The 71,454-nt window shown below is 45.5% G+C and overlaps 4 protein-coding genes and 3 non-coding genes across 7 annotated transcripts; all 7 read right to left on the bottom strand.

Annotated features, from left to right (window-relative positions):
- Nucleotides 1–983: 983 nt before the first annotated feature.
- On the bottom strand, nucleotides 984–4,442 carry nad4 (NADH dehydrogenase subunit 4). Its single transcript has 2 exons — nucleotides 4,362–4,442; nucleotides 984–1,850 (listed from the first exon to the last, which is right to left on the bottom strand). The coding sequence occupies exons 1-2, from the start codon at nucleotides 4,440–4,442 to the stop codon at nucleotides 984–986; spliced, it is 948 nt and encodes a 315-aa protein (YP_009477459.1).
- A 26,730-nt stretch (nucleotides 4,443–31,172) lies between these two features.
- ccmFN (cytochrome c biogenesis FN) lies at nucleotides 31,173–32,906 on the bottom strand. Its single transcript has one exon. The coding sequence runs from the start codon at nucleotides 32,904–32,906 to the stop codon at nucleotides 31,173–31,175; it is 1,734 nt and encodes a 577-aa protein (YP_009477458.1).
- Nucleotides 32,907–35,701: 2,795 nt separating this feature from the next.
- trnI(UAU) lies at nucleotides 35,702–35,787 on the bottom strand. The gene has a single exon. It is a non-coding gene; the product is annotated as a tRNA-Ile (tRNA).
- ccmC (cytochrome c biogenesis C) lies at nucleotides 35,774–36,526 on the bottom strand. Its single transcript has one exon. It carries the CDS (start codon nucleotides 36,524–36,526, stop codon nucleotides 35,774–35,776), a length of 753 nt encoding a protein of 250 aa, YP_009477457.1.
- Nucleotides 36,527–49,913: 13,387 nt separating this feature from the next.
- tRNA-Gln lies at nucleotides 49,914–49,985 on the bottom strand. The gene has a single exon. It is a non-coding gene; the product is annotated as a tRNA-Gln (tRNA).
- Nucleotides 49,986–53,501: 3,516 nt separating this feature from the next.
- On the bottom strand, nucleotides 53,502–53,575 carry tRNA-Gly. Its single transcript has one exon. It is a non-coding gene; the product is annotated as a tRNA-Gly (tRNA).
- A 5,814-nt stretch (nucleotides 53,576–59,389) lies between these two features.
- ccmFc (cytochrome c maturase subunit Fc) lies at nucleotides 59,390–61,665 on the bottom strand. The gene is made up of 2 exons: nucleotides 60,896–61,665; nucleotides 59,390–59,939 (listed from the first exon to the last, which is right to left on the bottom strand). Exons 1-2 carry the CDS (start codon nucleotides 61,663–61,665, stop codon nucleotides 59,390–59,392), a joined length of 1,320 nt encoding a protein of 439 aa, YP_009477456.1.
- Nucleotides 61,666–71,454: the final 9,789 nt, after the last annotated feature.

The raw sequence follows: 71,454 nt of genomic DNA, 5'->3' as shown, positions 1-71,454 counted from the left end.
CTGTCGTCGCCGGGGAGCTCTTGGCGAAGAGACCTTAGGATAAGTAGCTAAAACAAACGGGAGGGGGGGGGAATCGACCCGTTCAGTAGAATTCCGAAGAAAGACTGTTGGCAGCAGGTGGAGACATTTCTTTGGCCCCCTTCAAAAAAAAGGAAATGCGGGCAGGGTGAAGCTCGGCAGAGGGTTCGAGAATAGGGTAGGGTCCTGTTTCAGATAAGAAAAGAGTTCAAAACCTTTATGCATGCACCTCCGTATAAGTGCTGCGTACAAGTTCCGGTCAGGATAATTGGGAAAGATCAAACCAATTTGAACCGCTCACATCACAATAGTAGTAGCGTAAAGGCCGTAAGTCGGGGGGTGGCCATAACATAAGGCTATTACTTTCACATCTCTCTATCTATAGATAGAGAGAGACTCTAGATAGAGAGAGAGATCCGCTGCGTGAGCAACCCGACTGTGCGTTACATGTGCTCTACAGGCCGCACTCCATCTCCATCTTTCTTCCCATTTCTCTTTTGATTTGGAAGACGGGCGTTGCGTTCGGTTCGAAGGGCATGGTTTTCAGTATATCTCCAGATAGGCCCCCCACTAGTCCGGCTGGCTAGTGAGCGGTTCTTTCGGGCGAGAAGCAGGCCGGGCCCTACGGGCGGGCATCTCCCGCAACGCAAGCTGCATTGTTCGCCACCACCCAAAAGGCAAAAGATTTGAGAGTCCAGGCTGAAAATACATGCATAGATAGTGGTCTAATGACAAGGGCCGACGACGGAAGCTCGGGACGGAGCCGTATGATGCGGAAGTCTCACGTACGGTTCCCTGAGAAGGGAGTGGCTACCTACTGGAGCTTCGACCAACCACCACCGGTCAATTCCGCTTTGGGGCCACCCCTTACTCTACCATTATTATAGGGGTATGGGGTTCGAGACAAAGAAAGATCAAGGCAGCATATCAGTTTTTCCTTTATACTTTACTTGGATCTGTTTTTTTCAACGGACGGTCGCCCCTCCAAAAAGAAAAGGTATAAATATGAAAACTTCTCTGCCATTTAAATCGGAGAATTTATGGAGGAAATCGGGTTTTAAATTTCCAGAAACCACACGATTATATAGCCAAAGGGAATACGCCGCGCCTAAAATCATCCCAAGCGCTGCTAATGTGGCTACTAAGCTATTTCTTTGGAAAGCTCCTACTAAGATGAGAAATTCCCCGATAAAGCTGCTAGTACCAGGTAAACTCATATTGGCCAAAGTAAAAAAGAAGAAAATGGTAGGGAAATTCGGCATGGTGCTCACTAAACCTCCGTAATATCTAACAAGTCGAGTCTTATGTCGGTCATATAGAACACCAACACATAGAAAAAGGGCTGAAGAAACCAGTCCATGACTTAACATCAGTAAAATGCTACCTCCAATTCCCTGTATGTTCAGACTAAACATACCAATAGTCACCAGATTCATATGGGCTACTGAGGAGTAAGCAATGATCTTCTTAAGATCGATCTGTCTTAAAGTGGTCAAGGAAGTATATATTATAGCAATCGCGCTTAAAGTATAAATGAAAGGAGTGAAACAAAGTGTCGCTTCAGGAAACATGGGTATTGAAAATCTTAAAAACCCGTAGGTTCCCAATTTTAAAAGAATTCCTGCCAAGATGACGGATCCCGCCGTAGGTGCCTCTACATGAGCTTCGGGTAACCAAATATGAACTGGTACCATAGGCACTTTGACGGCGAAAGAGGCGAAAAAAGCAATCCATAGAAGGATTTGGCGCCGCTCACTAAATTCTGTGGTTAATAAGATTTGTAAATCGGTGGTTCCTGTTTGGAGAAGAATCAACAGAATAGCTAATAGCATCTACCAAAGAAAAAAGGGTAAACCAATGTGATCATGACATTGTAGGTGCTTGCGATCGGACGGATGCGACTTCCCTCAGTTGGTTTGGGTGGCATAGCCCGTTGCAGAAGTCCCCCCTTTTTTTGATCCATTTCTTTATTCTTTAGTCTTTAGGAAGCTTGACTTTACTAAAAAAATAAGGCTCGCGCAGGGGCGCTCACTTTTTTTGGCTAAGCCGTCTCTCTTTCTGGATGAGACCGAAAGAAAGAAAGGACGGGGGGCAACCATGCATGGTACTTCTCGACCGTGTCTCCGAGGGACAGTTGAACGAGCGACTCATGAATGCTGCCAGGTTGGACGAGCCAATAACTCGAACGCGTTCGGTCTGTTTTTTGAGCAAGAATCACAGCGTTACCTTACCTTCACCATGATACGGACTCCAAGTTCTTATGGCGGAGCACGAGGGGATTTATCATCAATATGATGATGGGAATGGAAACCAGAAGCACGACTGGGGTCTTCGTGATCCAAGATAATAAAACCATCAATAACAGTAACGTAAGCATGAGACTTTTTGGTAGTACCGGTGAACCAGATGGCCGCGGCGATGGAATCTGGGACGGAGGACTCGTAGTATCTCTCTAGATCTGGCAAAAGCGAAAGACCCCCTAACGTAATTCGAATGGAGACTGACTGCTGAGCCCACTCTGGCCTCGCAGGGCGGCCCCCTGTGGTTGCGAGCTGGAGCTGCCATAGCTTATGTCTAGAGCAATGGGAGGGCCCCAGCAGAGAGAACAGTAAGGATAACGAGCGCTCCGCCCGTCAAGCGGGCGGCAGGAGCAGCGGGCAAGTGCTTGGTAGGCCAACAGCCCAGTGAACCGGGCGGGGCACTCGACGAAAGGGGGGCACACTGAGCAAGTACGAGAAATTGGCCCCGCTCCGTAAAAGCAAGGGCCACTACGGGAGGTCAAACCAAGGTAATATGGAATATTCTCGTCCCCGGTCAATATTGGATCAAACAATAGGGGGCCGTAGCACCGACCTCTTTTTTTTTTGATTGATTCAATACAATAGGGGAAAAGGTCGTACAGTTCCCTACCGAGACAAGAGAAACTCTCAACGGATCCTCCGCGCGCTGGGCATACCTCTTCCGTGCGTCTTTCTCGTGGCGGGAACAGAACAACGGGGAAAGAAAAGACCCGGCCGACCTGCCCAGGGCTCGAGGGCGAGCTTTATTTAAGAGAGAATGGGGAGTGAATCGAAAGGCTTCTGTTTCCGTTCTTGGTTTGGGGGCTTTCGGGATCCTCTCGATCTTATTCGTAGTTGGGAAGGGGAAGGAGTCTAAATCAATGGACATTAATGAACCATCATTGATGGACGTTGCACATGACACAATCAATTCGACTCAAGGTCCGGCGCTAATAGAGGTTGCTTACTCTCCTAGTAGCGAAGGAAAGGGGCAGGGCTTTTTTCGTAGTAATAGTGGGCGGGTCTCATGAGATCTATGCCGACCGTCGGAATCAAATGAAGGTCGAAGGCCCGGACCATTCGATTCATTAAGGGGCTAGGCCTATTTGTTTTGTTTGGTCAATCACCAAAGGCGGGGGGAACCACTATGGGCGAGACCCCCGGCCTCGATTCTTTTACATAGTCCGGGAGCCGGCCGCAGCGGAGCAGCGGGGCATAGTGGCGCCCTCGCCTGGCGCCATTCCCGAACCTAGCAGCAGACAGGCGGGCCGGGCCTGAATTCAGACCAGACCAGACTCTTCTTTGTTTGAGCCGCTCACACGCACGCAGACCGGAAGATCTCAGTTGTCCTGGACTGGACAAGTACGTAGAGATCTTCGTGGGACCGGGGAGGGGGTCTCAATCGATCTTTTCTAGGATTCCTTATCACGCCGCGCACGGAGATCTTTCCATTGATAGATAAGAGAGAGCCTTGAACAGACTCTTAAAGTCAGTCTGAAGACTACCTTTCTCTACGGAAGAGGTGTACTTTTACCGCCCGGAGGTCATATAGATCGAAACCCAGAGCGATAAGAACGAAAGGGTCGGTCAATAGCATAGCTTTTTCTTTCCCTTTCGAAGGCTTTTCCTTCGAAAGCCTAATCTCGGGCCGGACGGCTTTGTTTGCCCCAGCTTGGCGAATCGCATCCCCGCGCAACGACATTGTTTGTTCGCCCCTTCCCCTTACCGTTCTCGCTCAGTGTTTTCAACGGCTGGGGGGGCAGTCGTTGAAGCGAAGCCTATCGCCACGCCGACTATCAAATACGAGATTGGGCCCCTTCTCAAAGATTTGATGGAATGGCCCAGCCCACCCAAGAGCGCTTATGTCATATGGGAACTCATGGCTGGAAACAATCCTTATGGTTTTGATATCCGGTAGGAATAATAAGAATAAAAAAAAGTCCAGGTTGGTTGGTGAGCCTAGTGATAGGAGACTATCTAGCTTGGTTCGGAGAGCACTTGTTGGGTTAAATATTTTTTTTGTTGCTAAATGTTACGGCCTAAATGCTGAACTATTGACCCTACTGAATGAAATTTGCCATGTTGCACTAAGTTACTTACGGATGTATGCATGCGGTCCGGGAACACTTTGGGGTGAACACCCATCCGAACAAGAGGAATCAGCAAAGAAAAGAAAAACGGGTCAACATCTTTCAGTAAAGAGAGTTGTAGATTCGTAAGATCATGATAGAGTCTCCTTTACCTTGAGATTCTATTAGTAAAGCGCTAGCGCGCTACAACTAGCATAGCAGCCTGCGGAAAAGGCGGCGACGGCCCCTACTCCTAAGTTGGAGCAAGAAGCAACGGATTAAGCAACTTGCGCGAAAGGTTGCTTTTCTAATTAGATAATATAAGGCGCGTTAGCCTATCTATAGTAAGGGGCCTTTTCTTGCAGGATGCCGGGTGCGCAGGAACAGGAAGGCCCAACCTATACAAGGTAAAGACCTTCATTTTGTCGTGCTGCTATGATGTAACGTGCAGTCGTCCCGAGGCAGCAGGATGTATGGTGTAGGGCCCCCTATTTTCTCTCCCTTAAAGTCCTTTATAGATTTCGAGTCGGGGATAGGGCAGTGGCTTATTCGGCGCTATATCACAATTCATTCTCGGGCATAGCTGTTCACGAAACGTGGCATGGGACATCTGTCGGCGGCGGGAGTCTTACATCCGAGCAAGAGGGCAGACCAATGTCACGGCAAGTTTCCTGGTGAAACGCAAGCCCGTGACAACTCTCCCCCACTCGCGAATGTCGATGCCCTCATCGACTATGCTTCCTTATAACAAGCAGAAGTGCAAGCCATTGTTGTCCCATCCAACAAAATGGAATCACCCCCGTGATGACCTTAATAGAGCTACCACCCAATGTAGACACTCCTAACGCCCAACCTATGGGCTCGGCCTGGAACTCCCCCCACTTGCTTCACCTGCACTTCGAGTAAGCATACCCAATTAACTTCCTTAAGTCTTGACTCCCTTTGAGCCCAGACGAGGTCTTCCCCAAGACCAGTTGAAAATCGATGCTTCAACTCCCTCATGAGCACTCTTCGCAAAGATGAAGTGCGTCCCCTGGACGTGGCTTCTTGTGCCAACTACACCCTTGTAGCACCTCCTTTCTCCTGCGGTAGATCCCCTGATCCTATACTCACTGTCGAGTCCCAACCACCGTTCCTTGCCTTGATGCTAAGCTCAGCATCCCCACTATCACCTTTCCCTCAGTAACTTCTGCCTCTCCATGAGGCCTTCACATCCCAAAGACAAGCAACCCAGAATTTGTTATACCACAAGAAGTAAAGTCCCCCCCATGTCTCTCTTGACAATGCGCTCCCCTACTCCATGTACAACATACCCACGAGTATCACTTTAAGTGAAAGTGCGCAAGTGTTTTTGACCCAAATAGCCCACCCTTGTGGCTAGATTTCCACCATACGGTCCCTGATCCAACAGTCATCTACAATGTAAACCCAAGGTCACCCAACAAGCCTGACGATTTCATGAACATGGCTGTCCCGTGTTAAAGAACACAACTCCCCCGAGTCCCGTCTTAATCAAGCCCCCGCTTGTACGGCTTTCGTCGCTTCCTTGTGCAACCATAGCACTCGCCCAACAAAGGGTTTTCCCGGATGCTAGTATACGTCGCTTACCCCCATCATCTTGATGCTCATGCTCACATCATCTCATAAACTTCACCATTTGGCATAACCATAATCCCTCCTTATGTGCGTAACCATCTTACCGGAATCGCGGGCTTTCCCATTTGCCCAAAATCCCCTTGTCCCCACAAGGTTCCCGAACTTTGCCCGAGTGCGCCACCACTCAAGCTAGTTGTGAAGTGAAGGTACTGTAGCATCGTATCTCTAACCAACCCATTACGGCTCCACAGATCGTCAACAACGAGACCTCGAAGTCGCTCTCGCTCCCATGGCATTATTGAGTGAACTTCAAAAGCACCCTCTCCCCAAAATTCTACCAATCATAGCGCCCATGCGCTTCACTGGACATGATACACGCCTTGACCTCAAAACCCCCAACATGGCTGTTGTTTCCCTTAAACAGCATGGTGTCTCCCGCTACCATTCGGTACACCCACCGACATGTTTTCCAGTGCCCCAGTTGTCTTTCTCCACAAAGGCACGCCCCTTGATCCCCACAAGTGACTGTGCCTATTCCACACAAACTGGCTGATATCCCCAACCAGAGCCAACCAAAGCTGTGGAACTTCTACCAAAATGTAGAACAAGTCTGCCACAACAAGCCCACATGATGGCTGTCAACAACACCTTGTCCCTGATCGTGGCCCACTGCCGAGTGCCAACAAAGATGTAACCACCTGCTTTGTTACCCACTCGCTGAATCCAATCACATGTGCCCAGTTAAAACGCGCACCTCTGCACAAACTGTCCCTGAGCAACTGTACTGATTCCCAATCCAGTAGTACCTGGGCTCTGCGGAAGCAAAGAAGATATCACCTCTAAGAAGGATTCCGCTCGGACAACCATTCCCTCCTGGAATGATGCCTACTCGCCTCCCCCCATAAGGAGCAATTCGGCTCTGATACCACTTGTCACGGCCCCAGAGAAATGCAGCGGAATTTGGACCGTGCGGCGCCATGACTCCACCAAGTCAAGGCCAGCCTTACACCATTCGAGTCTTTTTACACAGTGACCCTTCCTGAATACCATTATTCCATATCGAGGGTTGCCAACAAAGAACTACTCTCAAAGAGTCCCGCACGCTAGCGGCTAAGCGTCGCTTCATGGTGTCGAGGCACCGAGCCAAGACACTCGCCCAACGAATAGGCTCTCGTTGTCATCAAGGCTACTAGCCACATAACTGATCCCCTATATTATATATGCTAGGCACAGCTGTATACCCAACAATGTGCTAGCCATACTATAAGAGCCAACCATGTGATCCAGCTCCCAAACCAAGCTGGCATCCCAACATGCGTCTCGTATGTCCCGTTATATAATCTCGGATAGTGTAGCACGATGTCGCCCCTCATCGTGCATCTGGCAACACAGATCTCGCAAGCATAGCGGAACCCAAGCTCATGCTCACGATAGCACAACGTGGCCTACGGTGGCACCACGATGTCCCCCGAGTCATAGACAAGCTCCGCATATCGACAGCCCGTACAGTATAGCGGATGCACGTCTAAGCCTCTATGGCACGAATGATGCGCAATGCCGGGCCCCGCGCCCATACCGACACTGTCCATGGTGCATTCTGCACTATGGAGACCCCGAGCTCCCTTCGGTACTCAGAGTCCGCCCCCAGGTTGCCCCAGGGTGGCTCACTTAGTGCATGGCCCATGCCTGCACCGGGGGTGGTGGAGAGCCGACACCAGTTCTCCCCCCTATAAAGAAAAGAGCCTTATAAGGATTTTCAAGTCTGGCAGGGGGAAACATACTATATGCTTGAGCCATCACACCCCCCTCAACTTTCATAAATATATAAATGAAAGTGCCCAGCAACAGAAGTCGAAGGCGTTAGTCCATTGTCCGTTAGTCCGGGCCTGTCCCTACTGAACTGGTACCCACGGGATTGATTGTTCCTTCTGAACTTCTTCTCTCCCAGCCAACTTGATAGTCCTCTGAGCCCGGGTATCCCTCTCTTGAGCCTATGCGCGGACCAACAACATAGTCTTTGCTAGCCAGGCCATCAACACGGTCTACTGAACCAGAGATTTGAGAGTTTAAGCTGTAGATGTTGTTCCTGAGCTAGTAGTCAATGTTCATTCGGAAGCAGGAGCTTCTGCTTGTGATGATGAAAGTGAAAATGCTCTGTTAACTGATCCGAAGGTACCAATGCCTTAGTAGATCATCCAATAAACTCGGATTGGATCAATAGCTTTGTGCTGATCTACGAACGACCCTTCTATTTGATTTCTACTTCTTCAAGTCTCCATCATCCCGATCTCTCTTTCCGGGTTTGCCTGTCCAAAGAAAACGGAACCTCTTCTAATTCAAGGTCGGAATCCTCAAACCAATCAAAATCTGATTTCTAGTTCACTATTCTTATGATAAGCAGTTCTGTCTCATTCATGTGATGAGAAATATGAGAATGAAAATTAGAAAATTGAACATCTACGGCAGATTCTGTGCCCCAAATCATTTATACTTATGAAACTAAGCGTAACCCCGGAGACTGAACTACCTGAGACGAAAGCCCATTGCAAACACCTATCAATAGAACCACAAGCACAAGCAAACCCTCATTGACTCCTCACTCTGAACGAGATTCCGATAAATCCCCTCACTCCAGCGGAGTTTCCCTCACCTCCACTTTCTTTGAGTACCTTCCTTCCTGCCAGAGGGCGTTCTAGAAGCGTTTACCGCGGCTTAAACAATCATCGTAGGAAGGGCCGGAAACTTGCGTTTTCTTATGATAGATTGTACCATACCTTCTGAGAGGCGTTGGCCTCGCCTTCTGATCTCAGACAGTCTACCATGTACCTTGCCAACCCCAGGTTCTCTTTTAGATGAATCGGCCTTTAGACGGGTTTGATGAACCGAGAGTTTCGGGAGTTGGGGGGCCACACTGAACCTTAAAAGCTTAATTCGTATCCCTGGTATTCCCAGCTTGTGAAGAGCTATCTGGCTTGTGAAGCTACCCAGCATGAACACGCTTTCGGTCAGTCCCACAGAGAAGAGGTCCTTAAAGAATAAGGAAGCGAGACTTTTGACAAGAAGAATAACGGACTCTCCTGAGTCTCAGCCTGTCTCCCGTAACAACGGAGAGATAAACTAGGGCACCAAGTGCGTACGGCCCGTCCTACCCTCTTTTCTTGCTGATGCAACAGTAATAGGTGGGGGTCACGCCGGTTGTGAGGCAGCAGCGTCAGCAGCACGCTGTAGTTCTTCTACTCTTCTTATTACTATAAAAAGAAAAAACCAGATTGGAAAAATGTCTTGTATCCAGCGGGGTTGCAAAAGGTATTTTGATGAAAGAAATAGATGCTTTAGATGGATTGATGGCTAATAAGGTTATAGATAAGTCTGGTTGGTTACTTGTCAAGGAGAGATCCGTCGGGGACTGAATCAACAAAGAAAGGTACCTGGTATGTGCCCTCGGACTGCTTTGCCCTAAAATCAGCTGGGGAAAATGCTAAAGTTGTGTACATGGTTCACAGGGGAGAGATTGGGAAGCACCTAGCTTTCTTTGTGGGTCACGAGAATGGTCATCCAGCAGAGCGTTTGGAGGTAAATACGTAGGTGGCTATAAGATAAGCCGGTTGGCCTGTCCCTAGTTCACCGAGGGGCTTTCTTTGTGAGTCCTTAAGATCTCTGAAGGGCATTCTAACTCGCTGTCAAAGGAAAGGACTAGAAAGCCTTTGTCTCTCTTACAGCTCCTCTTCCTGGGCTCTCTGCTCTATACATTTTCATGTCCCACCACCTGACGAGCCTGAATTACATGTCTGAGAAGGACCCCTAGAACCCGTCTTTTCTTCATTTGGTGAAGGTTAATATGTGGCATGAGCCCGCCACCCTCTCGATTGAGATCTATTCCCCTCTTTGACTGGAAATGCTTCATTGACTGATCCACTAATCTACGACCACCCTTACCTCTCTTGTTAGGCGTGTCCCTTTCATATTAGGCGTGCTATTAATAACTGAGATATCCACTAACCTATTAACTAAACTAGACCGCTTTTAGGAAGGATTCCTGGACTGGACTGACTGACCTAAAGCAAGGAAGGCAAGGACGGACAGGAACAAGAATAGGTTTGACTAAAGCAAGTCCAGTTCCGAAACGAAAGCGAGATCGATCGATCCTTGCCCCGCCTACCCTGTCATCATAATCAAAGTGGAAACGTGCAACAAATTTAAGGCTAGGTCCGCCTTACCTTAATATTAATATAAAGTAAAGATGAAATGAAGTCAAAGTTCCTCGATTTTCTATTTTTATGAAAGGAAATCTTAAGAGTTAGCTATATCTAGCCGTGCTGGTGAAAGCCCTAAGTGCAGGTCAGGTTCCGGTTCCTGTGAAAGAGAAAGTTCCTATCTTAAAAAAAGACGTCTAGTGAGTCTCATCTTTCGCAAGTTGACGTGAGACTCGCATTGATCTACCAGACGTCGATGAGCTTTTGGTATCAGATGCTTACGACTTGCCTATGTGATTGGCCGTGTGGAGTAGGCGTAAAGAACGAGTTGCTCCGGTAGTAGCAACTAAATGAAATGACTTTACGAAATCTTCCTTCACGGGGCCTCTTCCTTTCCTAAAATGCTGGATCGGATATCGTCAATCGAATTTAAGTACGCACGCGAAGAGCGATCCTTCTTAGCCCGTTCATGAAAGTCCTTTGTTGCCTAACAAAAATCCAAAATCCGAATCGGAAAGATCAGGTTCGAGATGGCAAGTCCGGTTAGGGCAGGTCTTTTACTACCTATATTCCAACTACGAAGGACAGGCTCCTTTTTCCCTTTATCCATCCCTTTTTCAGAAAATTATCCCTCCCTCCTGGGGAAAGCTACTCGATCTGCTAAGCAACCAAGCTACTCTATCCATCTATCCATATTGGCTAGCCCTCTTCCTGAACTTCTCAGTTCAGAGAAAGAAATCCGGTTCGGCTCCTCTTAGAGATGGTGGGGAAGTAGCAAAAAACCAACATGAAATTCTACTATGAGACCTCTCCCTCTGGTTCGAAATTATCCGCTTGAAGGGAAGGTTATCCTACCTCACCGAGCAAGGGCAGCAAGGGATGGCCCGCTAGTCCAGATAGTTGTGGGAGGGGACTCCGGGTACATCAGAGATGAATGCTTGTTTGTTACCGGCAGCTCTCTTTAAACAAAGAGTGAGGGCGCATTTGCGGAAAATGAGACTCGATACAATGGGCTGGCTAGCCTTTCTCTCCGGTTGACCGGGGCAGTATCGACTCCAGCCGTTCCTCCAACGCTAGCAGGCATTAGCCTGACTTCCCTCCTCACCAAGGTAAGGAAGAGAGCATCGGGGACGGTTTTGTCTCAGCCGTGGTAAGGAACAACAAAACAAAAGAGATGTTCTTCCGAATGAGCGGATTCAGCGGGGAAGAAAGCAGTACACCCTCTTCTTAAAATAAGTTAGCCTCTAAAGGCTGACCCGTGATGATCCCTACATCACGTAATCGGAAATTGGTGAAATTCTGAATACGGGTACGAGTTCATCCAGAAGCGCTGGAAGGGCTGGAGGAAGGGGACGAACCGCATCGATTGAGTTATATCCGGCAGGGGAACCCCCACGTACCTAGAAAAGAAGGGGAAAGTCTTACCTTTTGGAAACATAAGGTGCATCAGAAAGGATTCCGGATATATTTTTATAGCCGGATTCACAAGCTGAGGACTAAGTCGAAGTGAAAGTCGGTGCCATTGTTAGTGCCAAGACCCTAGAATAGTGAACACCAAGTGAAGAGCCACCCTCCGGAACGTCGAGAAGGGGGACGAACTGCTTTGATTGGATCCGATCTGGTAGACAGAGACGAAGACAAGGATGAATAATCTGAAGAAGGCTATGCCGAATTCGAGGGAAACTGTGAAGAAGAAGACTACGAAGAAGGAAGCCGATGCCTAGGCCGAGGCTGGTGCCTAATTCTATGCTTGAAGCCTAAGCTAGAGCTGAAGCTGAAGCCTAATTCTAAGTTTCATCTAAAACTGAAGTTAGGGCTGGAGCCTGAGTTGGTGTTGATGTCCTAGAGTAGCGAAACTACAAGTGAAGGGGCGCTATCCGGAACCCTTAAGGTCGGGGACAATCTGCTTCGATTGGGCCTTGCAGGCAGACAGGCTAACTTGTGGAGACAAAAAGGAATCCTATATAAGTGAGAATGTCGAGTCCCGAGGGTCTGCAAGAGGCTGAGCTAACAAGCTGGCTGAATATATCATGGGGATGCCCGATTTGCGATTGAGCTAGCTGATAAGTATGATCTCTCCGATCTGGCATGAGCCACTCCATTCCTACTTCCACTCAACAAAAAAGATAGGATTCTTGGGCCCTACCTCCAGAGTGGGATATGGAGGAGTGCGTGCGGCTATTTCAGACCAAAGGGGGCCAAGGGGGATCCCATAAATATAAATAATAAGTAAGAAAGGGGAGCCACACCCGGGCTATGAGCTATTTCTTCTAACCATCTTCTGTACCAGTTTTGATCTTTTCTTCCATATCAGTCTGCTCGACTCATTCTCTATTTGCCAATAGCTTAGCTTATAATCCATATCTCCTTTCTTTCGAGAAGGATGATCAGTTCCGTAAATATTGACCCCAATTCAAGCGATAGTAGCTTGCATTCACCAATCATTCCCTCTTCATCGCAACCGACGTCAAACAGATTCACGGGACCTGTCGAAGAGCGGTTTTCATGTATAGAATCTGATCATTGGAGAAAAAGCTGGAGAAGAAGGGCGCATCAACTGCGTCAGGCTTTATACTAAGAAGTGGGACACATTTAAAAAAGCGCTGTCGCACCTTAACACTTTGTTTGCGGCATTTCTTGGGTACGAGCGAGCTGCTTCCATTGTTTGCCTCGCTATCTAAGTGAGCGCTTTCGGGCATATGCTCCTACTGGGATATGGATTGAAACCAGTACAACTCTCAGGCTGAGGAAACTTCCTACTTGCGCATATCCGCCCGCTCTGAGCGAGAAAACGAACACATATTGATCATTGACCTCTGCCAAGCCAAGCATTAGTAGAGCAGTAAACTTGGCATCTTAAGATGTTTGAAAGGTTGGAGGAATAAATGCTAATCTCAAATGTCGTTTTCATTTTCTGCGAGATCATCTTTGGGAAGACAGGGCACCAATATCTGATATGGAAAATGCACTCTTCCACTAATGTAATGCCAGGGTGTTTCAACTCATGGTAGGCTCGTCTCTCTGGCTATAAGGGAATGTTTAGAATGTTATATGAGTCCCTTGTTGCCGCCTTGCTCAAGCAATAAAGAGATGAACTCGCATGGGCTCATGAGACCGGTTGTAGAGAGAGAGATATTTTGGAAGCCCGCCAATTACAATTAAGTGAGGCAATCGATCGGAACGCTAACGGCGAGGTGCCAACTCAATAATTGGTAAATAGCCTACTAGAGCTATGCATCTAAGAAAAAGAAGTAGAGCACCTAGGCCAACAGAAACGAAGGAAGCAAGTGGGGCGATCCCGGCAGATGAGCCTGAGTTTGAAGCTTTCGAAAAGACAATGTCCTATGGTATCGGCCAGGAGGCTCGTGAGTTGATTCACGACTCGGTGAATAAGAAATAGAATAAGTAGCTTCTGACTGGGGGGTGATTCAGAGTTTTGGAGGAATTGAAATAATTTAGATAAGTCGACCCTATTCTATTGGGTAAAAAGCTTTTAAGCAAGTAAGCGAGGAAAGTAGACTGATGATGTTCACCCGCGGGCCAGATTCACAATCAAGATTCCTAGACGTATCGTCCAGTTATCCAATTCAACAAGTTCAGAACACCCAAAATAGCTAAAGCTGAGTGGCGAACGGCCGGATATCTAATCTCTGGGAGGAACCACCATATCTTTCCGCCGGATCTACTCAATTTGAGTAATACCTCTTCCTATTTTAGTAACAAGAGAAGGCCTTCCGCGCATGATCGAATGGACTTTGAACCTAATGCGTGTCTCAACTTCTAATTGAGTGCTTGCACTGTCTTCGTTGGGGGTTTCGCTCCCTCTGCTTTGAGAAAGCAAAAACGAAGTGATCTCGGCTTTTTCCTTTTTTGAAGTGGAGGAAATCCTGTTCTTATTCCCAGAAATGGGTAACTCACGAACTAAAGAATGATTGTCTCTATATTCAATATAAAAACTTTCTTTCTCATCTTTGTAGATCCCAGAGGAATAAATGGAGGATTCCAAAACTGGATTAGGAGACATAGATTCAAGCTTTGAGCGAGCGGTGCTTTCATTATGCGGTTCCTCTTTTAGTTAGCGATTGTTCATCAAAAGAGAATGCTTTCTTAGGTAGGCTCCAGGTGAGTTTCTACTGAGATGTAAAACTGTGGGTAATAGCGCAGTGCTTTCTATGCTTAATCGACGCCAGTAGTCTCACTTCCGAAATGGGATTTCGTCAGACTCGTAGGATCATCTGGATGAAAGGGGGGCTCCCGCTTGTGTATTGAAAGTAATATGTTCTCTCGTCCTCGGTTGGGTTTTTCACTCTTCGTTAGTGCCTTAATCTATTCTGTTTCGTTAGCTAGACTTTCCCCTATCTGGCACCCAGGCATACGGGACTAGATCGCTCGGGAAAGCCTTTTCTCTAGCAATAGCTACCCATTTCCAGAAGGAATTGCCATTAGACTTTCGAGTGATCGTACCATAGTTTATAGAGAAATGTTTTTGATTCATGGAAGAACTGGGCTTATCTATGCGCCCTTTAGCTTAGCAGGAGTGCTTCTTTGTTGTGCCATAGCGTAACGAAAAGGAACCCTTTTTCCTTTCATCATCACTTTATGCTCGCTTTCTTAGGAAAGCTGAACCAATCATGTGACTGACTCGACATAATCTTTTGTTGAGCTATCATAGGGAAGACGGCGAGCTACAAAGAAAGAAGAAAGTCATAAGCGCTTAACTCGAGGGTTATTGTCACTTAACTTCGTCAAGACACTTTAAAGGCAGGCTTGACGAGCGCTACTCCACTACTGTTTCGCCTCCACTCAATCAGCCACTTAGGTTTGGCGAAGTGAACATGAACGCGTTAGTGACGTAGCAAATTAGAATATCCAAGCCGGTAGCCCTCCCTTCCGAGCCAGTCTCCTTTTACCTTCACTACACTACTATAGATACATAACTTCTTCTTCACTCCTACCTGAACTCCTTCTTCACTCCTATAGATATATCTAATTTCTTTCTCGAATTTGTAGGAAGTGGTGCATCTTGTGGTTGAGCCAGGGCGTGGTCAAAGGGAAGGTTTGATTGTCAAGACTTGACATGCGACTCAATGCTATTGATCCCTATCATCCGAACGAATGTCTTGTATTGGTTTGGATCATCCGAGCGAGATCACATCTTATTCTATGCAATTCTGTTTGTCATTGATCTGCGTACACACCGCTTCCACAGGTACATGCACCACACCCCTATCTATCAAGTGAGGGAAGGGTGAAAAGAACCCCCAGAAGGTATGGATTCGGAAGTCTAGTTGTGATTCGATGGAGTGATGGTGCCTCGTATGAGACATCGAACGGAACCTGCTGCCCGTAGTGCTTTACTTGAACATGGATTTGCCCTGAGGTTGCTTGCATACTACTAGACGTAAACGAGTTGCTTCGCTTCCATCGAGTGACGTACTCTTGACTGGAGAGCTACCCGCATTGCCTTCCCGACTTAGCCTTCGAATCAAGCTTGCCGACTTGACTTAGCCTTCGCCTTTCACTTGTTCATCATAAGTCATACTAAACCAGACATCTTTCACAGGGATCCACTGATGAGTATAAAGCGAAGCTAACCTTGAAAAGTTCCACATCGTCCTCCTCATTCAAAGATTTATTGTTCACTATAGATAGGTTGAACCACGAGCTGCTGCTGGAGTGAAAGGACCGAGGCCCAATTCCATAGGGATTAGAAAGACTATCGAACTGAAGTCAGCTAGCCCACTGAACTTATCTTCTTCTTCTGCCCACTAAACGAATCCCGTGCTTGAGCATAATTACATTATCCCTTTCCCTATTTCTTTCTAGTTGAGACTCTCTTTCTCACAGGCCGTAGATTGTAGGACTGGATTGCTCCTTGCTTCTTCAATGGATTGTGGGACGGTAGAGACATTGTTTCAAGTCAAAAGAAGCTTTCTCAGTCAATAGCCTTCTTTAACTCGGCTTTGACTTCCCCGACAGACGAAAGAGCTTTGCTTCAAGCGGATGATGTTTCCTAACCCACCTGAATCTCTCATTCCTTCCTCAATCTTAATTTAATAAATAATGCGAGCTTTCTTTCTATCGCCGATACTACTGCGCAAACAGAACTGAAAGTGCAAGGATGCTGTCGACCAACATCTCCATATTTTCTTTTCCTTCTTTCTGCTTTTTTTGCTATTTCTATTTTTTATGTGTGTCCTGCTTCGGCAAGGGGAAGGGAATACAATTGACAGTTACAGTAAGCAGCATAGCCCCTCCGAAGCTCTCTTTCAGCCATCTCCGGGCAAGATTTCAGGTCTCTTGGAATTCTAGTTATCTAGATTTAGTAGAGCTTATATATGTGTGGATTTGGAAAGCTTCTATCTTGCTATTGCTTATGATTCCGGGGCCCTGGCCATTTATTCGACTTAAAACCATTTCTGTCTCCCTGCTATTTTATTCTCTTTTTACCTAAAAACTCTCCATCCGACTTATATCGAAGCAGATTCCAAGATATTGCACGCAACATAAGCGTTGTGCCTTTCTTTGTAGACCTCCACAGGGCTTTCCGAAGCAGAGCAAATAGTAGACAATCCGTTAACGTCAGTGAGGCTGGGTCCCCTGATTTTCTAACTGACATCTTTCTTTACTTAATTGACTCTTTCTAAAACTTAAATCGCGACGTTAGCTCAGCGGGTGACGAATCAGAGGGGTAATCTCATTTGAGACTCAGCGCTTGCCTCTCTTTCTTTGTATAGTATGTTCGTGTGTTTGGGCGAGTGGACGCCGTGTGGTTAGCTGAAGCAGACAATTTTAGTATCCTAGCAGCTACAGCAGCAGAGAAAAGTCTCTGTTCACGTATTCGCCTTAGGTTTAGGCAGTTAGATGCCGTCGAATTTGAATTCCCATTCAATGAAGGTTTGACGCAGCAGGCTTGATTAGGTTGTATAGCTGGATCTGGTTGATTAGGGACGTCCCGGAGGAGATTTGCGAAAAAGGCTGGCAGCATTAGCGAACATTCTAGGGTTTGCTGGAGAAGCTGGATTGTGTGATTAGCTTGCCTAGCCTGATCATCTGGAATAGCGAGACCGCGGGCCTGGCCTTTCCTAAAACTGTGAAAGCTTAGGAGGATTTTGATAACCATTCTGCACCCCCTTCCCTTAATGAAAAGTCCCCATTCGAGTAGTCTCATAGGTCTGACCAGGGGCTCGGTTCCAACTATTCTTGCAAAGGACAACCTCGCTCCTAGCGAAAGATCAAACGCCAGGTGTGAAGCAACTTCACTTATTCAATGAATTCAATTTCTTAAGTGTTCACTGAACCTTCCTTCCCCCTCAGAGAGGGAATCTTCTCTCCATAAGTACTACATCGACACATCACAAGGGGCACGTAGGTTTCGCCTGACTGTACTAAAAAGGCCGCACCGCAGGCAGGGCGGAGCTTCATATATTATATATACCACACCAGCTAAAGCCCTTTGAACGGAAAGAAGATAAGAAAGGAAAAGTTCTGTGTGTGAAGGGGACTCAGGCTAGAGCGGGCTTTCACGAACCATACGAGGGCGGGCCTGCCAGGTGAGGGGGTCAGCCTTAGCTAGCGGGGTGCTGCCATTACGAGAGGAGGGCTACATCTCTCGCCATGTGCCCAGTTAGTTATCTGGATTCGAATTGAATTGTGACGAATTCACAATCCTGGCCGCTATCTCGATCGACGATTGACTCTCGATGACAGCCGAGACTGAGTGACTTGCTAAAGAAAGGGTACTACTTTAGAGTTGCAGGCAGGTCTCTCTAATTGAATAAGATACCCATCCCCGATCTTCCCCTTAGCCCGTTCCTTAAGTTCTTGACCCAATGCCAGGTGATTGGCTAACCGTGCCCCTACCTTAGAAGGTAAGGGAGGTATGGTTGGGAGGGACAGAGAGATCAGAAACCAAAGGGAATAGACTCACAAACTGGATAGGATAAAGCATAAGCTCTGGAAGCGGATACGCCGATGGTTGGAAGGGAAGGCTAGCACACATCATTTCTCTAAGAATAAGTGAGTTTCACGATCATGAGGTCTTATTCCTCAATCGAAAACGGCTAAGAGACAGATCGAACGGTGACATATATATAGTAAATGCTATGATTGAATCGATACCTACCAGATCGAGTTACATACATAAAATAGACTTTCTTTGGCTGATCTCAAATGCAGTGATTTGGCTTTGACTCGCTAGCCCCTTTTCCTAAATGCATATCTCTACCTATCGCACTAGCTAGTAACAGAGGAATCAATATCGATCTACGAACAAATATTGATGTATAATAGGTTGTTCACTCAATGATAGCTCTTTCTATCTCTATCGAACTTGCATTCCTTGTTTTCTTTGAAGAGTCTCTACCCACCTTTTTTTATACTCGAAAAGCCAATGGGCTTGTCTGGATAAATGTTGTTTCGGAACCCGAGATAACAAGTAGATTCGGCCACTGGTATTGTTACTGTTACGATGCTCGGGTAACCCGGGTTGAAGCTACTCGGCTCCTGATGTAGCATTCATTCGGACCATTCGACGTTTGATTCTTTCTATCAGGGATACCGATGGCTCTGTGAGAGGGCAAAGCTACTAATACTAAGGTGGTTTCTTTCCGGTTACCCGGTTCAAGGCTTTGTCTTACTAGATAGAAACCTATCAGAGTCCTAGCTATCAGGGTTTTTTCGGCGTGTTCTTAGATTCGATTCTATAAAGAATAGGAATAGGCAAAAGGAGGATGCCGGTCTTTCATTCTTTTTTCATTGAAGGCCTTAATAGGATAGAAATCCTGGAGCTCATAATAGTCATCATAGGCCCAGAACTCTAGTTCAGAGGAATCTATACCCTTCCTGCTCAGTCAGAGTAGTGGCTCTTCCATCTTGATGGACTTCTCCTTTTCAAAGAAAAGAAAGGACTCACTTCAAAGAGAGAGCATTCCGATACGGGAAGTTTGATTGATGATCAAAGCTGGAAGGCGAAGAAGGGTAAAAGGAAGAGGTGAGGTTCCTTTAGATTGCTTGCCCCGCAAGGGGGGTGAAGGTTACTGACTCGATAGAGTCTGAGGGTTTACTCTACTTTATCTTTAGAGTCTGGGAAGGGGAAGACAAAGCAAAGATTTCGTTAGCAAAAGAAGGAGTCTTATGCCCAGAGGTTCTTATACAGATTTAAAAATAAAAACAAAATACGAATCAAACCTGAGAGATTGATGGGGGGGGACTGGCAAAGTAGCCTATTGTCCGCGCTAGGAAGATGAGAAAAGGTCTTTCTTTTATCATACATATCATACTCTTTTTCACCTAAAATTCATAATAGAATCGTCTGATTCAGAGTTCCTGGGTAGACGTTTTTTTTTAACGTAAAATAAATAGAAAAGAATCTTAATAAACGTCTGATACTAGATCTTTACTTTAACTTTAAATAGTGACCAGGGACCGGTAACCCAGATAGCCTCCCAAAGAGCGAAAGAAAAGACAGAGAACTTACTTTCTAAGTCTTCTTCTATAGAGAAGAGGCCTGGTCAATCGTATACGATCATCAAAATAGGAGTCGTTAAAACCCATTTAGATAGAGTTGCCTCGTCCTTAGAGTCAAGCAGGATCTTCATTCTACGACTAATCTCTTCGCTTGCTTCTACACGAAACGAGTCCCTATAATTGATATATGCCGGAAAGTGGCACCGCACGAAGGAAAAGAGTAGTTACCCAAAACACAAGTAGTAGACCCAGAACGAATCAGATTTGCTCAAAAACAGGACTTACTTTTCACTCACTTTTGATCGGGACCCTTTGGCAAGCAGCTTTCAATCATTAATACCTAATTTCGATAGGTTAATTTATCACTCTAACAAACTCTCTTCAGTAGGCCGCAAGCAAGCAAGACATGGTAAAAATCTCTAGCTCTCGAGGGAAGGTCGGACTCACTCAACAGTAGCACACCCTGGAAGAATAGTTATTGACTCTACGCCCAGGGCTAGTTTTGGGTAGGCGGGAGAGTACGAGGCCGGTAGGTCACGCAAAGATTCGATCTATATCCAAGCAAAAGAAAAAAGTTGCACCGCTATTATGGTCACTCTAAATCTATTCTTCACCGGGCTCCGGCCTCTTTAGGGTTTGGGCATACTAAGTATGAGGTCGAATCTGATGAAGAAGCAAGTCTCGAGACCACGCAAACGCGGGTTTTGCATAAATAGGTTTTTTCTCCAAGGGAGACTTCCAAAATATCTTGGTCAATCTCGTAAGGCGGAGGACTCTCTTTGCTTGACACTCCCCACGGGGGGAGGCTCTTTTCTCCAACAGACCAGGGAGTGAGTATACGACATCCATCATAGGATACAGTGGCATATGGAACTCCAAACCTAAGGTCTAAAGCAGGCCAAGGCCGGCTCTGAAACTATGGGGAGGCGTGGAGTAGGTCTGTGAAGCAAGTGGACTTCTAGCCTCTATTAGCCAACATGTTACAAGCTTAGCCCGGTTTGAAAGAAACTAGTTGATGTCTATTTGAGAACACAGATAGCTGTTCCTGTTCCGGAATTCAAGCAGGTAAGGTGCTTACGTAATAGGGGCTTTTTCTTTCCTCTCCTATCAGTTCTGTTCCAATTAGCTCTTTAGTCTTGCTAAGAACTTACTTAAGAGGGGTTGCTAGCCGAGATAAGGACTAGTACCAGTTTTATATTTTAGTTCCACTCTTGTTGTTGCTAAGGCAGGAAAGGCAGATCTGTTCCCAGCTGTTAGTGGTCAGGCAAGGCGAGAGGATTCTGGTGGTGGCTTAGTGAAAAAGCAGGCCGGAACTGCTGATAACTTGATAGTCTAGTGTTCGCCTTTCTTTCTCTTTCGTCAAGGCCTACTGACCCGCCGGTGAACAGCCTGTTACTAAATAATAACTAGTGATGAAAAACAACGGAAGCCTCATCCCCACTACGGAAAGGTTCCCAGTTCCTATGAATCTTGAGTCTGAGGTAACCTTGAGTCAATAGGTAAAACATCGAATAGGAAGCCTTTTGATAAAAAGTTATCCCGAAGCAGATGTAATGAATGGTTTCTATCCCCAGATGAGGTAGGTTAGACTTTTGCTACGGAAACAGAAAGAGATCCGTCGGAATAGGCTAGGGGATTCAGTTCATCAAATGTATCTAGAGGCCTAAAGAAAACCATGAATTTCATGTGGGCGACTGTACCTGAGAAGAGGGTTTGCCTGACCTTGCTTAGAATCTTCAATTAGTGCTCATAAGGAGAATCTAGCTTCGTACAAGAAGGCATTAGAGCACTCACGGGAATGAATTTATCAAAGATGTAACTCAGGATCTGATTGATGAGTATAATAAGCAATATGGAGTCTCAGATAGGGAGACTGCTAATAAGGTACTATCAGGGTCATCAGAAGCATTGTTTAGCTTTTGCAAACCACAGGGGTGGAACTCTGGCAAGCAATTCAGCTTGTTCCACATCGTCAAATGCTATCCCATCTTTCTTAAAGTGAGTGATGTCGGAAAAACGTTGTTTGATCTATATATTCGTCAACGGGATAGCGGAAAAGAAATCACAATTCTACCTTACCGGGAAGGGTCACCAAAAGAGAAATCAATCCTACCTCTTTGCCCAGAGGTCTCGATCAGGAACATCTACCTCTCAATCTGAATATGGAACAACGACTGACTGACGCATGGGCTCCTTCTTCACTTCAACTCCTGGAAGGGCATTTTCCCGTTAGAGGGAGCTCAATAGGTGTTTATGTTTACGCTATTAATTAATTAAGAAATCCTACCGCCCTTCTCTAAATAGATGACATAGATAAGTTCCGAATTCGTTTGTATAGGCGACACTGCTCATTAGACAAACAAGAAATGTGGTAACCATTAGTTTCTTAGCTACACTTTGCAGTGGAACCTCTCGTCTTATACCCCGGGAGTCTAAGGTTTCAGACTCTGTGTCTGTGCTTATATCTTCCCCCGAGAGAGGGGCATCTATGAGACTTTCGGGGGCCTGCATGAGAAATCTCAAACTATTTTTGTATAAATCCACGACAGGATTAATAACATCCTCCGACCATCCTTGTGTGCTTTCCCTGACACTATTTACTATATAAGGGGATAAGATTTCGGTATAAGTTAAATTCTCTAAGGAAAGCATAATATCAGGAAGTAAAGAGAACCAGATTTGAAAACCCATGCAGATAGCTAAATTCATTGAGTCCATGTTAGCTCTATATACCCGTTGGTAGTAAGAGATCGCCTCATATTCATACCCCCTCCATAGGAAATTGCTGAAACCCTCGTAAATATTTTGGGACCTCCGCTGTCGCCTTCGTAATATATTAGGGACTATTAATGCGAAACCCACCTCGAATTCTATCATTCGAAGGTATTGGAATATTCGAATCCTCTGAGGAATTCTTTGACTATCTATGAGATGATTATAAATATGAGACCTATATTTATTAGCAAGAATAGTGGCCAAAGGAATGGGTAACGGTCTCCTCATGATGAGGAGATGCCTACTTATAGATACGACCGCGGAAGCTAAATACCGCGCTGATGCGGGATAAAGGAATGATGGATATGCACAAAGCATGGTTGACTTAAGGAACTCTTTAGAAGACCTATCTTTAAGATGTAAGATTTTGTACTGACTCATCTGAGTCATTAATAGGGATGAGGTGGGTTCGTGGGGAACCAGCCTGCATCCAGAGTTACCACGTGCAATGAATATAAAATTCCAAATAATATCGATGTTGTACAATAATGATGTCATCATAGCATTTATTTTACTCATATATCTGTAGGATTTGCCCTTCTAGGGATAACAAAAGTTTACCGCCACTACAAGGCACACGGGACCCCCCTGATCGATACTAAATATGTTACCACACTTCATTTTTAGATTTAAGAATAGTTTATCCATACAATCTTCAAAGTGATTATAATCATAACCGCCAAAAGGTATATCCTCACTTTTCCATCTATAATTAGTGGGTAATGATACAATTACCTCATTCACATACCTGGTATAATTCCATTCTGGAAAGCATTTAGTAAAAATATTATCGAGATGTATTAAATAAAAATTCAGAAGGACTTCGGACAGATAACCTGAGGGTGGTATACTCATAGCCCCATCATACACCCCATCTTCATCTATGATATCTAAATAGAGGAAATTAGATAATAAATCTAGTATCTTATCATCCTTAATCATTTTAGAAAGTTTAAACAAAAGTTTCGGGCGATTTATTATTGATAGCGTACTAAATAAATCAGATATATAAACCCTATCTATATTCCTGCTTGTAGCAACATAATCATAATATTCTAACAAACTCGTTTTAAATCCAAAAGATATATTCTCCTTTAACATATTATTCTCAATAATATTATTGTTTATCATCAAACCTAGAGCAATTAAGACAAGGGTGTCTCCACCAGCTTTAGGTGAGAATTCTATATATTGATTAGAATTAATACGTATGAGGCGGCTATTATTAAATTTATTATTGCTTATCTGAAGGATTTCAGATAAGGGATTGACTTAACCAGAATAGGTGACAATGTGTATGTGCAATTCAATATACATTGTATAATATATTTCACTTCAAATTCAGTTAAGTTTGGAAACAGAATTTTATTGTGGTAGTAATAACTTTCAATTATTTCAGCAAGTCTTGGTAAACAACAATACGTAGGTTCATATACAGTAACAAGTTTTTTCATGGTGTTATTATTCTATTTTTGAATGGTGTTATTATTTTTCAATTTTTTATTCCTCGTTTTTTTTAGAAGTCCTCTTCTGTGTGTAGAACATTGTGAACATGGTCCTCAAGGACTTCATGGTTCCCAATGGGATCACCCGAGATATATTCTTACGAATTTTCATCGGTTTTAACAGAAGCACCTAATAAGTAATAAGGTGGGAAGTATCCTTGCTATTATACTTCCTATAGTTATTCAAATAGAATCATCTATTTGATTGATTCTCCTTTTATATCTATATATAAGATCGATAAGGAGGGGAGGAGAATCTGTGCCCCTGGGCTCTCTCTGGGTTTCTTGATTTTTATAATAGGAACCCTAAATCACTAAGATAAGGAGGAGATTTCTGAAAGCTCGAAGAATGATTTTACGTAGGGTGACTACAATTCTTATTTCTTAGTTACAGAAAGCCCTTCTCAAGGAAGTAAGCCAAGAGCCACTCATCTGAGCCAGCTGATTCTAATTCTGCTGCGCCGGTGCGCAAAGCAAGCACGCTTAGACTGCGATGCGCAATATTTGGTCTGCCTATCATTGTCCATTAAGGGTAAGGGCTGACTCCGCTAGGCAAGAGGACCACTACTGGGATTATTCAACTACTAACTGATGACCAGGGGACTACTCTTCTTCCTCCACTACTGATATTGACTGATCCGTTGATAGGATAGCGGAGGCAGTTGAGAGTATATCCGGAGAAAGATAAAGAACCTATGCAGCCGTAGGGAACACAAAGAGCTCGTTCAGTTTCGTGTTTGGCGAAACCCATTAATTAAACAAAGGGCCTGTCTTAAGCATATTGATTCGATTTCGACATCGAATTAGACTCATCCAACGCGGAATCGACTCAAGGAGAAAGAATGGTGTCTTTGGTCTTCTATGGAAGCGAAGTAGGTTACTCTATGTGAATGTGAATTCACGATGTCGGACTGGATAAACTATCTCAAAAGTAAACCCCAATTGAAAGGGGGTGATTAGTACACCAAAGGTAGTAACTATAAGGTAGAAGTTTGGGTTGATTCGATTCCCCGCTTGCCAAGTCTTCTTCAAATCCTGCTTCCTCTCTGTCAAAATCTTTCTCTTCCATCTTTTTGGTAGAATCTGATTGTTCCAGTGGTATTAGAATGATAGGCGAGCTCAGTATTGAAAGAGGAGAATTCAAAGAAAAGAGGAATCCGTGTTCTAAGTCCTGATCACAGATATGACGGTGACCTTAAGTTTAGGCAAGGGAGCCAGAGAGTATCCAACCGATCCGCTGCCTTAGAACCTGGGGTCTGGAGAACTACTAGCCTTGATTCCTTGTGCTTTGCTTCCCTCCTCCATTGGCCGATCGCCTTCTGAAATCGCAAAGACAGGTATACGAGTACGAGTCTTCCTTTGAAAGAAGTGTGCTTTTCGCGGAGCTAAATTGAATCGATACCACAACACAAATCCAATAAGTAAGTGAGGAACTCTTTCTTTTTGGAGAGCTAGGTTTGAATTAAAGACGCTTCCCGAAGCTAGGGATATCTTCAGCTTCACTTCGTCCACCCTGCACTTTGAAACTGAGCTGAGCGTCTGAAAGTTCCATTCAAGTTCATAGAAGATATCCATATCTTCTTACGTTCTGCTGCTCTTCACTATTTCCCCGTCTCTCACTATCAGGATCAGTCGTCCCTAGCCCGCTCTCTGTGCTCGCGGACAGTCTTACTATTACGCTCGTATCTTACTCGTTTTCAAGTATGTAACTCGTTTATTCCGCATGTAGCCCACGAAAAATTGCGTCTTTTCAAAGATCTCGGCAGTTTAGAATGATTCATTCCATCAAGAATAGCTTAGTGAACCTTTCGAGCCAAGCACCTTTCCAATATCTATGGTTATGCTCGGGGGTCAGTTTCCTTTTTGCTGCTACTACTACTACATCAGTCAAATAGTTTGAATGCCTAATTAGATGCGGTTTAGGCCATTGGATGGCATTTCCAAGTGACATGCTTCTTCCAAGTGAGATGGCTTTCGAGAGGTCTAACTAAGGTACAAGGTACTCGACTCACTTTTCTTGTGCAGGTATAGGAAGATTCCTTATTCCCTCCTTCTACGTAGCTTTTATCTGGAAAAACAAAAAAGAAAAGCCCCTTCCCCTTAGTGGGTTCATGTGCGGATAGCTCTTTGCCGGTCTTTTTTTCTTTTCAAAAAAAAGGGGAAGCAACGCGGGCAGGCAGAACCTTTCTTCCCATCAGGGAACTTCAAACATATTGAAAAAAGTCCCACTCAGAATGAGATAATACAAGAACATGGACATCCTTAAGTGAAAGTTAAGGCAAGGGGGGGGCTGCTAGAGTACAGTATTCTGTAGCGGACATGGCCTAGCTTTCCTTTCCGTCTATGGCTAAGGCTATGATCCCGTCAAGCCGAATGTATGTCATGGAAAAGTCTACCTCGAGTTTACCGGTGGCTTTCTCACTCACTCCGGACATCCGGAAAGCCTGAAACCAGAGGGCTATAATGCTTTTCTCCTTTAGATGCTGTCTTAATACTCTTCATATTATATGTGTGCAATACATATAATTATACCTTTATCTTTAGAAATAAAAATGATATTCCTTCATTTTTTGCAGCCACTCTATAGACAAGAAAAAGATCAACATAGAATAGGATCTATCTAAATAGGGAATCTAAGGGCGCTAACGAAGGATAGATTGGGCTTGCTGCTAGGGGAGACCTACCTATCGGCTTGATTAGCTGCCCGGAGATCTCTTCCTTCCTGCTTGCTTATGCTCAAAAACGGATTATGCCTTTTGGTCAAGCTGATCGGGGAGGAGGTGGAGTTCGTACTATATTCTAGCCTTTCTCCCTTTTTTATAAAAAAAATGTTATATTTCCTCCTCTTTTTCATTCTTTTTTTTAATAGTTCCGCCGTGTGAAGGTGAATTAAGATCCCATTCCCATGGCCAATTTCGTTTTTATTTATATAAAGAGTAAAGAGTGCAGATCTTCCACTTTTTTCGACAGCCATAATCTAAATTAAATAGAGATGTTCGGATAACTTATAATGATCAGATCATCAACATAAACCAAAAAGTGCAATAGTAACGATGTAAGACTCCTCCTTCTTAGCTCTTAGCTTTTCGCTTTGAAGAGGACCGAAAAAGTGGAGATTCTTTAAAAAAAAAGGGAATTTCAAAGTCAAGGCTAGTGAAAGGAAAGGTTATTCAATTCAATATAAATCTTCAATAAAGTAAAAAGAATAGTCACTGCTTAGGTTCAGGCACTTTCACCAGTACTTTTTCCAGCAGAAGGAATTGGAGTAGCAGTTGCAGATCGATACGCAGTCCATCTTCAAGAGATGAGCTATTACGCCAAAGGTTTCTTTATTTCAAGGTTAAGTAGCCAAGTCAGAAGAGGGCTCACCAACCACCAGGAAAGAGGTCTTTATGGGGAGCGTCTGGTGCTCCATTATAAAAAAAATCACGGCAGCATTTAGGACGGTCTCTTCTACCGGCTAGCTTCTTTCAAGGCAAGGGGAGCTCATCTATTCATTTCCCTCTTACGAGCCTATGCTCAGGATGTTCTTCGATCCCAGCAAGTTCTTCGCTCGTGGGCTACCCTCTTAGCCCGTTCTAAGCTTAGATCAATACCTAATGATACAGGTTCCATCAATTTAATTTCCTCGGCCCTGAGCTTTTTGAGATCAAGAAAACAAGCCTTTTGGTGCTAAAATAACTCCCCTTGGGTAAGGAAGTTTTGGTAAGGACGTCAAGAATATACGTCCGAGGGTTAATAAAAAAATTAAGTGATCGGAGGAGGAGTCCTCCCTCGCCTTTACTTCAAACTCCTAAAGCCTTCGAGCAGAACTCAAAGCGATCATAGCGCGGATCCACTTACCTACATAGCCATTCTTGCGGATCCGGGCGTGGTTGTTTCGCAAAATTTCGCTTTCAGTTCGTAGAGTGGATCAAACATGTGTTCCGCTTGATTCGTTGGTGCAGTCACTTCGTCATCTTATGATTTGAAACTTGATTCCGCCTACACAAACAACGTAGTTGTTGCTTGGTGATTTTCGTTTGCTTTGTGTGCTCCTTCGGTTTTCTAGTAGCAAGATCTGGCTTTTGGTTTGAAGATTGAATCAGTGGTCAGCCTGTGCTTGAACGACGGCATTCCAAGAAGCAACTTCCTATGTTATGGGATAGTCCCCTATTGATGGGCTTGATATTGGTTCAAATACCATTCGTGAGGTAACTCTGCCTCTTCACTAGAGTCGAGTTAAAGATAGCATAGCCTTTGATCAATAGGAAGATTGAGACTAGAAGTCTAGTCTCTCTCAGGTCCAGTTTCGATCTCGAACTAACTTACTTTACTTAATAGGCCGGAAGAGAGAGAGATCAACGACGGAGCTACTAGCTACTAGTTGGAAAGGACGAGACCACCTTTCGTACATTTCTACTGGTCAAGACATTCGAATAGCGAACGAAAGACCAGGAGATTGGATCTAGAAAGCACTTCCAGCAGGGTTGACGGCTGTGTGGCCCTCATTCAGCTGGAAGTAGGAAATCAATCCCGGCACGACCGATGACTTAGTCTCCTTCTCCGCTTCGACTCAACCACCTAACCTCTTAGAAAAGACCCGATAGATAGCAGCTACCTAAGGCGCTTTTAAGCCCTTCACCAATCACGGTCTTTCATCTAGTAAGTCCGAGTACTATGTTCTCCAAGCTTGACTAATAGAATAGGCAGGCCTTTTAGAGAGCAGTAGAATTAAGGGTTAGCTCTGCCTTCTTTCCAGCATAAACCGCGAATTTACCATCTGTTATGGCCTCGTAACTATTAGACTTGAAAGAAACGAGAAAGATCATAAAAGTTTTCAAAAAAAGAACAAAGACAAGGATTTACCTATAGGAGAATCCTGTCTACAATCATCGACTACTCGAAAGTCAACTCATCTCGGAGCATGGAAAGAAAGAGAAAGCCAAGGAATCGAATTACTTTTTTCTGACAAAGAGAAGGCTGAATATGGACATTCAATTGGATCTTTAGGCTTTGCTTTCAAGACTCCCGCGTGAGATACTCCAGCTTTCAAGAAATTAAGGGATGTAAGTGATTAGCTTAGGACTCCAACAGGTCAAACCCCCAGAAAGGGCAAAGCAACTGCAATTAGATCAACTGAAACTTACAGGGCAGCGGGAAAGCTACTCCAAGTAAACTGACTAGCCTACGCTAAAGAACCTCTTCGCTTTGCTTTGTTCGAGTCACTTTGTCCCTCTAAACAAGGGAATTTGAAAGCTTTCGTGTGAAGAGTAAAGGTCAAGCTAGAAAGCCAGGTTCTTTCACCAATCCATCGAGTGTAATTCCTGCTATTGGGAGTTCTGCATTAAAGTAGAAGCTAGCAAAGCAAGCCAGGGAAGCTAATTGCGACAGTTAAGCTCTTTCAAGTTTGTAATCTTTTGAAACCTGTTACAGATCCTGTTAGCAAGCCATTTCTTTTTAGCCAGTTTCAGGCCAGGCCATTGCTTCTGGATAAGCCATGGAAGACTCTGGAGTTTCAGTGTCCGTAACAGTTTTTCCTCCTGCCATGGGGAGTTCCCCACCAGTCCCTCATCTAGTAGACTTCGTATCCGTCCCCTGTCCTAAAGTCCTAAGGTCTTCACCTGTTCTTTGCCAAAAAGTTAGTTTAAGTTCTAAGCCCATCTTTAGTTGGAGTTCTCCTGCAGCCCTTGGGAATGACCTTAATCGAGAGGGAATTTACTTTGGTTGTCGGTCCAGTTCCAGTATAAATATTCCAGTCTAAATAAATAGGGGCAGCCTTCTAGGATGATGACCAAGAAGCCGTCTTTCTAGTATGATCGCAGAGCTAGAGTCGGCTCACCAATTCATTTCTGGGGAAGGGGCCTTGTGCCTCCCTACATGCATAATCTATCCCGAGCTAGGTCTCACGTGCCGGGACCTCCTTATGAAGCATGCTTATCAGAGAGGTCGAGGGAGCATTTCGAGGCAAGTTTCCGGCCAGCCGATGAGAGTTTGCTTAGGAAAACAGGTAAGAGATTGAAAGGCGTATTTCAAGCAAACCTGTTAGCGATGTACTTCTAATTAGATCAGTTAAGCCATCCGTAAAGGTCAAGCCCTGTCACTCGACTTGGGAGAATCATTCTTTTTCTCAAATCTTCTTATTCTCCTGGCCAGTTCCTCTCCGCGAACTATTAGATCTATCTTAGCTTTTTTATGAGAATACTATAGAGTTACGAAGTAACGTAAGAGCGATTAAGCGTAAGAGCGTAGTTTACGTAGCGTAAGACCTTTTTCTTTGAAAAAGCGATAGCTAGAGCGAGCGGAATACTTGAAGCGAGTATATAAAGAACTAGAGTAGAAAAAGCGACTAGTTGGAGAGAGGGGAAGAGCTTCACTCAATCCCTGCCTTTGCATCTTTCTTCTCTGAGCCCGGTATCAAAATGCTTGACTATCTCCCCGAATGAGACAGATTTCCTCTCTCTGCTCTGGAATCAGGAAGGAGAATGTCACTATGGGAAAATAGAATGAGCATGCGTCGGCCTATGCTCAGGGTCACTCTTTTCATATCTCACGCCCGTTGGCCACTAAAGCGAAGTGATCAGACGCCCGTTGGCCACTAAAGCGTAGTGATCAGAATATTAATCCAACAGCAAATATCATCTCATCTCACGCCCGTTGGCCTGATGTTCGAAAAGAGCGGATTTGTTCAAGCAAGCTAATCAAATTTCCCTTTCTAGGGTAGGGTTACGGTACGATGTCATTACTCTCTTTTGCTCTCTCACCCCTTGAAGAAGAGCGAACAGCTGATCTTTCCTGGTCCTTTCGAACCAGTCTTTCTAAACCTGGAAAAATACTTTGGCTACGATTCGATCTCGAAAGCCCAGACTTCATAAAAGGCGACTGCCTCTTCCACTGCTACATGAACCATCCGCTTCTTTTCCGATGCTGCTTCAAATAAGTGAATAGATCTTTGTGATTCGGTTCCTTTTCCTTGGTGTGGAAAGATCTCTGCCATAAAACAAAAACAGAGAGCTCGTAGGCCTTGACCTTATTCTATAGTATAGAACAGAGGGAGGCATTCTGGGCCGACTACTACGACTACATGCGCATCTAGTGCAGTGGCTTGGAATAAAAACCTTGACCATCTTCCGAAGTTCTAAATAATCTACTGATCAAAGGCTGTAGGGGCGGACTGCTCTACATTCAGCCACGCCACAGTGACCCCCGAAGCGATCTTCTTCTAGTTGCGGGGCGAAATCCGGCATCCAATTACTGGCTCTGAATAACCGGCCCAGCAATAAGTTAAGTTCAATTCTTCCATAACATAACGGGGCGGGGTTGCGCGCGAGCCGAGTGACGTAGGTGCACAAGAGTACTTCGCGCCACAACCATCTCTTTTTTATAGGTTCTACGGACCGATGCCTGCTGCTTCATCTGGGAGAAAAGAATCATAGATATGCCGGTCATTAGAAGGAAGAATCGCCATAAAAAGATTCCTCGTGTATCATCTGTAGCAAAACTATGAACGGGAGCTAGCAATCCGGACCGTATTGAAAAGGTTCCTGAGACACAGCATGGAAGAGTCACAATATTAAGAAACGAGGTCCAAGAATGAAGAAGGGGTAGAATTACTGAATGAATACGAGCTGTGGCTAATACCCGAGGCATAAAAGAAGCATTTTCTACGGGATCCCGAAACCACCAGCCACCCCGACCTAATTCATGATAAGCCCACCAACTTCCTGGCAAGATGCCTACGGTTAAAAACCACCAACATGTCAAGATCCAAATTCGAATTGGTTCCTGGTCCTGGTCAGAGACCACTGTGTTCGCGCCGGCGGTCCAACAAAGAGGCGAAGTAGTGGTATCTTTCTTTCCATTACGAACGACACGCTTCGCCTGCGCCCTCCCCGTGTTCACTAGCGCTCCTGTGCAGAGCGAAGAGAAGGCGAAAAAGCGCCGCCGAAGCAGCATGAGCGGGCTTCTATTGCTACGTAACAATAGAGCAGGATAGCATTTAGCGCCCACATGTTTGGTAAGAAGCTCGCTTGTTATACGGGATCCGACGCATCCAGCAGAGCGAAGCAGCGTTCCATTCTTTTCGGCGGCATCCTTTCGCATTGGCGGCGAGTGGAGTGCCACAATCCCATTCATCATTTTGGATCTACATAAGCCAAAGCCCATAGCACTGGCGACGTCTCCGGCATAAATGCAAGGAGGATGTATAGCTGATATAGGATCTTGTGGAACAGGATTTGATTCTGCAAGCGGTTCGGTACGAACGAAGAAATTTCGAACAAAAGGATCGGAACTCGCTGATAGGAAAGGAGAGAAAAACAAAGCAATGCCAAGAGCTCCGTCAATCCGCTGTTCATCGATAGACGAAGCTCTCTCTTTATCATCTCGTGCCAGATGCAACAAAGGATGAGTTCTTTTTCCTTCTCGCGAACCACGGGAGCGCCTAGCGCCCAGAGGACTATGGATTTTCCTTTCAGGGTAAAGCGGCGCATAAAAAAGGGTTGGTCCGTCAAAAGCAAAAGTCCGGCTCCTTCGCGAACGAAGTTCAGAATCAACAAGGGTTCGTAGAACGAAGGGAGTGTACAACTGGAAAAACCCACTTTTTTGTTCGTAACGAGGGAGAGATAGAATGGAGTTCTTCACGAAGTTCGAGAACAAAAAAAAAAAAAGTTTCTCTATGGCCTCCTCGTTTTGAGACATTATGGCTTTGGGGTCGACCCCGGTAACAAAGAAGGAATCCATAAAAATTGGGGATCCGACACCATGATAAAATACTACCCTCATGATTAGACCATGTCCCTGAGATTTGATAAAAGAAAGGTGCATTAGCGGGTAATACGTTGTAATTGGATAAGTTATTAGGAATATGACGGAACGAAAGACCAAGGAAAGAAAGAAGAATGCACCAAAATGCAGGTGCTGCACCAAACGCTGGTGGTTGTTTCTTGTTGTAAGTGAATGCAAGGAAAAGACCCGGAAATAACGAATAATGAAACAATTCATATATTGACATTTCGTGCTCATTTCCAAATTTCTGCTTTTTTATTCCCATCATCCGGTAACCACAGGATGATCCACAAGAAAGGTGGCAGGATTCGAACCTATGGCCGGCCCGACCCTGACCTGCTGAGTTGGGTGGCCGGGTTAGCACCCCTCGTCGCCTCTGTACCCGAAACAGATGCGCTGCGCTACCCAGCGCTACACCTTGTCTCCCCTACCCCTCTTCTGGTTATGCCATTACCAATCCGGGTAACCCCCGGACCGGCCGCCCCAGACCTAATAAGAACGATTATCCTTATGACCAAACAAGGACCAGCTTACTTACTTCTCGAGCGATAGTTCCACGATCCCGACCAGCAACTTGTTGTGAGTAGGGGCATCCAAGCTTGCCCAACCTAGTAAAGGGGCTTGGAGATAGAGGGGATGAAATCTAACCTTTGCATCGATGTTTAGCAGGGCGGGTCGCTTGAGTGTCAAAACCAAGCGGTGGTTGTTTGTTTTTCCTTGGCTTATCGAACCAGCGTATGCCTATTCCTCCTTTGATGACTCCCAGTAGAGAAAGCCTAAATTTGCCGATGTGGATTGAAAGGAAGTTGTGGATGAACATAGATCCTTCCACCTATCCGGAGTGTTGGAAAGAAAGCAATGGTTTTTGTATTTATTATTTCCCGATCACTGGAAGCAATCTTCATTAGCACAAGGATCCCCTCACAGCAACCTCCACTACAATAGAACCCGACAATGAGTTTACGAAGGCTTCGAGTAGTGCGAGATAGGCTAATCACCAGACTGCTCTGGAATAGGTTAATCGCCGGAGACAAGAACGAGTTAATCTAGTTTCGAGAACATGCCTTACTATACTATAGGGCGTAGAGTTTCTAAGTGAAGGCAAGCGCAACTATAATTATCTATTTCATATCCTCCCTGTCAGCGGGGCAGGTCCGCTATAAAGCCTACCGGCCAGAAAGTCCTCAAGAACGGGAAAGCCGATCAAAAGACTATTCCATAACCGACTCTTGTTGCCGAATCGAGGGGGCTTGGCTTGTACCAGGCTCTAAAAGAGTTTTCTTCGAGCGAGCAGTCTTTCTATCCTTTTTTTGGGGTTGCATGCCTAAGGCAATGTTTTTCGTTTTTGTAGATTGAGATGGATTGATCTTCGCTATCGTGCCTCTTCCTTGTACCAGTGGATGCTGCGGCAGTGCCTAATATGAGTTTGCTCCTGCCTCCTGCCCCAGACAGCTTCGAGTTTCCCATCGATCGATTACAGAGGTTTCCACCACTGAACTTGCTTATGCTCCCCTTTGATCGAGTGCTATTTCTATAAATATAAAAAAGATTGAGTAGGAAAAACTGGAATTGGCTTTAATCGAGATTGCCTCGGTTTCTTAGGCACATGAGGAAGCGGAAGCGGTCTAACATCTTTTCAATCGAAATCCCAATCAAAGACAAGTTCTACCAAGGCCAGGATCTGAAAGAGAAGATTCACTTTACGGAATTCCAAGTGACATGATTCCTTCAGAAGCTAAAGTGGAATGATCGAAGTCTCCTTCAGGTTCAGTCGAAGAGATCGAACGAAGCCTTTTTTTACCATGAACCTGCCACCTCAACTCTTGCAATGGAGAATGAGGACTTTCCATTTATCTGATTCTTCCCAGCGGGAAAACATAGCTCCCTCGGGATTTCGATCTCCATGCCCTGTAGGGAAAGGCTTAACTATGACTCATGTAGGTTAAGAGGCTATCCCTACAAAAAGAAAATGTCTATCTCTTCATCCGTTCAGAACGTCGACCTCGCTCCGAGCAAGCATCGAAGGAATTCCGGGTAGGACTCAAGGAATTGAACCCAGATAGGATAGATACAGCCTGTTACCTTCCGATCCAATTACCGAAGGGTAACTAGGCCGAGTAAGAAGACACTTTGGGATGATTTGCATTTGCCGCTGGCCGAGTTAGTCACGAAGTTGAGATCCACCTATTTATTATATAGGGTAGGGTGACCCGCCTGGATAGCACTGTTGATCCCGACCTCAGATAATATTGGTGACGACTTGGCGGCTCTTTCTCCCGAATCTGATTGATATCGAATCAACTATCGAAAATGAACTAAACTCTAAGCATAGGCGGGCACCTGACCTGCCAAACGTATTGTATTATTCTCCCTGCCAAGTTTACTACCCGCTAACGGATCCGATAAGAGACTCCAATAGCTAGAGTACTCTTCGCTACCGGTACCGGAAAATAAGGCAGGAAGGGCTTTCATTCATAACGAGTAAGTGCCCCGGCAGTCTCTCATTCAGACATTGGAAAAAACACTTTCTTCTAAGATGGTGACGGCGCAAGCAAATACATTCTCCGTGCCTTTAACCCTACGCAGAAGATACTTATGGTCACTGCTAACCCTGGTAAGGATGTATTGTATCATGAGAAGGTAACTGTGCCAAGTATGGGCTCACGCTCTTCGCGGTCCTCGATAGGAAGGGAAAAATCCCCAAATTGCCACAGACAATGCGTCATTGGAGAGGATGAAATGGTTTAGGCTCGCGATAGGGAGCTCCCGGACGCATACGCATAAAGGCATCCATATCGGCTTGCGCTCTTCTCTTACTTGAAGCGGCATGACAGAGTCACTTAGCTCGACGTTAGGAGAGTCAAGGAGGAAAGGAAAGGATTTCGGGCTCAGTGAATGCCTCTATAACGTTGTCATGAATTATACCTGAATGTGTATACACGGAAACCCGAGGTCTCTCATGGGGCATTCAAGCGCCTCTTTAAGCATACTGGCAAACTCTGGTGAGCAGCAATTGAACTGAACGTTCCAAGTGCATCCAGCAGGAATCGAACCTACGAATTTGCCTCTTTATTAGGTTGGTATAGGTTGGGCGCTTTAACCATTCAGCCATGGATGCAAAGAGACTCAGCGAGTGAACTAGGTTTTGGTATTCCTTCTCGAGCTTCGATTTCTTCCGTTAAAGGAGATTCGAGAAAAGATGGAATAGGAAGACGTGTTTCCAGAACAAAGAAGATACGGGTTGAAAAGGGGGAGTTAGCAAAGTTAGACAAGATTGGAATGAGCATAGGAACGTGTATTGATGTACCAGATCGGCTAATGCTCCCAGGTTGATGCGATGTATTCCACCAGTTGACTGAAGACTTGATTATTGGTATATCGATCGGTCCAGCACGAATTGAAATAGAAGCCGGTTCGACAGGAAGCTTTTGAAAACGCAGTGCACCCAGGTAAATAAGGAACGAGATGAATACAGAGGTTAAACGAGCATCCCACACCCAAAAGGTGCCCCACATAGGTCTTCCCCGAAACCCCCCAGTAACTAAGGTAAACAACGTAAAAAAAGCACCCATTTCTATACCGGTTCCGGAAGAGCGAAGAAAAAGGGGATGCTTTGTTAATAGGAACAAGAAAGTGTTTATAGCCGTAGCGATATAAACAAGAATACTCATCCGAGCCGCAGGAACATGTACATACAGAATACGAGAATTTCCACCTTGTTGAAAATCTAGTGGTGCTACCCGAAGACTTAAATGAATAGCCATCGCTGTTAAGAACAACCAAGATCCAATGATAATTTGCGCATAGCTTCTGGTCTTTGACATCAAAAAAGAAGGTTGTAATAACGAAACTGACATGTGAGAATTTGGTCCTAGCTAGTGGAACAAGAAAGACATGGATCTATATTCAATACGCAATCAAAGGATTTCCCCCAACGAAGAATTCCCCCTGCTTTGCTTTGTTTTCGCTCCGCTCGTGCGTGGCACTCCTTGCTCGCGGAGCGGCATACCGAAAAAAGAAAGGTTTTGGAAGAAAAAAAAGTAAATTGCCCAATGTTTCTATTAAGTCAATTAAATTCCATCCAGCTCGAGTTCCTTATTATATAACGCTTCCATCAGTCTCTGATAAGGAAGGCTACGGTGCGTCCCATGGTTCTCCATTATATTCATGTGTTTAGTGTAAGTTTGTAATGATAATGCCTTACCATTAGGGTAGAAGAGGATGCCCCTTATCTGGTGCCTTTTATACATGAGGGAATCCTCGGAAAACCTGTCCGAACGAAGTGCTTTCTCTATCTTTAGTTCCATCAGGAATTGGGTTTCCAAAATGGACTCGCGAACTTCGTCAGACAAAGAACGTCCTAGACTGTTAATACCAAGACGATCGTTGAGTTCTTGGCGCCTCTGTCCGCCCTCCAGTAACGGGTGATAAACCTCCGCAATAGGCGCTGCGGGTTCACCAGGATTGGGAGAGGTCGGGTCCGGTTGGTTTACGCTGGTCTCGGAATTACCAGTGGAACTGCTTCCAAATAAATCGGTCCACCTGAAGCCCCTTCCTCCAGCGCCCTCACCTGATCCTGAGCCAGAGGCCCCCGAAGGAGCCATCATGTTACACGAAATGTTACACGATTCTGAAATGAATAATTTCAGAGACCATGCAACGGCCAAGGCTAGCCCACCTGAGAAGCCCATCTTGATCAATAAAGACGAGATGGTGCGGCTTCCCGCGGCTATGAATGCCTTAGAAAGGAAAACGGAAATAGTTCCATTTTGCCAAGAAGCATAAAGATGGAAGAAGATAGAGTGATAAAGGCAACGAGGAGCAGACACGGGTAGAATTTTCCACTATAGAAACAACGGACCTTATTTGTCATAAAATTGAGATGAAAACAATGAAACCTTTTTGAAAACCGCTTTTTCATCTCTTTTTACTTACCAGTTTTTCAGTCTTTTTCGCCACATAGGAGCTTTGGGAATTGAACCCAAGACAGACCCTTGCCCCTTTCTCGTACTTCGTACTTTTTGCTTTTGTTCACATACGCTTTTTTTGTGGGGCGGTGACTGAAACATTTCCTTTATGTTGATAGAAACAACAAGAGAAAGGCCAGTCACTGAACACCAAGCCAATCTCGATGAAAGTCAAAGCAGCCTTCGGACCCTGACGTGAACGGACGCTTTGTCATTAGAGTGTGTTAAAAAAAACGAGAAAGCTTTTTTCTTTTTTTGTTTACTCAACCCGTAAAGACAAACAAAAAAGGGATCCGCCTCGAATCAAAACGTTCTTTCTTTTCTACGCTTTCTTCTCTTATGATATTTCTAGTTTGATCGAGGGTTCTCCCCAATATGAGATAGGTTGCAGCTATAGTCAGAACTCTAACTGGGCCAATTGCGTAATTATGACCTGAGGTGAGGGTGCGATGCCTATCGAAGAAAGGTTGAAGAAGAATAAGAAACTCCTGGCGTTTTTCTATTAAGTATGCTTCACCGAATCCGTTAGGGCTGATGCTGTGAAAGCCTTGGCGAGGAATAAAAACCTCAATTCTGCATAGTGTTGCATGGCTGAAAGAGTTCGGCGAGTGACCTTGATAGCTAAGTCACAGAGATCATTGAATTGCTGGAGCGCAGTTTACTATGCGAGTGAAGAGATTTAAGCGAGCTAATAGCGAGTGGACTTTGGCAGGTGTCGGTAATCTGTAGCGATGGAGTACCCCATTACCTTTCTTTTGGTTTTTTCATCTACTCTCTTCGTGTAGGGTAATAGCGGTACGGCAAGATCATTCCGGCACAGCAACATCTGGTTTGCGGCTCTATTCAAAGACTAAGCGAGATCTCGAGAAGTGGTGTCTGTAGCCTGTTGATCGGCTTTCTCCTATCTGTTCTTCTGAACAGTTCTAGAAAAAGGGTGGGCCTATTTCCAATTCTTTTTGCCTGAGAGCTTGTTTGTGCGGGCTCATGTCCGTATTTCCGTACTTTCATCTCATTCCCTTCCTCTATATGCTCTTCTCTTTCCTTTCCTTTCTAAGCGGGGGTTGGAAGCGACTCTCGTACATTCGCTTTCCTCTGGCAGCACGATGCCAATTCCGCCTCAGAGCCAGAAGATAGTGGTGGTTCCTTACCGTTACAGAAGAGCTGAATTGCGCGGGGACGAAGGCCCTTAGGCCAGAGTCCATGGTATATGTATCTTTTTTCTAGTTGAGGGGGGACAAGGCAGCTTACGGTGAGGAGGGAAATACAATACATACACCCCATTTCGACCTCGCCCTGTGTCATATCATAAAAGTCCTTCTCGTTCCATCCATATATACTGAGTTAGCTCGGGAGATATGGAAAAAGCCCCCCAAAGGAAAGTCCCTTTCGCTCTAAGGATGCCGGCCCGTATTTTCACGGCTGAATCTTTCTCTTCATGGATGCTCCGCGTGTGGTCCTTGATGCTTTAAGCTTCCCAGGCCTTCTTCGCGTTCTTTCGGTTCCACCGGATTTTAAGACTCCCGTAGGTTAGTTTACCGATTTCCCGAATCTGACTCTTTGGTTTCGTTCATTCGCTTTAGCCCATAAAGTCACCAAAAGGATGTCGCTTCTGAAGAGGAGGCGGAAATCCGTAGAAGAGATAGCAAGGACCAGGTACAGGGCACATCAGGCTCTGACAAGACCTCGCCTTGGAACCGCCTTAGTCTTTTTGGGGATCAAGATCTTTGTGACTCTGCAGAACTTAACTTTTCTTAGAGGATCAGCACGGCACATTATTCGGATTCGGAGGTTTAGGTTTCAGACTGATGGAGAGACATCTTTTGTTAGGAAAGCCTTCTATCGGGGGCTCAAAGTGGTAAGTTCAGCGTTCGAGCCGATCCCCTAATAGAGGTGTGTGTGTTCCTAAGAACTCACGATCTACTATTTGCTTGGTCAAGTAGGGCCTTCTTGGTTGTGGTGGTTCGAATCCAATTCGTGAGAAGAGTCCAAGCGAGAGACTATAACAGTCAAAAGGCCTTCGGTTAACTATATCTGCTTCTATTTATTAGAAATACTAAAGGAAGGGGGAAACCCTGATCAAGAGGAGGCTAAAGATTAAGGGATACCTTACGAGTACATGGGCAAGAAGCAAGTTTGTTTGCGAGCAGATTCTGACAATCCAGTCTATGAGAAGTCGAGATCGGCTTACTCAATTCTTATAGCGGAGTGAGTGATGGAGCGACCCAAAACAAACGAAGAAGGAAATATCACAGAAGAAAAGCTTACCTGCGGAGGGTATCAAACTCCTGTCGAAAAAACAGCCCCTGGTGGTGCATATCGTGGTCCCAGAAGCGGTACGACCACCTCATCCCTCTAGGGAAGCCCATAGCTTAAAGCAGAACTTACAAGCTTCTCACTGACCTTCGTGGGAAAGCTAAGTGCCCCTATTTAGTAAGGCGCCCTCTCTTTACGCGAATTGGGTATTCCCCCGAATAAGTCCTCACAACAAAGGTTAGGTGCTTGAGATCATAACTGCTTACAGCAGCGCTCCTGGCGCGAGACTCTTTCGCCTAGAATGAATTCGGTAAGGAAAGGAAGGGTAGAGCCTCATGGTCAATTGAATAGCACTTCCCTCAGAATTCTTGAATTAGAAATAAAAGGCTTTGCCTTGGTCTTTATTGCGCACTAGTCGGGCGGTGTGAATGAGAAAGTGTTAAGTGAGTTTTTATGGAATAGATGATTTGCCGCATCGTTGAATAGCAACACCTTTCTTATTACAGCAAACTACTAATTAAGATTAAGTAAGAGAGAGCTTTCGCGGCTCAGAGAAACATAAGGCCAAGATGGGTGATGAAAGGAGTCTTTCTGCCTTTCTAACTACGCTCCTTTCTTCAAGCAAGATCTATTTGGCTACGGCTTTCTGTTGTTCTTTTCAGTACGTACAGTGAACAAGAGATCATCAGCTACTTTAAGAACCTTATCCGAGTTAGAGCAAAAGAGTTTTCCAAAGCAGAGGCGCCCTCAACAAGAATAATCGCTTCTTATGTGACTCGACACTCCGTAAAAACCTACCAAAAAAGGATACGCCAAAACAAAAGGCCCGAGAAAGTCCATCAATAGGCAATCACACATCAACCCCACGAAAGATGGCTTTTTTGGGCTTTTTTTGGAAGAAAAGAAAGATTCTCCTGTCTTCCTCTCTTAGTGTGCCAAGCATGAATAGATGGCAAGGGGGGAAAAGCAAGAGCTTGCTTACTGTGAATCTGTCTCATAGCCTTCAAAGCGTGGACAAGAAGGAAAGCTGTCTGTGAATAGAATCAATCCCTTCTCGAAAGCCTTAGGAAGAGTGAATAGGCACAGTACGGGGATCGAACTCGAAGGAAGAAAGTAGCCCATTTTCTTTCTATCTATTCTTCCTCCCTCACTAAAGAGCATAGAATAAAGGAAAGACAATAATAAAGTCAAGCCAGCTCTTCCTGATCTGACATTGCCGGGAAAGAGACAAGAGCTACTCTTCCTCCAAGAACTTCTTATCTAGCGCCGTCTTCTTCCTTTTATCCGGACTTAGCTCTAATGGTTTTTTCTTTATTATTATATTTTTTTTTACCCTCAGTCACTGACTCTTTCTCACATCTCGATCTCCAGAAGGCCTAATGAATCGATCTCTCTTTCTTTTTGTCTCATCTCGTGTTTATGAAGGTTTTCTTTTCTTCGTGGCTCTATCTCCTTTCCTCTTCCCATTCAAAAGGGTCCATTCTAACCGGCTTGGATTCAATAGCAGCTGAGTCAATTGGGGAAAGATCCGCTTGGTGCTTAAATGGGCATTGTTTGCCAGATTTCAGGAGGGAAGGAGTTGTGAAAGAAAAAGCTGCTTGAGAAGCTGTTGGGAGTTAGGAGGAATGCGCTTTTAAATCTTAAAGAAATGCCACTAGTAGTAAGAAAGAGGCTGGAGTGGATGCCACATCATCAAACAGCTCAATAGTATTAGACCAAATATAATACCTGAAACTCGAAGTTACAGATTTCACAACTCGAAGTAAAGCCTCCACCCCCTTTCCAAACCGGAAGATAGATCGAAGAGAAGGGGGTATATGACTGAGCTTCACTCCTCTCCTTTAGTCGAGTGGTTTTCAACTCCAACCCTTGTTAGCCGAGTAGCTGCACTCCAACAATGTCAATGTTGACAAAACCCCGTGAAAAATGTATAAACTCATTTTCCTTCCCAAGAGTGACATCAAAATCGATACATTTTAAGAAACCCCGTATTTTTGATGTAAACTCATCAGGAGTTGGAGCTTTTGAGTTCCATCTAGTGAAGTAGATTCCAAGGTTGACTTCTCTGTCACTTCTTTTTGACCCTCCGGCCTTTGTTCCCCAGTTCTTATCCGGAGCTTAAACTGAGCTCATTAAAGTCTCACCTCGGATCAGATTCAATAAAAGGAGGAGATCGGGCAAATTACTTTAACAAAAGCTGCATTTCTACGTCCTTTTGATATGATTCTATTCGGAAATTTGAGATACATCATCGGTAGAACTATTTCTATCATCTGTGTTCGGGAGTATTCCTTCTTTCTCCCCTTTCTAGGGAGATGTGGACGAAGGCTACTTGAGCTCATTCTCACATCTCGGGGTAAGAGGCTAGGCTAGGAATAGGGTACAGAGGCTAGGACAGAAGAGTTCTTTTTCTTGCCGCAGGTAAATAAATAAGGTATTTGTCTCAAAGCATCTTCCTCTTTCAACGAGAGAGCGGGGTGGAAAGAGAACAACCGGTGTTCCGCCGATCTCAAGGGTTCCTCTTCTCCAGCAGCGAATGTAGCAGCCGACCAACGGGAAAGTAGTGAAATATGCTCTCAGGAGTCTTTGTTTGGGGGACAGGAGCGAAGGTTACTCGACTAAGGGGAACGAAGCTGAGACGAGACAATCTGCTGAGACAACGTCCGAAGATGCGAGACTGAAGGGGGGTTTCCCACTGATTGACTAACTAAGGAAAATGGATTACCTGATCGACTGAATAAGAATAAGGATCCTCAACAGGAGAAAGCTCAATACCAAGATCAGGTTTTATGAGAATGGGGTAACCCCAAAAAAGTTCAAGAGATTCGACTATTGGTTTTGAGGAAGTGGCTTAAACCGAGGTGTTAGCGGAAATGGCATATCCAGGGCACGGCGCAGAGGAGGAGTGTCAAGAAAAGAGATCGACTAAAGCAATCAATCAGGATCGAGAGCAGGCGGATGCTCCCAGAACAGACCGAGCATTTGCTCGTGTTGGAGCTTCTCGTTTTCCACGGTTTGTATTTCTTGTTGAATTCTTTCAAGTCTTCCAGCGATATCCATGGCTAAAGCTCTTTCTTGCCGACTTCTAAGGCCCCGTCTCCCTTTGCCAAATAGAGACTGAAAGAAGCTTCTATTTATAGGCCTTGGAGGCCCTTAACCCTTTCTTATTATTAGTAAGAATTCTTGTCTTGGTATAGCCTTTAATCCCGACTTCTCAACATGAATTATGGCAGGAAGATCTTACACTACCGGGGACCGGCTCGGAGCAATCAAGCTCAAAGAGCACTACTGGGCGGAGCTTCTCAATCCAATTCCTTCATAATCCAAATCCAGTGAGAGAAATAACAGACACAGACAAGATGCTGACTGCTTATCTTATGCAATTTGCGGGAAAAAACCGTTCTTAGAAGTCGTTTTCACCTGATCGATCGGATGTCTTAGCCAGAAAGCAAGACTTTCCTCCTGCCTTCTCCTAGGGTGGGAAAGTCACTCTAAAAGCACTGGTTCCAGTTAAAGCGTAGAATACAAGGAAATAGGTAAACTCAACAAACAATCAAGTCAGCCAGGTCGGGTTCGCCTTCCCCTTTTGCCTTCTTCTTATGATGTAGTTGTAGAGGAAGCAGCCACTACACTAGAGATTTGAACATAAAAGGACTTTACCTGGAATTTCTTTAGGATTTCTTTACCAAAGGGTAGTTCTTTTAGGCAGTGGATGGTACAACGCAAAAATAAGGCTTTGAGACCTAAGAACTCAATTTCGTAAGAGACTATGCCAGATTGAATGTCAATGCTCTCATTTCTTCCGCGAGACAATATCTAAAATACAATCTCACATGTCGGTTAACCAAGGATATATCACTTGATTTTGCCCTCCCTCATTGGAATGGATGGCTCATAAGTCTATGCTCCAGCATCAGTTTATCATAAGCAAGACCTATAGAATGAGCTTAGATTCATCCATACCGTTTCAACTATTTCTTTTGATAAAAACTTGAATAACTCCCACACTTGAACAGGAAAACATCTTCACTTAAAGAGCCGGGAGGGCGGCGAAGCCAGTCTTGTGGAGCACCTTCCTTCAGTTAAGGTGTGAGCTAGGTATGTGTCTGGCGCTGGAAAGCCTTAGAGAGCTGCTTTGTCTTAAGCATAGAGCTGGGAAGGGTCATCTTAGGAAGCGGATCCCTTTGCTGAGGAAGGCCATATCCTAAGAAGCACTGAATTATACCCCTTGGGGGGCCCTTGCTTCAAAAAAGATCATGTTGCACGCTTTGGAGCGAAGAATTTTGTAGATAACGATCATGCTCGTGCCGACCGCGCGTTAGGTGAAAATGGACATCACCGAAAGGAAAGACCACAAGACCGGGGCTGGCGCGAGGCAGGAAGCTACGATGCCGCGTTACGATCTGGTGCGACGATTTCCGATAACGCATTCGAACGATTGTCAGTGATTTGATTGGACTTCGTATCTAAGGCACTTGTTCCGCTCCAAAAACCGGTGCCTTACCACTTTGACTCCATGCGCAGTCTGAGATATAAAACCACCTGACCTTTCTGAGTCGCTTACTTTAGCTTCCCCTCCCACCGCCCATGGAAAAGAATTCCTTTATTCTTTAGCCTTAAAAGCTTGTTGTTATTCCTTCCCCGAGCAAACCTTCTCTGAGCCAACAGCCCGATCCATCTTAGTTCGATTAGAAAGTCCACGCACAACGAGAGCGAAGTCATGCGAACTCAGAAGCAGCAGCAGCATTTGGTCCGTTTCCGGCCGGCCTATATTGCTTTCTCATCGCGGTATACTTGAAATCAATCTTTGCCTATCCGATGGAAAGCGAATCGAAGTTGCTTGCGCGCTTCTTTGCAGTGCTGTTCTCTACTGCATCTTATCCAGGACCCGATGCTTTGTCTCTTGTTGTTGCTTCGGCGGATGCACTTTGTCTAGGAACCTATTTATCTTATTAAGTATCAACCGATGGAACGGGGTCTCCCTGTGCTTCAGATAGGGACAGAGCTCGAAACTCCCCAGCGAATGAGGTAAAGACAGAATGAACAGTTGGTCGGGCAACGATTCCGGTTGAAGCGGATCCATCCTATGCCTCATCAGTCTCCGGCGCGCGTTGAGCTTTTTTCTTCCTTTCCGTCTTTAAACCCACCTCCCTATACTGCGAAATGAGTTTCATAATCAGTTGCAAAAGAACTAGAATGAACACCATCCGGAGCTATGTCTGAAAGTATATTAATGTAGGTACGCTTAGCGCTTGGTAGGTCAGGAGCGGGGGTTGTAGTATAGTAGTTCCAAATCGAACTTCTCGGTTCATTATAGGTTTTCCTAATCAAAAAGCCCTGTTCTAGCAAACTAACAACTCTAGTTTATACTGAAAGGAAATGGGCTAGCCAAACCCGACAATAACAGGCGAGAATTATTACGCGATTGCTGTTCAAAGAAGACAGGATTCACACCTTCCCTCAAGTAGACAGGCAAGTCTGACGTGCTAGCTCAATGTTGTTCATTCTTTGCTAAAGAAATGGGGGTTTTATCAGTACTTTTGCCAGTCAATGGGTGGAACATTAGGTTCCCTTTCTCGTTTTCTGGTTAGGAAATAGCTTCCTCAGCGATCTGCCTCATTGCAGGAGGAAGGAACCGGAGCAACCACTGGAAGGAAGCCTAATGGTATGATTTCAGATCATGCTTGGGGCGCTTCCGACTGTCTTAGTGCTTTTGAAGTATCCATTGAAATATCTCTTTCAGTGCCCGGTTTCCACAAAGCATTGCCCTTCGTAGCTGCATTAGGAGACATTAGATATACTCCGGTGATACACTAAGAGAGTCGGCTAGGTAGTACACAATGAGGATTCCCCGCCTGACATCTAGGAAAGCTCCTTTCTGCTGTGCTTGCCACTACTGCCTAATAGGGTTTTCGAGTAGAATAAGTAGGCTTTTTCGATTGAAGCTCTCCTCGAACCATTTCTGATGATTGAGCCTTTCCTGAGTTAGTGAGAAAACTCTGCTTTAAGCCTTTCTTCAGAGTTCTAGCAAGCCCTTCTTTGACCGGGCATTTCTGCGAGTTGATTCTACACCCATTCGGGGTATTTTCTGCCACATCTCAGTCTTTCTTTTCTAAAAACTTCCAAGTTTATATTGACTTATTTTTGGGGATTTCGCCTGGACGCCCCTATTTTTTCTATTCTTTTTTTTTTTCTTCCTTTAATATATCGTCTAGTTCTAGCGCTCTTGCGCTATCTTCATTATTTTTCTAGGGTTTCTCGAGCAGCTTCTCTTGCTCTTCAATAAGAGCCAACCCTTTCTTGTTGATCTCCTGAAGCTCTTTATAAGCTCTTGAAAGTTTTTGGTTGGCTTCGCGAAGTCTCTGATTCTCGGCTTCCAGTTCCAGTAGGTCCGACGAGGGGGCAGGCTCCGGCTCAGGGGCCGGAGGTCGGTTCAGATCGATAGCAGGTTCAGTCATTGGAGGTCGGTTCGAAGGACCGGCTTCGCTTATACCACCCTCCATAGAAATAGGCTGTTTATCCATCCCAGAAATAAAAAGCAGATCATCTAAAATGAAAAGAGGGGCTCCCCAAGTCAGCCCCCAGTCCCAAACCCAGCAAATAATAGAAAAGAGACACATATACAAAACCCATCGGTTTATCAATGAAAATTGAATCCTTTTTCTTTTCTCAAAATCATTCGATTCCGTACAAATTAGCTTCTCCTACTCCTCCTTCGCTGACCGTGGGTCATCGTTGGTCCTCTATTGTTACTAGTTGTAGCGCGGCAGCTCGCGAAGCTAATCCTGATAGAGGTGCCGCGCAATCTGCTGCTTTTCTTCCCTATATGCTATTTTCTTGCAGCACATTCCCCGCTAGCACAACCTTCGTTTCTCCCCGGTTTCACCAGATTCGCCGCTTTTTATTGTGGAGGAAGGATACCAAAAACAAACCCTCTTTTTAATTCCATTTTAGTTCTTTAAGCAAGCCAAACTATGATAAAGAAAAGACAAAGACATGCTTCCGAGTTGGGGCATTCAATCTCAATCAATGCACCTGCTCTCTATCTACTAGCTTACTTTATCTCAGAAAGAAAGAAGTCGCTATGCTATGATACCTTATGATCATTCCATTGAAAAAGTCTTTATAGCGAGCAAGCCTATCTACAAGAGGACGACTAATATTTCATTGTAAAAGGGGAGAGGAAAGATCATAGGAAAGTAACCACCAATGGCGAAAACTCTGCCACATTGAATTTCATGATAGAGTGTATTACGTGTAAGCGGTTCCCTCTTCTGTCGCAACTATCACAGGAATCGTAAACTAACTCTTATTAATGCTTTAAATAACTGCTTTTATTCGTCAGAGTAGATAAGTATTATTTATATTATATTATTTAAGGCACGAAATTCATCGCTTAGAAGACCTGCGAGCCCCATGAGTACAATATCACATCTTCCTTCTCACTCTCACAGGCCATATCTTGACCAGATTGAAATTCGGCCAGCACTCTGTCCAGTAGTTCTGCTTCAGAGAGAAATCCTTGTTCTTTCTCTTGGTATCGGCTTTAGCTAGTGAAGTTCCGGGACTATAGGGCGTATCAGAGAGAGAGCCCTTTTCAACCCTCTGTTTTATGCTGTAGGGGCATAGGAGCCCACTTCCTACTATCCGGCTTTCCAGCCTACTAAGGTATAGTATAGTAGGTGCTCCCGCGAGTAGTCTTTCAGCCCCTTCTTCTTGGTAGTATTATGTCCTCCACTTCTAGTTGCTAATTCTACCTACCCTTCAATCTCCTAAGATTCACCGTTTACTGGCTCACTAAAAGCCTTTCCTTCACTACCAACGAGAACTAAGGCTGGACGCAATCGAGTTCTCGGTCTTAGTATTACCTAGCGTAAAAGAGAATCGAATCCCTTGATTTAAGCGTTGGAGAGGTTTGATGGACAAAAATGATTAGAATCCTTCGTTTCTAGCGGATCATAAAAGGCTCTCAGGAGAGCAGAAGACAGTGGATCGGCTACACTCTATACAATAATATCAATATCGCTTCCGACAGTTAGCGATTCCGCTTCGCTAAGTTCAGTGATGCTTATACTACGAGTAATTCTAAAAAGAAGAAATGGAAGATTTTGCACTTAAGGAACGGCATGGAGTGGAGCGGGATGGGAAATTGACAGTCGATCCTCTCTACACTGAGACCCCATCGAGCATGAATTAAGATGACGACAAGCAACGAAGAAAACGCTGTGAACAGAAGCTTTTTCGGTTCGGTTCATTCGAGTGTTCTATAAATATATATATACAATAGCCGTTTTGGTGACATCGACAACAACAGGCAAATCCTAAATCTTTGAAATGAGGGCACTTGGTTGGCTTCCTCTCATCACGATCTGGAGGGAGGTAATATGTAATATTTTGTCCTCAAGCTGATTTCGAAACGGGGATTGACATCAAAAGTAGATCGACGTGGATGCGTGCATTCTTTGGAATCCGATTCAAGCTCAGATTCAAGAGGGGATGGTTTCTTCAATCCATCGGTTTTGGCTATTGCTTTTCCAAACGGTGAATGTGAATGAGATCAAAAGCGGGTTTGTCAAATCCCCCTCTTGGGGTAGAACAGAACTGTGAACAAACATCAATTGATAGCCTTCGTTCATTTCCAACAATTGATTGAGAGGAAAGGACTTCGAGTTCAGTCGAAGTCATGTGATGAAAACAAAGAAATCCGCTTGTGACCAGCTTCTCTTGTTGTTGTTCCTAGAAAAAAGTAGAAGTCATGTGACAAGCAGTGCTTTTTCTCCCTGGATAGAGGCAGGGTTCAACCTCAAACCCTAGAATCATTTGTTCAATGTTCTCGTCTGAATCCCGACTGACTCATCTACCGAATCAACGGCATAATCATCAGAACCGACTGCAGCTTCATTGACTGAATGAACTGGTGCTGGCTGTAGCCGTGGGAGGTGGGGGCTCTACCAAAAAGAAAAAGCATGCAACGACACAATCAACAGGTGAGCCCTTACCCGCACTCCAAGCAGGTGGGTATCGACGGACACAACGACTTAATCAACTGGATCCACCGAAGCAATTTCCTCTAGACAGAATGAGGCTCTCGTTGAGAGATCTATTAGTGATTGGGCCACCCCTCCTGGCAAAGAAAGAAAGGCAGGTTCAGGCGATTAATCAAAAAAATCTTTCCTTCCCTTTCCTTTCTTTATGACAGAACAATTGAATGATGCGGTGCGGCTGCAGGGCCTCTAAGATTCTGAAGAAGCTATTCATTATCCGTCCCTATTGAAGAAAAGACCTTCGGCATGATGGTAGTAGAGTAGTCGATCTGATCTCGCGCGCGGGCGGATAGAAATGCCTATTATAGATGAGGTAGGCGAGGGTAGCTTGCCGGCAAAAGAAAAGGCGTGTATGGTAGTCTTTTGTTTGATGAGAACGGGAAGGGCAATTGATTGCAACCTTTTTCGGCCTGGGGTTGGGTGGGGTCAACTGGAGGAAGACAGCACGGGGCAAAACAAAGGGCAGAGCTTCGAGTGAGGGCTGTCGAAGAGCAAAGAATCAAGTCACTCGAAGCTCCTCTGGCGCGCCCTAGCCGAGCGGTCCTCGCCTGCACAAGCAAGCGGATTAGCTCCCTCATTCTCTTATTGTGCCGGCAGGCCTGGGCGAGCGAGGTAAGGTTAGATTAGAGGGAGGGGGACTGCGAACGCCCGTCCCATGAAGCGCCAGGGAACCATGCATTCCTCCCGTGCTGGGCTCTCGCGTGTCCGGGGTCCGATCAGATCAACCAGCGCCCGGTTTACGGAACAAGGAGTTAAGCAAGGGCTGAGAGAAGAACCTGGCCGAAGTCAGTGTTGTGTTCAACTCCGCGGGTTGGCTGGTTGGAAGGGATTGCTTTCTGCCGTCTTTCTTTCCCTTCTCTCTCTTCTCTTAGCAAAGTCAAACTTTTGGCTTGCTACAAGCTGGGCTCAGGGACTGCAGTCAGCCGCTTCCCCTGTAGTCGTCAGCTCGTTCTTGACAGATCCGATCGGGTGTTCATAATCTGGAGTAAAAGGATTCGAACCTTTGCATGCCGGTACCAAAAACCGATGCCTTACCACTTGGCTATACTCCATACGGCCTGTTTTGGACGGTAAGAACGGGGAGGTAGGCGAAGGTAGCTTGCTTCTCTTCTCCTAGGCTACCCGCACATGTTATTCGCGAAGAAAAGGCAGCGAGCGGTTATTCGCTTAGTAGAGCTACCGACCGCCGGACGACGACCGCTTCTTGTTCTCGCCCAGCCGCTTCTTTTTATTTTTTTTCTTTTGATTTTATTATTATTTAGAATCCTAGACTAAAGAAGAAGCTCCTGAATCAGCGCAGGGCCAAATCAGCAGCAGGAAAACTGTACTAACCCGCCGCCGGTGACTTTCTCAGGGCTCCGAAAAAGAAGAAAGAAGGTTCGGGTCTTCTAATGAAGCGAAGGTCCCCCCTTACTCTCTATTCTCTCTTAAAGCTTTATAAAGCTCTAAGAGAAAGGGTTGGTTAAGAACTATTGACTGTAAACCATAGCTGTTACAGTCACTCAATGGAAATGTTCGCCTTTAAAATGAAGATGGATGAGCAGGCACTTGAGCCTGGAACTGATGAAATTCGGAGGAAAGATGGAACCGGTCACTATACTGGGGGGAGGCGAGACATGACCGCGACTTAAGATTCAAGTACCGTTAAAAAGACTAAAGGAACGGGGGAATGGAATGACTACCTGTAATAAAACACAGGCTAATACGAGCCGACCAGAAGAAGCAAGGGTCAACGTAGTTGGGAGATCCTGGACACAATCTTCCTAGAGATGGAGAGCCCCTTGCCTCGCCTTTTCTAGCCTCTCCTTCTTGCTTGCTTACCTAGCTCTTGTCTTAGTGACTCTTCTTTTTATTTTAGGTTTTTTTCTGAGTGTTAAAACGGTAGATTTTTCATTTGCCAATGAATTGCCCCGATTCGATCAATAATGGGATTCTTGGCTAAAAGAAAGGTTCTGTGACATGGACGCCCAACTCGGTCGGTCGGTTGGCCCACCTAACAGATGATGAGATTCTCGATCGATTTGATCGAATTTTGAAAACTCTTTCTCACTATTCAGAACAGTGGAGCTTTCGATCAAGATGTTCTCGCCTCCCCCGTTCGGGCTTTCGCTCGAATCGGAACCTTTATGCGTTGGTAGGCTTTCGACTCAATCTAATAGCCTACCTATCGAGCGCCAATAAAAGAGAAAGTTTTCGCATGGACTCATCATCTGATGCATAACTTATTTCATAACCATAACCACCATCCATCACCAATCACATTCCACATCCCACTTCAAACTTTTCGATTCCTCGGGTAACCTCCTCCTCCTCTAGAAAGGCATTCCAGCTTCAGAGGCGGGTAAGCCGGGTCAGGAAGAAGTTTGACTGCTGGGATGGGATCGGATCCTATTCGAAGCACTCCACCACGAATACGAATAAGAGTCCTCGGGTTGGATAGGCAGTCGAGATAGGAGTTCCTATCTGTAGGGCGGGCTTTCAAGACAGAGATGCACTACTCCATCTGGAAAGGGCTTTCCCTCGTGGGGAAAGAGAAGAACCCCTTATTTAAAGGTAAGGCCAGAAGGAAGTAAAAAATCAATAGAAAAAATCCCTTCCCGGCCGACGGGACTCTACGTCTGGGTCTTATTTCATCTCAAACTCGGATTAGGAAGAGTGCCCTTGAACTACAGATCAATCATAATAAACAATACAAGAAAAGAAATGGATTCTCCCGCCGGCGAGAAAAGAAAAAAAAAGGGGGGGGGGATAGGGAAGAGGAGATTAAGGATAGTAACTCCACTCCATAGATAGTGAACACAGATTCTTGTTTCATTTTCAATTCCTTTCGGGTCGAAAACGCGGGCTGCTGGTGGGGCTGTGCCCATTCTCCCTCTTCTTCCGCTTTACAACCGGAATAAGGAACCTTAGAATTCACCCTACCTGTCGATGAAAAAATTGGATTTGAGAGGACCACCTGCTAGCGGATCAGAAAGATTTTTATGGAATGTCCTACTCCTGCCTGGGCTTTCCGATCAACTAATCCCGGGACATCTTTGTGTTAGGTAGGGCCAGGGATCTCTGATTAGTAGAATGAGCCCATCCCTCTGGCCTATTGGTCGATCCGGCTGGCGGCTCCTGCATCTCCTGCGGGGCCCCTTCATACAAGTTTGCTGCTAGGAGTCCCTCTAGCCGAATCAATAGAAGTCCCAATAGAAGTTTACTTTACTGACCTAGCTCTTCAATCGACGATCTACTACTCCCTCTTAGTTGCAGATGCCCATGCTTTGATTCGAAAGCCCTAGCCAGTGATGAATCCCCAGTAAGACCGGAGTATTGAATTCCTACTCCCTTCAGTCCAGTTTGAACCCGTCCCAGCTACGAACACCTTCCTACTGCAAGGCGAGGCTCTGCCCTTCCCCTAGAATAGAATCTACTCCCGGTCGGAGGAGGAGCTAGTCCAACTTCTTGAGCAGCCGAGATATTGAACAACGCACATTTTCTTTTTTTTCCTCACCTGAGATGAGAGGGAAGGTCGATTTGACTCGAATCCTGGACCGGATCTTTCATCCTACACCGGTTAATGAAGCGATGGGAGACGTTTTGCTTTTTTCATTTTGCTAGCCCAGTCGAGGCTCGTCCATGCCCAATCCCAATGGACAAACCCTCGATCCACTCCTAGCTCTATAATCCACTCGTCTCCCCCAGTCCCTGAGAGCCCTCCTCTCCTGGGCCTAGCCCTCTTTCTCAACTCGAGTCTTAAGTTCAGCGGTTCGAACACCTGCGCTAATAAGACAAAGAAGTGGGCCTTGAATGAATCAGTAACAAGTAACAACGGATTAGTGGAATGAGGGATCAAGAGACGGATAGGGGGGGGGAATGGCCTATCAATCATTGGTGGACCTTCCCTTGAACCGGTCACGAAGCTCTCAACTGAGTTGTTTAGGTTCTGGAATTCCATCTCTAGTTGGGGGTTTCAGTTCGAAGGTTATAAAATGTGGTGCGGGTTCATCTCTCTCGACCAGTTCAGGTTCAAGGGAAGGGTGCTCGAGGGGACCCAGACTTGAAATCTCTTCTCTATGGCGGGAGGTTTATTTCGTATCAAGAGTGGGTTGGGGAGGCCAGGGAAGACGGATTGGATCGAGAGGCGATGCCTATGCCTCTTATTTATCGATAGGATTCCCATCATTTGCAGTCTCCGGCGAAGGGCGAGGTTAGCGCCAGCTATACTCAACCTCCATCCGCCATTAGTAATCTCAATCCGCTTTTCCTATTCACTAGTACACTGCGCGCTACAACTAGCAGCCCCTTTACTAGTAAGGGAAAACGCTAGCGCGCTAGCTAGCTACTTCTAGTTAGAACCCCTACTTATGTTATTGTTATGGGATATTTGAAGAAGCCTGCTGAAAAACAGAAGCGCGCTAGCGCGCAACGGCTGAAAAGCCGAACTCAGCAACTTGTTAGGAGTAGGTTTTGGCTTGCCCCTTTCTTATTATTAGTAAGATAGGTTTGGAACCCTATACAAGGTTTTTCCTATCTCTAAAGGGGCTTATGCACTCTACTCGTTACCACTAAACGGCGAAGCCAGGAGCGGAAGGAGGGACTTGAACCCTCAACCTCAGCCTTGGCAAGGCTATGCTCTACCATTAAGCTATTTCCGCCAGCTACAGTAGTGGCAAAGCACTACTGAGCAATTCACGTATCACTTGATGCGGACGACTTCTGTTTTTCCGCCGGACCACACTCTTGACCTCCGATCGAGCTAGGAGCACGAGTAGGTAGGCGGCGTAGGGGGGGGCGGGCTGGCTGGGCTGCCTTTTCAATCAATCTCCGGCCGCTCAGTGCCGCTATTGGTGCGAGTTGTAAGGAGTCTTGGTCTCGAGTCGAGCTGGGGCGTCATTTCATTCTCGTAACGGGAGTGAGTGTACCGCAAAACCAGACAAGTTATTCCCTCGCCTCGCAGCGGCGGCATCTGTCTTTTCTTTTAAGTTAAGTCATTTCCTAAGACGGCTCCTCTTATTCTACGATAATCCAAGCAGCAGCCCCACGAGTCCGCTCGGAACCAGTCGATTCCTGAGCCTCCCCTCCCGGTTGGCGTTTGTCAGCCACTAGAGCAAGTAAGAGAACCTACAGTGAATGAACTTAAAGATAAAGAACCGCATTGACCGGATTGTACACCTTTGTGTCTGGCTATGTATATGGATGTGCATAAAGAAGGGACGGGACATCTCTCTCCTTTTTTTTATTTTATTGGGGGGAAAGAGAGAGGGAATAAGCTGCAGCGGCACCTCACGAACTTCTTACTGGGTTCATCCTATAGGCGCGAGTGTTTGGATGCACGTGTTTTGTTCATATTCCTGCGCAATTAAGAGAAGAATTGTCCCCAAGGAAACCACTTGGGTCTTTCTTGGATATGCTTAGTCCGGGTATAGATGCTATGACGTGAAATCCAAGAGACTCAATGTATCCTTGAATATTCTCTTTAATGAGGTCGCCTCATATTTTCCTTAACCTAATTAATCAGCCCCGGGGGGGAATGGTGATGGAGATGTATTGCGGCCTTCCCTTCTCCTGTTCATCAACTCGAACCTCACATTCTTCTGCAGTTGATGTTACGGATCAGCCTCACTCTTCAGGCCAGCAGCCTTGCCCAGCATCTTCTGCCGATTGTCAGCCTGTTCAGCTGACCCCAGAGGATTCCAGTCACCCGGCACAGCATGTTTATTCTCGGCGGCGATTACACTTTGTTTCCCAGGGGAAGACTACTCCAGAAGATCAGCAGTCTAGCCCAATAGCTTCCCTTCCCAGTCGCTTCCTCAGATTCTGGATCCCTCTCTCAGGGAGAAACCTCTCTTTTTTCTTATCCCGTTGAAGGATTCTTGTCTTATCTTATTTATGAATTGTTTTCCCCAAAACATCGAGCTTACCTCATGTCAGTTCAATCTTCTCATGAACCTGAATCATTTGCTGAAGCCTTCAATCATTCTTGCTGGAGAGATGCTATGCAGGAAGAAATCAATGCCCAAGAAAGAAAAAAAGAATAAGACTTAGTCTCATTGTCTGCGGGGAAACAAGCCATTGGCTGCAATCAAAAAGTTGCCCTTATTTCAACTTGACGTGAAGAATGCCTTTCAACAACATAAGGGAAGGGGGATTCGCAAGAATAAGTTTCTATTCAGCCTCCTCCAACCCCAGGCTTCTCTTCTCCTAGGAATCCTAACTTGGTATGCAAGCTCAAGAAAGCGATTTACGTTACGGCCTCCGACAAGCTAAAGCAGGCACAAAGAGCTAAGAAGGGAGCCTGGTTTAAGAAATTTAGCTCCTTTCTCACTGCTTCATTTTTTTTAAGGGTTCCACTGTAGCCGTGCGGATTCTTCCATGTTTGTTCGTCGACGTCATGGTCGTTGCCTCATCCTTCTTTTATACGATACGTTGACGACAACATTCTCACCGGGAATGATTCTTCTCTTTTATTCGATTTCATCAAGGGTCGACGAAGTTGAGATTGAGGAAGAATACCAGCTTCAACTTATGTTATGTTTACCCAGGACGGTGCGGCAGGGGGACAAGGGATGGTGTCCATGATAATTGCGGACCCAGTGGCAAAAGACCCATCCACTCTCATCATCCCAGCCGATGAAGCACCACGCAATTGATCTTCTCTTCCTCAGCTGAAGTCTGTCAGTCTTCTATCTGAACCAGTCTTAGTCAAGTCTGTTGAGTCACTGTTTAATGTAACCTCTTCGGAGGATGGTCTGAAGTCTGTCCCAAATAATGATGTGTCTGTCCCGTCAGTGTCTGTTATCATTTCTGAAGTCGAGTCGGCCCTGGAGGCCAGAGAGTCTGTAATCAAGGAACTTGTGGTTTGCAATGAAATGAAATCTAGGAGATCAGCTGGAGGACTTTGTTGATGATGATGAGATGCTTAAAATCTTGAAAAAAAAAAGGAAAACAAATAGCAGATCTTAGCTCCCCTTCCAATGATCACTGCCTCATGCAGGTAGATGAGGAAGAAACCTAGAGTGAAACTCCTCCTGAACTCTTGGAAATGGTGGAGAGATCAGAGGAAAGGAAGGCTCAACCCGTCATGGAAGAAACCCAACCCATTACCATTAATTTAGGGACCGCAGACGAACCCCAAGAGGTTAGGATAGGAACCACTTTGACTCTCGAAGAACGAATAAGCCTGATTGCCCTTTTGAAAGAATACAATACAAGGATGTCTTTGCATGGTCCTACGATGATATGCCTGGACTCAGCACAGACATAGTTTAGCATAAAATCTCTTTGTATCCTGATGCCAAGCCAGTCAAGCAGAAACTGAGGAGAATGCGGAATAAAAAGAAAAAGGTTTCATCAAAGAGGAAGTAGAGAAGCAGCTAAAGGCAGGATTTCTTGTAGTGACGGAATACCCCGAATGGTTAGCCAACAGAGTTCCTGTCCCGAAAAAGGACGGCAGAGTCCGCATGTGCGTTGACTTTCGCGACCTCAACAAAGCCAGTCCTAAGGATGATTTCCCTTTGCCACAGCCACACATTGACATCTTGGTTGACAATACAGCGGGGCATGAATTATTATTATTATCCTTCATGGATGGCTTCTCAAGGTACAATCAAATAAAGATGGCGCCAGAAGATATGCAGCCTAATTTTTACCTAGTTGGGAACATTTTGCTACCGTGTCATGCCTTTGGGCCTTAAAAACGCCGGGGTAACATATCAAAGGGCAGCTACAACCTTGTTGCATGACATGATACATAAGAAAGTAGAAGTATATGTTGATGACATGATAGTGAAGTCTAGGGGCAGAGATGAACACTGTGCGGCATTAAGGAGATTCTTTGACCGAATACGTCAGTACCAGTTGAGGCTTAATCCCCAAGCGCCTTTGGTGTCACATCAGGAAAACTTTAAGAGTTTTATCGTCAGTCAAAGAGGTAAAGAGGTCGACCCTGAAAAAGTAAGGGCCTTCCAAGAAATTCCACCTCCACGAACCGAGAAAGAGATTCGGGGGTTTCTCGGTCGCGTGCAATACATTAGCCGCTTCATATCTCAATTAACCTCCACTTGCGAGCCTATACACAAGCTTCTAAAGAAAAATTATGCAGGAAAATAGGATGCCAGAAAGCTTTTGACAAAATAAAGAAATACCCCTCCCACTAATTCTAGTGCTTCCAAACGCCAGGAAAGCCTTTAATTACTATACCTATCAGTCACTGAAACCACTATGGGGTCTATGTTGGCTCAATACGACGAAGACAGACGGAAGGAAAGGGCCATATACTACCTTAGTAAGAAAATGACTGACTACGAGACCTGGTATACCAATTTGGAGAAAACCTGCTTGGCTTTGGTTTGGGCAACGCGGAAATTGAGGCATTACATGCTGTCTTACTCGGTACATTTAATAGCTCGCATGGACCCCCCAAAAAAAGTATTTGTTCGAGAAACCCGCCTTAACGGGAAGGACCGCAAGATGGTTACTGCTTCTGTCTGAATTCGACATCACGTATGTAACCGTAACCCAAAAATCCATTAAGGGAAGGGCGATAGCAGAACACCTTGCTGAACACCCTATCAAGGAGGAATATGAGTTTAAGGATTGCTTTCCAGACGAGGAAATAGCTGTCACAGAAGAGGAGGGCAGGGCGTGGAAATGAAAATGAAATTGTACTTTTATGGCGCGGCCAATCAAAATGGGTACAGAGTAGGGTCATTGCTGATTGTACCTGATGAATCGCACAACCCCATTGCCATTAAGCTCAACTTTGCAGGAACTAACAATACCACAGCACAGAATATGAAGCATGTATCCATGGACTAGAGGCTCCCTTGAACCTGACTTGCTTCCGTCACTTACGGAACTGGCTGAACTTACTTCCTTATGATTCAAAGAAGGGACTTTACGCCTACTCGCTTACTGTCTTGACTTGCACTTTCACTTCCTCTTTTAGTTCACTAGCGAAAAGGAATTCAATTTGACCTACGAACTGATTCGATCCCATCGCCACAGGACTTGTTTCAGATCGTGGCCAAATTAGTCTCAGTCAGTCTCTGTTGGGCCATAGACCATCCACCTGTGAGGTTTCCTGATTCATGCCCTCCAGGATGTTGAGTCTTCTTAGCGACTGCATTAGCTTCCATCAACGCTCCAAGAATGCAATCATCGAAGCTGGTGAAGATCACGCCCATCATCATAAGGTTAAACCCTTCTTCCGTATGTGCCATGCGCCCCTGGAGGGGAAAAAGTGAAGAGTGACTTGCCTTTTGGGATAGTGCCTCTGATTTGAGACATATGCTAAGAGGAGGGGTGCGGATAGTGAGAAAGTGGGCATAGCCCGCAAAGGGCTTTTCCTGCACTTTAGAGCATGATGGCGTACACCACCACGACAAGCTTCCATCGTCAAGTCGTCAGCCCCGGATGCGTCCTGACGCCTGGTACTTCGAGCCATAAACTGATGCACCCATTCCTTTTTCAGGAATAAGTTCCAGCCCATTTCGATTTTTTTAATGATAAGGAAGCGCTTGCGCTTGATCTGGGCCTTATAAAGACATCGAGATCAAGGAGATCGTGGGATCAAAGTGGACGTTCCCGATTTCCATGGCCGATTGCATCCCGAGGACTTTCTTGATTGGGTTAGGTAGCGTGGAGAAGTTCTTTGATTGGAAAGAACTATCCGAGGTGTGCGAAGGTGAAATTCCTGAGCACGGGTCATGCCTCAATTTGGTGGGATCAAGTCCAAGCAAGGCGTGAGCGGAAAGGCAAAGGGAAGTACATGGGACAAGATGCGATCGAGGTTGCGGTAGAAATTTCGACTCTCCGATTAGACCCAAAGCTTGTTCAAAAGGGTTTACTTCGCTTTAAAGGATAGGGGGGAGAGAAGCGTACAAGAAAGCCCCTACTCCTAACATAACAAGTTGCGGAGTTCTACCAATTGTTTATTCGCAATGGCTTGAACGAATCCGACGAGGAATCCCTTGCTTGATAGGGCTTGAGGTTATAAATCCAAGATGAAATCTCGATGCATCGGATGTGGAAAGTGGCCTATCAACTAGTTCTAAAGGCCGAGGAAAAGCTAAAGAGAAGGACCACAAGGAGGCACCGAAGAGGGGATCGACCTCTACCATCGGGCGAGGAAAGAGACCCCTTTTTCCCTTCACTCAATATATATGGCACGCTTTACTAATATAATAGAAAGTAAAGGCTCCATCCTACTCGTTGCCCAGAGCCTTAACTTGAGCATTGTACAAGTGCGTAAGGCTCCTTCGGGCCATGGCCACAACGAAACTATAAGATAAGGCAAGGCTTGGAAGCAAGCTACCAGCGCCTATCGGCGAGAACTAGGGTTGGCTTGGTTAGTAGTGCCCGCCCATTCTGTCTCGTTCGGGCGGAGGGGGACCGTCGAAGAAGTGCCTCGACGCGCCGCAGCCACTACTTTGATTCCTTTTATGCAATTATGAAACTCCACGGAACTTTCTCAATTCCAACGCAACTTATCCTTTTGGAGCTGACGTAACAAACTACGCGAGCCTCCCGACGAAGCCAACATAAATCCTATCCGAATAAAAAAAATAAAAGGAAGTTTCATTATGGTGGTATACCAGCCTCCTGTTTTGGAACTTCCAGTTACAATCGAAGCATATAGATCTGTAAATAGATTTGTATGTATAGCCACTTCAGTCGTGCTCGTCGTTTCTCGAAAGTATCTTTTTTCTGGGAACATGGTCAACCAGAAATTATTATGTTCGCGATTCTTCATCCACCGATGCAGAAAATGCTCCAGTTTTCCATTCTCATATGAGGCCGGAAAGTTTATTAGCAACAGGTCGGCGCGAAGTGATTCATCATGCTCAAACATGAGCCGATCGTTCCTTAGGGACGGTTTATAGATCATCAAATTCCCACAAATGGAATGAAAAGTAGGTCCATGTAAATGATCGAGACCTCGCAAACAACAACGCTCCTTCCCCATATGGAGTTCGGAACCCAAAGGCAATCGTTGAGTGAACTGTATCTTCTTTGTGTTAGTTGACCTAAGCCGCACCATTACTGCTGGGGTGGGGCTCGGCCTCCGAACCGTACGTGGGACGAGTTTCTGCCTCATACAGCTCCGGCCGAAGACCGGGGGAAGTTTAGGAAAGATGGGGAGACCCTGCTGCTCCCGGTCGGGGCCGGGGATAAGCTTGTGAAGAAGAAGAAGCGAGTTTATTCCCCCCAAAAAAACCGATCCTATAGCGCTAGCGCTTCGCGTTCTTTCTATTTCATCTCATTTCATTCCGGGATAGGCGGCTAATACTAATGTGAAGTAGTCGTCGTCTGACCAATTGGCTTGGACACCAGACCGCTCGTGCCCGCCCATTCTGTCTCGCCCTAAATGGAATGACTATCTTAGTTACGCTGCGCCCCGACCCGAGTCCCCACGTCCGCTCTTCTCCGTCCGCAACCCAAGAAGTTGGCTTTGCCAACACAACATTAGGGCCGTCCCCTTCATTCTATGCTGACCCCGGCCCGGGGCTGGCTTTTTGGGAAGCCCGTTCCCACCGCGCTTACGGCCCGGCTGGCCTGCCAGCGGTAGTGGGAATTCTCCCGTTCCCTGGTCAAAGACTTGGTTGGATGCGGGATCTACTCCACGAGGAGCGGTACGGACGTAGATGATATCATCACGACCTCTCTTTTCGTACCGCTAGGGATGCTTAACACCACTTCGCCAACTGGCGTTACCTGCGCTTTCGTGTCTCTCAGTGTGGTCAGCACTGGGTGTTTCCGAGCAGCGAGGCTTACACCCATTCGCATTAGTTCATCCAAAGTTCCTTACCCTTATGCACGAATTATTGAATAAGCCATCTTCCTATCAAGGTTAAGGAGTCAACTGAGCATCTCAGTGGCGGGATTGAATACCCGGATCGAATCAGAGTTCACGCCGCCCGCCCTGAACAAATAGGAGGCGTGGGCCACAGGTCGCACATAAGCCGCCAGGTCGCACGACAGAAGAACACCCAACATAAAGATGCACACTCCTCCATGTGAAATATTCATCTTCATTGGAGCTTTTTGGTAGTAGTCGTGACCAACAGCCATCAGCTGTCGGCTCGTTGGTAAGGCGAGAGCTTCAAGCCCGATTTCTGGTGGCACACCCTCCACACAAGCACCACCCGACGAAGGGGGGACGGGGAAAGCTACAGGCCCAAAACCTTCTTCGACCCTTCTTTCTAAATGGGGGCGCCCGGAGCACCTCATCTTGTCATTTCGTCGTTGCTCATTCCCGTTAGGCCGAAGTGTTTGGCCTTTCCTTCTCCGCGCCCGCTCACGCTTCGCTGACCTATCGCGTGGTAAAAAGAAGAAAGTACGAAAGAATAGTAAACGGAGCACACCACAGAAAGATTCTAAATATGAGAAGTCCCCCTTGGATTCGAGAAGAAGGAAATGAAGAACGGGAACGAAACGAAATAAGGCGTTTCTAGCTCTAGTTTCGGATGAGCTTCTCCCAATTATGTCTGGTAATAGAATAGGGCGGCTTGCTCTGACCAAGACTCCACTTTTTGCTCCGTCCATGGAGCGTATGAATTTCCTGGAATGTAGATAGACTAAAAGAGGGAATAAAGGGATAGGAATAGGAATTATAGTACCATTAGAAGAAGGGGCCCCTGTGGGAACATCTCTACTGACGAACCATTTCAATAGTACGGGTGCTGCCGTGCCACGAGGCACGACCATAAAAGTAATAAAAAAGAAAAAGTTATGTAGTTGGACCATCTGCTCTATCCGTTCGAGTTTCGCTTCTCTAGAGAAGATGAGACGCTAAAAATGAAAGTGTTCGCAACGCATACCGAAAGGATACCAATGAAGCCGACCATTAATGACTAGTTCGAACACCAGGAGCGGTCTGTCTGATCAAATAAGGGATCAGACCGCTCTTATCAAGATGAAACAAAAGCAAACTCTCATAGTTTAGTTCGGGTTCGGAGCCCAGCTCCAACTACTTCTTCGTAAGTGAGGTGAGGTACTTCTTTCGGTTTGAATAGGGGTCGCCCCTTTTTTGGTTGAAGTAGCTACGACTTTGGTCGTAGTCAGTTTAAACACATAAACCCAGTCCACTTGCAGCCATGTTGATCAAAATGACTAAGTTTCATGACTTGACCAGTCACTCGCCCTCGTATTAAAAGATCATCTCACCCTGTGGTCGACATTCCATTCCCCTTAGTCGTAGGTGCTCGTTCTATTTTGATTTGAATGGGACGGGTCTCCCGAAGTACATATGGTCGACCCTTCGGGTGTCTCGGTAATACAGAAAAGACGAATTCCAATCACATCCCCTATCACTTAAAGCCAATCCTTACCAAAGGTTCGACGTAGTTGAATCGAATAATTCTTTTTTCTCCTTCCTTCCAACAAGTGGCTGAAAGTTAGAAAGCAACCTTGGCCTATTGGCAGGAGGTTCGCTGTCCCCTTCCTTTCCGGTCTGGCCGCGGTACGGCACCTGAACTCAAAGCTACGATCAGATCCGATTGGATCTGATCCGTTCAGATTCCACAGATCCAGCCGATTTGGTCTGGTCCTATCCGACCCAACCCCGGAACTTAGAATGGCCTGCATGTTTTGGACGATAGAACGGGAAGAGGGGGAGTCGTGCCCTCTATACGGGCACGAGCAGGAAAATAAAAATGGAAGACCGAATACATATACATGACGGAACGACATATTAAAAAATACGTGATCTGATTTGATAGGCTGCCCGCAAAAAGAGTTTACCGACCGCATAACAATTCATTCTTGTGTGTAGCGCGTAGGGCCATGTCTCCCGAACGATCATAGTACGGCCGCTCATCTAATATCAAATCAATCGGTAGATCTCACTTCCCTTCCCCCATACCATAGCCGGAAGGGATAGCGTATCTACAGAAGAGAGAGTACGGGGCCTTGGCCTTACCCTTAATTTAGTTTAGACGCGGCTCGAATGCCTTTACGCTATAGGCTATGTTAAGCATGCTTCTTTGACAGAAAACAAACTCTTTTTCCATGACAACAGGCGCGACTATAAAGGGCGGGGCGGTAAGCTCTCTATCAACAACAGGGGGGGGCTGTTCTCCTTTGTCAACTCCTTGCTTGTGTCGTTGACAAAGTCAACCAAGCCTAACCAAAGCGTCACAACAACATCCAAAGGTTGACAAAGTCAACGCTACTAAGGACCGGGGCGAGCGGAATTCAGTAGAGGCTCGAGGAGGGGCTTACTAAGCGAAGGGCCGAAGGCGGCTTTGCTCATGAGTTAGCGATCAAGCGGAAAAAGACCCGCCGGCTTCTTTTCTTTTTTTTTCATTTTATCTTTTCCTTGAAACATTTCCAGAAACTCGAGTCTTATTTCTCGGTGGAGCTTCCTCTCTAGGTTCTTCTTGCAGCCTTATCCCTTTTCAAAATTCTTCTTCCCTTAGGATCGCCTTTGGAAACCGGAACGTAGGGGTCATGATGATCCGGTGGGAGGGATCTTCCTCACAAAGCCAGATAAGATAGTATTAATAGCATTCATTATAGTGATGGTAGGGGGATGTTGGAAATCAGACACTTCCTCGGCCCAGCATGTTGAGACCGGAGCGTTATTAGGGGGCGAATTCTTAAAAACTCCCACGTTGGGGTTCTTAGGAGCTTTCTGTTCATCCGCCACGTTGATTTTTTCTTCTTCTATGAAATCTTGGATTTTTTGCTTCAAAGTCTAGCTTGCATCCGTCGCATGACCCGGTCCCCCCTCATCTCATTGGGACCTAACAAAAAAAATTCTGCCAATTCCTTCCAGCCTTACAGGGGGTGGGGGTGGAGTGCGGTGGAGCGATTAGTACATGCTGACGTCCGAAAGTGCTTCGCTTTCTATGGAGATAAGAACAAGTAGATCATAAGCTAGTATTGGAGTTACTGGCAGAACAGATCGATGATCCTATCTTCTTGGATCCAATTCAAAAATTCCTAATGAACCCTGGTGAATCAGCTGACGGAATAACCTTTCCAAACAACGGGATTGGTCTCCCCCCTTACTCAACCTCTATAAAAAACCCTTTCCCTTTTATAATAATAAGGTCAGCTTTCAAACCAAGCCTTCATTTGCTTCTTTGGAATGTGGTATGGGTTTATGACATCGGGTAGCCAGCAATCGAAGAATGAGCCAACTGGGTTACTATGTTGATTTGCTCTTCTTCATCGAGTTTGTTTCGCATTTGGGCAGCGACAGCCCTCCACCTGCCTACGTAGGCACTGAAACTTTCATCACCTTTCTGATTTAGAGCCTCGAGATCTGATCTTTTTGGTTTGGCATCTAAGTTGTAGGAGTACTGATTGATGAACATTTGAGATAATTGCTCAAACGACGCCAACTTAGAACGATCTAGTGACGTAAACCATTTCAGTGCGGGGCCCGTAAGACTCTTCTGGAATAATCGGATGGCAGCCCCTTCGTCTTTCTCTAAAGGGCAGACATGGGCACAATAGGCTTTAAAATGAGAGATGGGACAACCTTTTCCGTTGTATTTTTCGAATTCCTTTGAACCCTTTTGGCAGTTGTGAATCAGGGTAAAGGGAAAAATCCCTGAATTTGGTGGAAAAACTGCCAATGCCTTGCGTTTTCTTCAAAAAATCCTCAACTCAACTTTCTTTAATCTTTCCGCATACTCGTCCGTCGCCGAAGGGGGAATGGGATTTGCCCATAAGCTATAGGGGCGAGGTGGTTGGAGATGAGCTAAAGTGGAATGACGGAGATTGGATGGCCTGGAAAGCTGGTAGGGTTTGGGGCGAGCTGTGGGCTACATTAGATATGGGTTGAAATGGCGAGAGCTGAGATAACGATGATGTTTGGGAAAAAGCAGACCCGATGGTGCCGAGAATCGAGGGTCCGAAGGTGAGCTTCCCTTTCCTTACGGGGCTCATGGAATAGCGTATTTCGAAAGAGGAAGACGGGGGATTGGGTATACAACCGTTTGGTAATTACAACAGAGCATTGAACGGCATGGAAATGGCTAGCATAGGATTCAGTTGGATGGAAACAAATACTGTTGAAAAAAGAATGTTATTTATTAGAATTTAGAATTCTAGCTCTCCGGAAAGCCCAACATGTTGAGATACGGAACGAAGGTACGTGCCGTGTCCATCCAACTATTACAAGTTCCATGTCGCCGCCTTCGTATTCGTAACTCCAGAATTCCAGCGAGTGCCATGTTCCTTTAATTTGTTTGATTGACTTGACTACTGCCCTCTTTCTCTCACATTGAAGATTTCGCCAGTGAGCAGGAAACCAGAAAAGCATTGAAGAAGAGAGCAAAAAGAGTTTGAGATCAAGATCAAAGTGAAAGTGGTGCTTTTCAAAGTTTAACCTTGGGCGCGCATAAATAAAAAAATGATCCCTGCATCCCCTCAGGCTGGCCACGTAGCACGAACCGTGTCCGGCTCCAAGAAGAGAAGTAGTGGTTGTGAGTGCATGGTTGGTCCTGAACCAGAGATGAGGTAAGCGCAATTGAAATTCCTGGGTGAAACTTTTATATTGGGTTTATGAGTTGCTTGAACCGACTCATTCGAAAGCGTTGAATGCATAATTATGAAAGACAAGGGACTGGAACTGATTGCTGAGAAGGGATCTTGTTCAGCGAGCAGCAGATTCAGCGGGCGAACTCGGGGGACAGCGCCAGAACCCGGCGAGAAAGATTTCGAAACTATCCGTTGTGTTAGCAAATCATACGAGTCATAGTTGTTTAGCTCTGAGTCCGCGTGATTAGTCAGCAGAAAGAAGAAAGCTATCTCCATTAGTTGTCATCTCCTAGTAGTCGCCATCTCCACCCACTACCCCCTCGATGACCGATCCCGAATTCCTCCCAAAGTAAAGTCATTTTTCCTCCTCATAAAATCTTCTCTTGCCGAAAAAAGAAAGGGCCTTGTAAGACCGATGTGAAAGGAAAGCGAATGAAATGTGGAGCAATCCAGAAGAATAGAATAAGCAAGCCACTTTTTTTTATAGGAGCAGTGTCCGGGTTTCCAACAGCCGAAGCCCCTGCCGCTTTCCCCGAGACTGGTGCCTATTCAGGGGGACACACAAGAGAAGTGGTTTTTCTACGATCCGCTTGCTTGAACGGCTTGATTGAGTACCTTACTGGAAAACAAACCGCCTGGAACTGAGTACCGAAACTTGCCTACCGTCCCAACACAAGGCAAACCCGGCATTCATCGGGCTAACACTTTGATTTCTGAAGGCAAGTCGGGAAGTCGAGCAAGGAAGAGTTCGATAGCACTCTTTGGCAAAGGCCTAACAGGCCCATTTGGATTGCTTCAACAGCATATATTATAGAAAGGTTAAGGAAAGCATTAAGATCTGGCATCCCCACCCCCAAAAAATGCATGGTGGGCAGCCATACCAGATCCAACAAAGGAAGCCTTAATAAAATAGTTTGCCCAGAATCCTGATGGCACACCGGCACTATATAATCGAGGGAAAATCATCTACACATGCATCACCCTGCTGTTATCTACCATCTATAAGCATTTCTGCGGATCTTTCGAAAATACCAAATGACAACATCGATATTCCATATCTCCTCAACCTCCGGATTTCTACTTTGCGAGACTATGAATGGTACAAGCAGAACTCCCTATCCAGGATTTCTTTTCTAGATGAGCCATCTGGAAGGACAAGCTCATAGCTGGACTTCAAAAGGCTTTTTCTGATCTTGTCCGAGCTAAGCTTGGGAACATGAATCTAGCCGAAGCAACCTATAAAGAAAGAAGGCAGTCAGACTTAGCGGCAGGTAATAATCGCGAACTGAAGTCAGTCCTTCCTTCGTGAGTCCTTCCTTCTATTTGGAAAAGGCTATCTGAGTACGATTGGCTTCTTCATCGTACAAAGATAGGCCTAGCTATTCAATCCAACCAATCATTCAATCAAGTCAGGACATTACTAACAGGAACTAAAAAAAGTTTATATCAATAGGGAACAGTCTACGGACTAGTAGGGAACCAGTACTGAACTCTAAAGACGACTAATAAGTCGAGTTAGATATCTATAAAGTAAAAAATTAGATATTGCATATGTAACCAAAGATACACATTTGAATCTACAAACGAGTATGCTCCTAAAGCTAAAGAAAGCAAGCAGAAAGGGGTGGTTTACCTATTATTTTATTAAAAAGACAAGGTTCAGGTTCAATGTGAATACCTCTGGAATGAAAATGGGGTACGATACTTGTGGCTTTCTACTTCCTCTCTCAAAATGAAACTGATAGGAAAGCTCTTATGTGACTCTGACTTTGAGTGTGATGGTGAAGTTGTTGCTATCCTTGTGCCTAGAGTAATTTGGTTGGGAGAACTCCCTCCCTCAATACAAGAGAAGAGGGTGCTCGAGGATCTTCTCGTGAATCAAGGGCATTCGCTACTATTTCTTCACCTATGAAATTCTTCTTAAAGAGAAATGAATGTTTTCTTCGACGACTTTAAGATTAAGAATAAGAAAAGAAGTTGGATTTTCTGATATCCCCAGGTGTTGTCACCAAAAACCTTCCCCGATTGAAAAAACGTCTCAGTCACTCATAATCTTATCTAACCATTGAAAAGACTTAAACCAAAGCAACCATTGCACCACATCGATGTGATACCTCAGCTTTCCATCACTGTTAGGTAATGGGCCGGTTTCGTACGAACGAAATCGTAACACCGGAACACCCGACCCGACCATATTTTCATAAATAATTGGTCTTTCCGATCCGATCCGGTCGAAACACGACCGCTAGAGGATCAAGCAAATCTTCAGCGGTTATTGAAAAGTAAGTTTCCACTCGAGCGTACCACTTGACATACTCACAGCAAGAACGAACCCACCTACAAGCCCTAATTAGACGCGGACCTGTATGTCCACCATATCGAAGAGAGGAGCTTCTCGACTCACATTTACACGTCCAGGTCATATCATATGAGTGTCAGAGCTCAGGAGCTCTTTGGTTGAAGTCGGATCCCGGTCAATCAACCATACTGGCTAAGTATTATTAACCTACGACCTACTACCTACAAAACAACCAGGGGAGGCAAAAACCGACTTCAAACTCTGAAGCCTGACGTTCGGCTTCTAGCAAGGTGCGAAGCGAACTCACTACGATTACTAAACGCCCTTAGACAGAGACGCACCACGCTCACTCGGTCTTCCTGAATCAGGAAGACCTTCGCTCACTCGCCTAACTCCCACTTCGGCTAAGCAGCACTACAAGCGGCAGGCTGGGATTAGAACCATCACGCTAAAGCACCCTTAGCACAACGGTCAGACAACTCAACTCCGGGGGACTCACCAACTTCAAAGCAGAGGTGCCTAACCACATAGAAAACAGATAGGAAAAGGAAGAAACATAATTCAGAACAGAACAAAGAACAGAAGGGCAGGGAAGGATGGAGGTACTAGGTACGCTTCACTACAATCCAGCAGTACAAACCAACCCACTAGCGCAGAACTCACTCAAGAAACTAGCTCCTCAAAAGCACTAAACTCAATAGGCTTCGAGCAAGCAATCGTGCCTCTAGCAAAATAAAACCAAATGGGGTACGCTTGAGACAGGAAACCAAACGGGATGCCCAAGATCCGAAGTGAGAGTGAGAGCGAAGCGGTTGAATAGTGCACTCAATCTGGTATCGACATAATGTCTGGGCCAGGGGCTGAGGGCGAGCTTACGGAAAAACGAAACCTAGGCCATAACTATGAAATGGAAAGAAGACAACAATTAGAACTAGAGCGCACCCTCTGTAGTAGCTGCTTGTCAGACCTCCTTCTATGCCCGGTTCGTAGCTTGGACTATTCCCTCGCTGCTAGAGCAGACCAGTTCTTGAGTCGCGATACGATAGAGGTAAGAACCTGTGGGTTAGCTGAGCCGCAATCCCAATAGAAGCAGTAACCCCATTTCGCCCTTGAGGAATAGAGATGAACCGGGGATAAGCGAGTGTGGAGCATGGAACGCCCCTTTCCTGTAAAAGTAATTCAAAGCTTCGATAATAGGGCTAGATAGTTGTATTGAATCAGGTACATGGTGAATCGATCACTTGAGATCCTTATACAAGGACGGAAAGAAAGGCATCCGGCACATGTCTCAACTCCTAATACGGGGCAGCGCCCCTTTCGTAGTGCGATTCGGGACAAATCGAAGCAAAGACAAGAAAGGTTCCAGCCATTACATACAGAAATTCAAGTCCTCATGAATATGATAGTTCAGGCTACGGGGAAATAGATCCAAAATTCCCCTCTCTTCTCTAGCCGTGGCCGCTAGGAATTGCTTTCGCTCTTGCTCTTCACCGGGGTGCTGGTGGTCCGGCTAAAGATTTGGTTGGCGAATGGGGTCACTACGTTCTCATCCTTTTGGCCAAGCAAAACCAGCAAAAACAACAAAGTGGAAGTGCGGTCATTGGTTCACCCGGTTCAATTGTCGTAGGTAGTCTTTCTCCTTCCTCGTCCTCGGGCCTTTTACAAGACATTAGATTGAGATGATAGTACGCCTTAAAGCGAGCAATACAACACGGGGGGCGCCCTGTAGCCCTAATGATGAAGCTAGTCCAGCTAAAGCGTCTTTCCTCTCCTCTGATGAGAGTGAAACTACTTTCCTCTCTATTCAATATGTCAAAACTTCGATCTGGTTCATTCTTGCCTCTCCGTTCCTTTTATGGTTTTTCAATCTAATCGTGCGACTGAACCTACTATATTAGTCCGAAAACGCCTGTTCTTGTGTGCTCGCCTTTTTCAATGCTAAGCTGGAAAGTGCTTTCAGCTCGAGAGGAGTTTATGCGTATTTGAGCTCGTTCGTCTTCAAAGTCTTCCTTTAGGCGGGTAGTGCTACTCGGTGCGTGCAAAGGACAGAATAAACCACCGCAGAGCGTACCAGGCTACTTTCCCTCAGCTTCTGAGACAATTAGGAGAAGAAGAAGGGATATATTTGAATGAAGACCTTTTTTCCTTTTCCTCTTTATATACCTCTAGGAAACGAAGACATGCATTGAATATGAATTGAATGGGGTTGAATGCATCCCCTATTGAATCTGAATGCACCAATGGGCACACCAGATAGACGAACAAGCTAGTGGGAGTTTCTCAGCATGATTCAAAGACAACGAACGAGTCGGTAATAGAAGATCAGTTCAACCAAAGAATAAGGGGCTAAGCTAAAGTCCTGACTCAACTATCATAGATAGAGTCAAAAAGGGGAGATATAGAGAAAAGTCCAGCAGCACTTACAAGTAGTACAGTCCAGAGTGAATAAGGCTTTCTCGGCCGGTTCCAAGCAGTGTGAGTAGGAGATAGTGCCAATCTTCTCTCCAGTCCAAGTCGTCGTTCTTCCCGGTCAAATCCAGTCCAATGACTCTTTTTGACTTATATAAGTAGATGTGCTTCTCCCCGTTCTCGAATCACCACTAAACTGATGGAGTCTTGTTTTTGTAGTGGACAATTTCTCGGTTAACATATACCCAAGCCCTTCTTGCAGCTCGCACTTACGTAGCGTAGCATCTTTCCGGAAATGAATTCTGTGATAAGCAGCCGTCTAGGTTTCTGAATGAAGGACGGGACGGGGAAATTCTTCTTTAAATGAAATAATTCACTCGAGTCTAAGCTATAGTATAAGCTTCTGGTTTCCAGTTCACAATAGGTGACTCTCTCTCCGACCAGTTGAAGATTGAATCAATCACACTGATACAGCAGATTATATATCGTATGTGGATGGGGTTTGTCATTTATGAACAGATTTCTCAGGTCAAAGATATCGTACGTACATGGGGCAACAACTCTTTCTCACCAGGAGACGGAGATTAGAGAGGGACAGTAGGACCCCCTATCAGCAACCTTTTATACTCTACCGTCACAATTACATCTTGCCTGTAGGTAGGTGCTATCCTGATCTTGCCTGTAGGTGCTCGCTCTATCCCGAGCATTTGCCCTTTTTGCTGTGAAACCGGATGTACAAAGCTAGCTATTCCCAAAGGCCAGAAGCAGAAATGGATTACCGGGGCGGGGACGAATTCGTGAAATTGCAAACCGCCTCGGAAGAGAACAGCATGACTGGCAGAGCAACTAACAAAAGTAAAAGTGGAAGAGAAAAATATCTTAACGCTAGCAGAGTTCAGAACAAATGAAGCAAAATAAAAAACGGAAGCAGCGTTACTGCTCCCGATTCATCTTGACCCCCAACTATTTTGACAGTTCCAGAAGTGACAGAGATGCAGAGATCTTGGCGAGGCTCTTTACTTTACAGGGAGCGATCTGGAGGAAAAGGAATAAGAAAGAGGAGGAACGAACACCTACCCGGAAAACAAGATCATGGGCAATAGCAGCAAGGTGAAGGTCATTTCCTTCCTGCACGGCACCCCTAAATAGATGTAAAAAGTTGTAAATGTAAAACTTCCCTATAAAAAGCTCTTTTTCGTCGTCCACACTGCAGTTATTATTTTTAGGTAATAGGGCTACCAATCGTTACTAGTCCATCCATTGGGAAATGCTTGGTCCAAGCGGGGGAACCTTAACAATTCGCACTACTACACCTACCCTACCCTAAACTATCA

This window comes from Citrus sinensis, mitochondrion, assembly GCF_022201045.2.
Source record: "Citrus sinensis mitochondrion, complete genome".
Lineage (NCBI taxonomy): Eukaryota > Viridiplantae > Streptophyta > Magnoliopsida > Sapindales > Rutaceae > Citrus > Citrus sinensis.
The sequence above is the reverse complement of the archived record's forward strand: the minus strand, read 5'-3'. Positions and strand labels throughout refer to the sequence as shown.